Below are 72,089 nucleotides of genomic sequence, written 5' to 3'. Positions count from 1 at the left end.
GAAAACTTTAACGGTAAAAAAACAGCAGTACATACGATGAATTTAAGTTCCTCGGAAAAAATTTTTCCACAAAATGTTTTTTCACAGTAAATTATAAGATAATTGTTCTTTTTCAATTCTAAAAAATTTACAGTAAAAATTACATTAAATCTCCCATTAGATTTATTCTCACTATTTATGGACTGTTTATGTTTTTCACTGTAGAATAAGGGAATTTGCTCTTAACCAATTAACAGGTTTTTACTATAGCATTTTAAATAATGGTAATTTTTGACAGTCTACCTTTATAATGTATACAGGTGTCATGATGTTGTCTCTCTCTCCCTCCACACACACACACACACAGATGGAGACGGAGCCCGTTTCTCTTGTGGGTGAATCTGTGAGTGAGAAGGCTCATAAAGTCCCGATGCTTCCTAATGGCTCATCCATGACCTCCATCAAAAGAGAGGAACAAAGTGAGAAGCTGACCTCTGAGAAGCTGCAGGACATCGAGGACGAGGAGATCCTGGACAAAATGGTGCTTGATTTCTCCCACTGACCTTCTGAACACCAATATACCAGTTATAATGTTATATACAACCTTACGAATATACAATCTCTTAATTATTTAAACCCCTTGATTACTTTCTCTCGGCGTGTGCCTGAACATCAAGACATTTTCACCTGCGATATCCGATCGTATCTTCATTAATACAGGGTTCCCGCGGATCCTTAAAAAGTCTTAAAAAGTCTTAAATTAGATTTTTAAAATTTAAGGCCATAAAAAGTCTTATAAAGTCTTATTTTTACTTATGAAAGGTCTTAAATTTTAGATGACACTTCGACTTAGACATATCTAAATGTTTTCCAAATTAAAACTATCTAATTAGCGTAGTATTATTTTTTAATATTCTATCTTTGTGGATTTGCTTGTTCACGTGACAATTCGCATCACATTCGCGGCCGGCAGAATGAATAACGTCTGTCTCCTGCACGCGAGAGAGGAGAGAAGAAGAAAGTTGGTAAATGTCAGTTCAGTAGTAAGTTCATTCTTTGTGCGTAGGGGTGTGCGATGTGTATTGTCTACTATGATATTGTAATCATTGTTTTAACGATGTACGAGGCACTGTGAGCTGACATCGCATTTGTCTCTCGTGCTTTCACTGCGTGATGTGTCAGTGCAGTTATAGGTAGGCCTATGTCCCCAAATTAGTTATTGTCTTATATTTATATTATGTTCTTATATTAGAATATCACATCAGTAAGAGTGCCGTTTTCCCGTGCACAAGTGTGATATTTTGTTATACAATAGTTAAATTAAAAATAAATTAACATTGTGAGTTACTTTTTAGACACCATATTGACAATATTATTTGTTTTCCCTTTATTTCGCTGACGAGAATTTCAAAATGAAACCGTAGCAGAGTCTAATGCAACAGACACCGATGATTTCTTGACTGAAATCCACGTTTTAGACGAGTCATTTTAACGATTCAATGAACAATCACTTGTTTCTTTCCCGAATGAATCAGCCGTTTGAACAAATCGGTTGAATGAATGAATGACTCCCTCAACTCGCTTACGGTATTAAGACAGTGACTTGCTGCCGCCTACTGGCGGTTTTAGTTTCATATTTAAAGTACCCTTTAATTAAAACGTTAAAATTAGAAATCATTTCATATTTAAATATTGAATATGGATTTTTTTAAACTATCTCATAGCTTTATTTATGCAATTGTAAATGGAGTGTAAATATTAATGCCTCTTCTGATGCTGCTTCTGTGTCACCTCTGAACTGCAAAGATGGATTTTGATTGAATGATTTAATTTGACTGGTAACGGTGGTACTGTATAATTATTGTGTAATTAAGTATTAGTATAAATAAGTATAATTACTGTATAATTTAATTTGAATAATTTGAATGTTAGTATTTGACAGAAAAGGTGATGCAGAACTCTAAATAAGTTTAGAAAAAATGTCCATATATAGGTGAAAATGCCCCTGGAAATCAATTTAAGGTGGCAAATATTGCACGTTAATTAATCATTTCTGTCACTGCTGTGAACTGACCACTGCATAGAATATGAAAAATATGAATATCTTCGTGAGTCTGCTGTCAACAACAGGCCTAAACCAGCCATTGCACCAGCACAAAAACACAATCAGTAAAATATCATCTAATTATTATCAACAAAACGTTTAAAATATCGAGATATATTTTTGTCAATATTGCACACCCCTAATGTACGGTCTTAATTTTGATTTCTTCAAGTCTTAAAAAGGTCTTAAAAAGCCTTAAATTTGACTTTAAAAAGTGTGCAGGAACCCTGTAATAGATTTTGAGAATCATTTTGCTTTGAATAAAACAGACCAATACTTAAATCTCCTAAATGACATGAAATGTGAAGGTCAAGGATTGCAACCCATACTCAGATTTTGTACCCTTTATTTAACCCATCCAAGTTAGTGCGCACTTCATTGATTTGTTAATTGACAAATACATCTTTTAGCAATACATATTATGGAAGTATTCTTTATAAATATATTATTGTTAATTTATTTGTTTGTTGTTGTTGTTTTTTCATTTGATTTTTCAGCTCGATGAATGCAAAGATTTTGAAGAAAGGAAAATGATCAGGACTGCAATGAGAGAACTGCGTAAGAAAAAGCGAGGTGATTATCTCTCTACATTTGTTTTATTGTACAGCACTCATCTCTTGTTCTCCTCCTCCTTTTTTCTCTCTATATACTGATGGGTGTATTTCAACATATAAAGTGTAGAGACAGTCTGTCTTCTTTACTTCCCTATGGTTCAGCCCTGTTTCTCTCTCTTTGCTCTCAGAGGCTAAGCTGGGATGCACACAGGAGGAAATGGGTAGGGTTTCTGGATTGTGTGTGTTTTTGCCCTGCTGACCCCTTGCTAATGCCCAGGGCCTTAGTGAAGGGTCATTTAGAGCTTCATTGGCTATAGATTTGGTGTGTAGTTGCAGATACGGTTTGTCGTTTTTATTCACTGAAGTACCACGTGTGATTTTGTCATTGTATTAATGTGGTTTGACCCTGCATGAAGTGAATGTAGTTCGTTATCATATGGTACTGCTTGCATTGTTTGCTTGATCAAATTTACACACATGGTACGATGTTCATTTGTGGTGTAGGGGTGTGTGATATCGACAAAAAAAATGTATCTTCTATTTTTCTGGAATTTTAAAATACTTTGCCAATATTTTGCTGAATACAAGTGGGTTTTTGTGCTGGTACATTGACTTGGTCCCAAAGGTTTTTATATTTTGTGAGGTGATTAGTTTCACAGAAGCTGCATTATGCGTGTACACAGTGTTTAATGCAGCTCAGAGGTGGCATGAATGCATAAATGACGGTATGAGATTAAGCTTTAAAAAATATGAATTTTTAAATATGAAATGATACTTTAAATATAAGCTAAAATCATCTGTAGATGGCAGCAGGTTACTGTCTTAATGAGTGCGTGAGGGAGTCATTCTTTCAACCGATTCATTCAAATGGTTGATTTATTTGGGAAAAAGCGAATAGTTCATTGAATCATTCACTCACTCAGATTCATTCAGAAACTAAACCCTGCTGTCTATTTCTGACATGCACAACTGTTCTGCTTTGGCTTTGTTCGGAACTATTTTCTTTGGCGAAATGAAACGAAACAATAGTATAATTATATTATTGTTTTTAAAATATAACTCACAATATTAAATTGTTGTATGAGATAAACATCACATTTGGTATCACATCAATATCACGATTTTCACGAGGGAAACCAACATGTCAGCTCGCACAATGTCAAAACTACAATTGCGATATCGTAGACCATAAATATCACACAACCCTACTACGGTGTTAATCTAAGATGTTAGCACTTTCACACGAGTGCTATGAAAGCGATAGTGATAGTTTCTGAAGTGTGTGATTTCTCTGTCACCAAAGATGCAAAAGTAATGTTTTCAATCAGGTTTCCCGAACACACTCCCTAGCCCAGCGCATGGATCTCATTGGAGAAGTACTGATGTGGTCTTCACCTTAATTTTTCTTCCCTTCTTCATACATCATCCTGACGCTGTTGGTTTTGCGCGTGTCCTCAGACCAGAGAGAGAAGGAGAGAGATGTGCGTCTGCAGGAGCTGAGACAGCAGCGGGTGGACAGATCTCAGAAAGCTCGGGGGGGTGCAGACACCAGGGAAGTGGTGATGAAGAAGATTGAGCGGTCCACAGACGGCTCCACTACCAGCCAGATCACCAATCGTGTTTCCCATTCAGGTACCACAGCAGTAATGCAGTGGCCTCTTGATCTTTTTATTTCCCCCCTTCAGTCTACTTGTAAAGTTCAGGGTTCAAGTCTTGGATTCTTGCTCCAAAACCAGTCATAATTTAAAATGACATGACCCTAGGAATCAAACAAGGAATATATAATACCTGGAGAAAGCTATTAGTTAATAAACACTGAGTTGTGAAGTGAAAGCCAGCAGACCGAATTCATTTCATTTTCACACTGATTTAGAGCCCTCCAATCTACTGCAATATAGTGAAATATTTGTGTACCTTGAAAATTGTATTTGGGTCAGTTTTGACCTGGAATAGGTACAAAACAGTTTCTTTCTAAGAAATCGATAGATTTTGGTACAGGAATACAACTTGGAAATGGGTCAAGACTATCAAAATACACTTTTCTTTTTTTCTTTTTATATAAGATATGACCATTAACTAAAAGAGTACATTGTAACATCTACTGTGTTTCAGGTCAATTTACCCAGGTATCAACTCAGGCTTTACATAATGTTATGCCGACTTTATCTATTACCGTATTTAGATTTGTCTCAAAAAAATTGTGTAAAATATATTTAAAGGTGCTCAAAGCGATGTCACGCGTTTTTTAGGCCAAACATTTTTTTTGTCGCATACAACAAACATCTCCTCACTATCCGCTAGCTGCCTGTCCTCTGAACACACTGTAAAAAAACACGGTCTCTGCAGACACCCCAGTCTCCATAAACGGCAACAAAAACAAACTGGGCTTACCCGCACCACGAAACATAACAAACTGTTCCAGCCAATAACCGACAAGAAGGGTTTCGAGTGCGGTTTGGGGGGTTAGTGCACGGATGAGGAGGAGGAAGGGGCTAGCTAGCCTTCGTTTTGTTTGACAATGCTTTAAACGTCAACAAGAAGTGATGTCACCCGACATCGCTTAGAGCACCTTTAATCTCTTTCTCATATCTCTCACACACTTTTAGGGTTGAATTGTCTTTGTAAACATGAATATGCACTCACAAACACTGTAAACATGAATATGCACTCACAAACACTAAACAGACAGAAGATGATATAGAAATAACGAAAATATATATTTTTGGACCATTTCAGGAAAAAAAATGTCTAAACATCTTGCATGTTTTGTTTTCTGTGGTTCATGTAAAATTTCTAATTTTCTCAATTTAATAAATAAAAAGGGGTTAAATATATGAATAACATGGAAATAAAACAGTAGCATCCAAAATTTAGCGCATTCACTCATTCATAATATTTTAACTAAAACTATTTATTGTATCTGGTCAATAACTTCAGTTATGACTCTTTTATAAGGTATTCTATCGGGTCAAAACTGACCCAGGAATGCAAAAGGTGCCTGCAGTTTTTTAACTGCATTAGGAAGGTTAAGACTTCTATTCTAACAGCATCTCTTATAATTGACTGACCTCTTTAAAATGAGAGAAACAATTTTTTTAAATTACATAACTAGTACATATTGTTTCAAAACAGCTTCACATTAATAAACAGGGAAATAACACTGTTAATGTTATTCAATGTCAATTTCAGCTGTAAAGCAGCTCTAAAGAAGACAATGGGTGTCATTATTCAGCTTAATTCAGTTCAAATTTTGTTTTAGTGTCAGTGCAGTTAAATTTAAAATATAGCTGAATACTAATTGTCTTTTAAACCCCACTGTCATTGGTTGTGTGTGCAGATGATACCGGCAGGACGTCACGCAGCACTATTATGGAATCCAGCTATGTTCAGAAGACAGACAGTGAGTTTGAGCTCTTTTTGTATTCTGTATTTAGTCTTAATTTCCATCAGCACTCACATCAAACCCTCTTCTCTCTCATCTCAGAGGGCTCAGTGCAAACTAAATCCTACAGTTACTCCAGCACCACGTCCACTAGGAAGGTCGGAAGGTGAGTGTTTTGAAGTTTTAAAAATGACCTTATTTACTTTTCTTTTTCAGGCCTGGTTTTATTGTGCATGATTATGCAGTTAGTTCATTTTTAAAATAATGAACAAATAACTATTCAGGTATTAGATAACAGTAATGAAGTTAACGTAATGTCATGTAAAATCACATCGTATCTTACGTGCACTACTGTTTAAATGTGGTCAGTAAGAGTTGTTTTTAAAAAGAAATTAATTAGGGATGCACCGATATGAAGATTTTGGATGATGCAGATAATTCTTTATATTTTAGATAAATCTAAATCCAAATTTTTATATAATTTTTGTGAGCCTGATCACAAAAACAAAAGTCTCACCATTAAAAGCCGTGTCCCAAGCACACAATTATAATTATTTTATGTAGCCTATATGAAAGACTTGCACTGCACATGTTGCACTTAACTGTATTTTCATTTTTTGAAGTGATTCCAATCATAAGCAATTCAAAATCATAATGTTGAACAATGCGCATCTGAAGTGTCACAGCTGGAGGAAATAATCCGTTATTTATCGGATTTACTATATCGGTCAATTTTTTTTTATTAGGCCGATAACTATAAAATTAAAAATGAACATATATCGTTCGATACCGATATGGTGGCTTATATATCGTGCATCCCTAAAATCAATACTTTTATTCATCAAGAAGAGTGCATTAATAAGTGAGAGTAAAATCATTTATATTTACAAAATTTCTATTTGAAATAAATGTTGAACTTTATATTCATCAAAGAATCCTGAATGATGCATCATGGCTTCCACTAAAACATTAAGCACAGCACACCAGCTACAAATCCTTCAGCGTTTTTTGGGTCTTTTGTCATACTCTCTCTCTCTCTCTCTCACTCTCTCTCTCTCTCTCTCTCTCTCTCTCTCTCTCTCTCTCTCTCTCTCTCTCTCTCTCTCTCTCTCTCTCTATCTATCTCTGTCTCTCTCTCTCTCTCTATCTATCTCTGTCTCTCTCTCTCTCTCTCTCTCTCTCTCTCTCTCTCTCTCTCTCTCTCTCTCTCTCTCTCTCTCTCTATCTATCTCTGTCTCTCTCTCTCTCTCTCTCTCTCACTCTCTCTCTCTCTCTCTCTCTCTCTCTCTCTCTCTCTCTCTCTCTCTCTCTCTCTCTCTCTCTCTCTCTCTCTCTCTATCTATCTCTGTCTCTCTCTGTCTCTGTCGATTTCCTTCAGTGTTTTTGACCGTGAGGACAACACGTCTCGTAGCTCAAGTAGATCATCAGCTGTTGAGCGCAGACCGGCAGAGAGATCCGAGCTGATGAGGGCTCAGACGTTACCCAAGACTTCAGCCGCTCAGGCTCGGAAAGCCATGATAGAGAAGCTTGAGAACACTGGAGGCTCTGGAGGGTGAGCGCATGCGTTTCACACACGTTAAGGCTCATTTAGCTCACGGAAGTACCACATATTCAACAACAGTTCTCTTTCTGCCTGTAGCAACTCAGCAATTACTCAAGTAAACAAGGTGCAGCGCTCCACGAGCTTCGGTGTCCCCAACGCAAACTCCATCAAACAGATGCTTCTGGACTGGTGCAGATCCAAGACCCGTTCCTATGAGGTAACAGGAGAAAGATAAAACATCATCATTTGCTTACCCTCAAGTCGTTCCAAAGCACTCTGAATTTTCTTTCTTGCATTTAACACAATTATTTAGCATGTGCTTACCATTAAAAAGTGAACGAAGTCTGGGGGTATCAAGCTCAAAAGATGAAAAAGCACCACAAAACTGCCCTAAAAACATTTGGACTGGGAATACTTGTAATATAGTGCATTAGTGTGATTATATAAAGCCTTCTGAAGTAAAACAATAGCTTTGTGTGAGGAACAGACTGTCATTATTTACTCATTTATGATTTCTCATTCACACTATTTCTATAGACGCTTAGAAGATGACAATAAACATCAGTTTGCATTTTAGAGTCTAATCAAAATAAAGTCACATGACATGATCTTGAAAAACATTTAACTAAATACAGAGTTTTAGACTTGTCATCTTCAGATTTTAAATATAACATGGTCCGACATGTGGCTTTAGCTGCAGTGCATTCATTGATTGATACAATGCCAACTTCAATATTATGTTTATGAAGATATTCCATAAAAAAATCAATGTATAATAACTTTACAAAACTTTGAAGCTATTTATAACAATTTTTTCATTATGAGAATAATTCATTCTACATTTACAATAAACTGCCAGGTGTCAGCTTTCAAATGAGATCATACTTGTGCTTTTACTACAAAGGGTTCATGAACTGTATCTGTTTTAGTTTGGGTATGTCATTTCTGGGGATTTTTCAAAAGTGGTGTTGCAGCTTAACAGGTTAAGATGTGTTGTATTTGTATATTTGCACTACCATTCAAAGTTTGGAGTCAGTAAGATTTTTTTTTTGTTCTTTAAAGAAATTAATACATTTATTCATTAAGGGTGCATATAATTGATCAAAGATGACAGTAAAGACATTTCTAAAGTTACAAAAGATTTCTGTTTCAAATAAAAAAAAATGTTTTTTTTTTTACTCCATTCAACAAAGAATCCTGGACAAGATGCATCACAGTTTCTACAAAAATATGAAGCAGCAAAACACTGATGATTAACAGAAATGTTTCTTGAGTATCAAATAAGCATATTATACTGATTTCTGAAAGATCATGTGACACTGAAGACTGGAGTAACGATGCTGAAAATCCAGCTTTGATCACAGGAATAAATTACATTTTACAAAATATTCTATTCACAGGTTTCTTGTATACAAACAATACCGTATGCGCGCGCATCCAAGAGGCAAGACTGCTATATGTTAGGCCGAGTTCTGTGAAAGAACATTGCAATTAATGTAGATTTTGCATTGTTTGTAAATTCTTAGTTGACTCGATAATAAACTGCAATTTCAGAGTTGGATCTGTTTGTTTGTGTTTCATTTGCATATTAATATAACATTATGTAAAATGTTAGTTAGTTGACTAGTAAGCTAAGTTTTAATGTTAGTCATCATGTCTCTAAATGAAATTGTCCAACTAAGTTTGCGAATCATAAAAACCTGACATACCCTATGCATTTAGGTTAGTTTACAGCACAACAGCTCCGTGTCATCTCTGCTTCTGCTAGAATAGACGTAAAGAGTGAAAAGTTATCCGAAATTCACATTTTTTTGATCAAATAAATGCAGCCTTGTTGAGACTTCCTTAAACATTTAAAAACCTTACCAACCCCAAACTTTTCAATAGCAGAGTACATTCTTACCAGCTCTCTGTCTTCATGTTTTTTCTCTCTCCTACACGTCACGAAGAATGTGGACATCCAGAACTTCTCCTCCAGCTGGAGTGACGGGATGGCGTTTTGTGCTCTGGTGCATAACTTCTTTCCCGAGGCCTTCGACTACTCCAGCCTCAGTCCCAGCAACCGCAGGCAGAACTTCGAGATGGCCTTCAGCACAGCAGAGTGAGTCCATACGCTCAGATCACACCATCAAATACATGCAAGAATTAGGAACCATAACACGACAGACAGGAATACAATTCAAATTTGGATCTGACTGTTTGCACAATGGGGCGAATTCACTAAACAATTGCAGCTTCTGACATTATTCACAGACCCTCGGAGTCCAACTTTAGCAGGTGTATGTTCTTGCTAAATGTGACCCTGAACCACAAAACCAGTCACATGGTTCAATTTTTCCATTTGTCCAAGGATAGGACAATATTTGATCGAGGTACAACTAATCTGGAATCTGCGGGTGCAAAAAAATCGAAACATTGAGAAAATCAACTTTAAACTTGTCCATTTATGTTCGCGATTGTGCTGCATTCACTCACAAAACTAAATGTTTTATATATTTACGGTAGGAACTTTACAAAATATCTTCATGGAACATGATCTTTACTTAAAATCCTCGTGATTTCTGGCATAAAAGAAAAATCGATAATTTTGACCCATACAAGTACCGTTGGCTATTGCCACAAATATACCCGTGCTACTTGTGACTGGTTTTATGATCCAGGGTCACAAATGTGTTCGTATAGCACTGTTTATAAAATGCATTCTTATATGAATTTATGGATTGACTGACAAGTTACATAAAATAGAAAACACTCACTCCCTTCAATACAAATAAGGCATTTCAGAAACATTGGCCTGAAGCAATTAATTTGTTGCTGTTACCACAGATGGAAAGATGGTAGTGAGCAGATTATTTTGGGCAAGGAGTGCTTGTGTACATAGTTTTAATGACATTATACCCAGGCCAATATATTCTGCATCATGAGCCGAAGTGTCTGGATGTCTCAGCGCTGGAGTGATGCTGTACAGTCACAGTAAAGTCTGCCAGATTAAGTTCTGCTGCACCCTCAGTAAAACCTCCATTTTCTCCGTAGGGAAATTTAATTTAACATAAAGACAGCCCTACTGTGAGCTACAAGGTTTTTAATCAATGGTATTTGCTGCTGTTAAAGCCGTCAGCTGCATTATTTCAACTTATTTTGAAAGTTGTTTAACAGCAGAATTTGAGGTGAAAAACTCTATTACCCATAATTCTGCACAGAAAATTCCACTACAGTTACAGAAAACAAATCACCAAAAGACCTCTTTAGCTCCGCCCAGACTACTTAAATATTTGTATTTATATGCATATTTTGCAATAAACGTAAAATATATTGTTTCTATAGATATAATCAACAGTTTTAAATGAGTAGGTTTATATTTCTCCATCGTTTTTTTAAATTGGATTATGCAGTTTGGAGTTCTTTTCCTCACTAGAGCCTAGTACCTTTGTATTTTTGTCAGATTTTGGAGAGAAATAATGGAAAACATATTTCTGGAACCAACGCCGCTGAAAAAGCAGACGGGCACTAATGCACTCTATTGTGCCATGCAATCAATTTGTGGGCGTGTTTGTGGCAATACCTGATTTGCATCATTTCTTTAGTGAATCAGATTATGAAACTATGCAGACAGCGTGTGCAATTGATTCTTAGTGGATTGCCCCATGTTTCTATTATTGTCAAACTCCAAAAAACACACTTAGGCAAACAGACTGGTAAGATTTTTTTGTTGTTGTTGAAAGAAGTCTCAAAAAGGCTGCATTTATTTGATAGAAAATACAGTAAACAGTATTATTGTGAAATATTATTATACTTAAAAGTAGCTGATTTCTGTTGTAAAATTGAATTATTTGCTGTTATCAAAGCTGAATTTTCAGCTTCATTACTCCAGTCCTCAGTGTCACATGATCCTTCAGAAATCAGTGTAATATGATGATTATAACATTATAAATGTCTTTACTGTTACTTTTGATCAATTTAATGCATCCTTGCTGAATAAAAGTATTTAAAAAATCATACTGACCTTAAACCTTTGAATGGTATTGTTACTATATAACTATATGTTTGTTTTGTTTTGTTTCTGAGCCTGTTTTAATACAACCAAACCTATTAACAAGTTCATCCGATCTGCATCTCCAGTCCTCTGAGATGAATCATCTTTTAATAGCTGTCATTTCCTTTGGTCAGGTCCACTTAAATAACTAAACCCTAATTACTAGCATTTTAAATGATTATTTACCTTTCTCCTCTATTCCTTTCCTTTTCCATTTCCCAGTAACATAACATTCATGCATTTTAAGCTCCTTTCTAAACGAGAAACATCCAGATAGTGTCTGCTAACGGAGGAGCGTTACTCAAAGTCAGTGTTGTTTGGTTACCTGAGAATAGGCCTTAACCTGCTTCCCCTTTCTTGACCTTTGACCTGGCTGGTTTGTGTCCAGGTAATTCCAGACACTTTCTCATGTGATCTTCTTTCACCTGACTGTGAGCACTGGTTTATCTCACTACCCCTGGCTGTCGTCATCATTAAAGGCACCATCTGTAATTGCTTCAGTTTGCGAGTCATTAGTGCTATTCAGCCTGAAGGTGGATTCACCGTTTACTCGCCTCAAATCACACGAGTCTTGTTTGTTTTTGGTCAAATTAAGTTAACATGAACTAACAATGAAAATATTAAATAAAGCATTTGTTATTTATAAAGTCCCTGTTTTAAAACAAAGCAAATAATATACAGGTCTGAAAACACCTTAAAGGTGCATTAAGCGATTTCTGAGAAACTGTTGAAAATGTAAATCAACACCCAAACAAACAATCTTCTGAATATTTCCTAGACATCTGTTGAGTGTGTGCTGGGAAAAAAATTGTGTTTGTACATAGTACTGGCTATAAAAACAAACAAAGTGGATTGAACCGATCAGGGATGTTCCCAAAAGCATTGTTAGCCAACTATGGTCACAAGTTCTGTTGAACTTGGTAATGATGAACATAGTTCCAACCATTGTTGCTTTTGGGAAACGGAGGTCAGACCGAGCACTACAACACTCCAATCATCAAATTGGCAATGTAGCCAATCAGCAGTAGGGGGCGTGTCCACTCATGATGGGGAGGAGAGAGAGTGAGCCAATCAGCAGTAGGGGGCGTGTCCACTCATGATGGGGATGAGAGAGAGTGAGCCAATCAGCAGTAGGGGGCGTGTCCACTCATGATGGGGATGAGAGAGAGTGAGCCAATCAGCAGTAGGGGGTGTGTCCACTCATGATGGGGAGGAGAGAGAGTGAGCCAATCAGCTCGGCTCCGCTTAAGACATGGGCTCCCCTGAAAAAGTGATTTGCGAAATTTTGGGGGTCTCAAAGAATATTGACACTGTTTTATTTTTACGTGCAATTTCAGTTTTGTGTAATCTGATCATCGTGGATTATTATGTGTAAAATAGCAAAAATATATTTCATTCATGCTAAACCCTACGGCGATTTAACGCCTATTTAACGCGATTTGACGGCGATTTAAACCTAATTCACTTCAATAAAGATAACTACACATGCTATTCTTGTCATGAGCATCGAGAAGTGCTGGCGCTGCGCTGCAAACTCCAATCATGTTTAGTACATGTTAACTCAGATTCGTAGAAAAAATATAAACGTTGGAGGGCATTGATCTGGGCGCGAAGTCCTTGAAATCCATTCTGTGTTAAGGTAAGGCATGTTCTCAATTATTGTGGCTGGGTTGTTATAGGTCTACGTGACTCTCGATGTCTTAGGCCTAATTGAACGGAGGAATTATGTTATTCTTCTGTAGCCTGACGAGTAATTTAACCCTTGTTCAAGTGAACTCAAAGACAGACTATTTATAGACTATTTTTGGATGGCTGTTTGCTGTTTGACTTATCAATTTGTGTCGATAAAGTATAATAGGGTGAATCCTGTATATAGTGCTTGCATAGTGCATACACTTTTAGCTGTTATGTATCTTTGGAAGTCCTTGAAATTAATGGGTTTCAAAGTGCAGCGCCGCGCATTCCCCGTCCTGTCTGAAAGGCACTCTAGTCCTCCGCATGCGCAAGTGCACGAAACATTAATTGGACAATCAATGAACCCTTCGCAGGGAGCTTGATTGACAGCTGATCTGACCAATCATACTTCGCCATCCGCCATTTTGTCCGACAAAGCAGTCAGGAGAGTTAGTAGATTAACATGGGAGGATTTGAACTTGAAAAACTGAATATACTGACGCCTTTCCGCGGTTAAAACAACATTCCTTCTTATGTTCATTCATGTTTATTTGATGCTATAAATGAACTAGACACATTAAAGAGCCACAAAACGGTATTTATTGTTTGAATTTCTTTTTAAAAATGAGCAAATTTGAAAGGTGAGTCTTTGTTTAATATGTTTAATATCAAAAGTAACCGAAAAGTAACCTGGTCTGTCCTGTCTGTCAGCGTATTGCCAGTCTCCTCTCTGATCCGCGATGCATTTTTCACTGCGTGAGAACATGATGTGTGCGTGAGAGCGGTGTAGCTTGTCGGACATAGCGACAGTAACTAAGTGGGGCGGGTCTTTGCGAAGGGTCAATTGAACATCAATTCTACAAACAATATAAGTGGAAAAAGTAGGCCCACGATCAGGCAAGAGCTTTAGGACCGCATTAATGTTGTAAAAGCTTTCCAGCGCTGGACACACGTTAGAGAGTGGGAAGGCCTGAAAAGGGAGTTTCACAGAACCAAGATGTTACTGTAGTTCATCCATACTTGCACAAGCTGTTAGTCGTTGCCTGTGTTGCATAGTGTTTGTTTTTACACGGCTCTGTGGAATACTTGATTCTGATTGCTCAGTCGTGCCATTCAGCGGTAAGTTATTCCCACATAACAAAACATTCCCTCAAAACAGAAACGCAGGCTCATCCGGGTCACTGAGGTCAGCAGCGCTATACGCCTGTGTTTGGTGAGCTAATAAATTCATAAAACTCAGTCGAATCAATATTTTGTGTAGTTATTTAATCCAGTATCGTGGACTCGCTCTCTCTTGTTTCATATAAACGCAGTTGCTGCCATTTTGTGACTGTTGTTGTGTACACTGTTGGATTATGAGATACAAACAGGTACGATTTTAAAACAGTTTAATCTGAAATCAATACATCTTATCCCCATAATTATTTATGTGGCGAAATCCAGTGTAATAAGTGGTATGACTGTATACCGTATCTCTTAAATGTCCGTTTAGTTTCGAACTTGCAACTGCTCTCCCCGCGGAAGCTTTACGTTTAAAGACCTAATAAAATATTTAAACACTGATCAATATTTCGTGTCTAATTATTTACTTATGTGCAAGTAGCCATGAAATAAGTGAGATGATGTACATCCAGCCGGTGGTTCTCTCAGAATAACCCCCTTAATGTACATCATCCCTTACTTATTTTTGTGGGCGGCGCAATGAAAGGTCTGTTTGTTTGGGTGTCGAATTCAATTATCAACATTGTTTCTCAGAAATCTCCTACTGTACCTTTAAGACTATCTAATATCTATGATGGTAGTGATTTTTTACGAGCAGTAACAGATGTGTGTCTTTTAAAGAGTGCAGTCTGCATGAGCCGTCACTGAGCTTCAGACACTCGACAGGCTGAAGGGTTACACGTTTAGTTGTCACTCTATGCATTGCTGTTATTGTCCCCATACTGTATGTTCTTGTTCACAGGCACATTTATTTTGCATAATGAGATCACCAAATGGATGCATTGTTGTTGTTTGTCTTTGCACATGTATTTGTTGTGATTGTAAAGCATGAAAACACTGTCAGAGTTTAATGTGGGCTTTTTGATTTTTGTCTTGTGTGTGTCATCTCTCTCCCCTCACTGGCCCTCGTGTTTCCCACTCCACCTGTTGTTTCTCCGTCCTCTCTCGATCCTCTTTTCTTCCTCTGTGGCCTCGTCTCCGTGAGAGTAGGAAGCTGGCCGACTGTCCGCAGCTTTTGGATGTGGAGGATATGGTGCGGATGCGGGAGCCGGACTGGAAGTGCGTGTACACGTACCTCCAGGAGTTCTACAGGGGATTGGTGCTGAAGGGCTTGGTCAAAACCAAAAACTCCTCCTAGGGTCAAAACTCAGAGCAAAACGGTGAGAGCCAGATCAGATAATGAGGAACGCCGCTCGGACGGGATCTGAGCTGAACAACAAACCTTTAAAAACATTCTTTTATCTTTAGTGAAAATGGATTGAAAGGATTCAACATTTTTTCTGAAATATTTCACTTTATTTGGTTATAGGAAACTAAAACCATTTTCGTCTCTTGAAATAAAATCAAATACTTATACGCTTATATGCAACATTTCTCTTTGTCATTTAGTTCAACTTGATGCACTAAAATAACTAAAACAAAAACAGAATTAAAATTTTTAAATGTAGAAATTTTCTCATTTTCTTCTTTTTTTCTTTCATATAAAATTAAAACCCTAGTGAAAAAGCATAAAATAAATGTATTTCAAATACATTTTGGTATATATAAGTATGCTAAAATACATTTAAAACGCAAGTACACTTTAAATGTCTCGCGTTTAAAGACTTTCCTTACTATATGTGTTATTAAAACACATTTTAGGCTTAATTTTAAGGAAATGTGCATTGTGCAATAAAGAAGTACTCAAAATAAAGTTTAATTATCGCTTGAGACTTACTGATATAAATACTATATGTCAGTAAATATGCCAATGGATTTTTAGTATGAAATAAATGTATTTTAAATACATTTTGGTATAGTTTTTTTTTCCACTTGGGAAACAGATTCAAAATATCAATATAAAACTAATATCTCAATCAGCACATATATTTATCTAATTAATTATGCATCACATGAAGCCATATCGCAATATTAATTTCACTTTGTTATATTGTGCAGCCCATTCATTTATTTACTCATACATTTTTTTGAATTGTACTTAATGTGTTAAATTATATACACTCACATGACGGGAAGCTTAATAAAAGATGTTTTATTTCACATGGAGCAGAATGCATTCTGGGAGAAAACATTGAGATTGAAACTGTCACACCAGTCGTTATTGCAGTAATTATTTCTGAGAAGGTCTAGCAACATTTGTTGGCAGGTTTCACTTAGTTAGATATTTTCAAGTGTGCCAAAATACTTCCTAGAGAACTGTAAGTTAGTTTTACCACACCTAGACATTCGGCTTAAAAGGTAAGGCCTTTCGGTCTCACACACGCACCGTGACCAGGTCTTCCTCGGCATGCTGTTTGTCAGTTTCTGACGATTAGCATAACAAAATATTGTGCGTCTGCCAGCTTGCCCGGTTTGTGGGAGGGAAACGACAAACTGCACTGAAGACCAAAAACTGCCCAAACATGGTCCTGCACATAGACATGTGAAACGACAGGACCAAAGCCTGACGTCCTCACACACACCGCTTCAGCTAGCGCTCTAAACAGCACATCGGACACTACACAGAAGCAAACCGTGTTCTTTGCTTGTTCCTGGCACATGTTAAATGTTTGCTTTCACAAGATTTCTCTTTTGCTTTTACAAGAACCTTGAATTTAAAAACTAGCACATTTTACAGAATTCAATACAACTGAAGCTCTCTTGTTGCCGTCGGTTACCACTGACAATCTTGCTAATTTTGTTAATCCGTTTACAATAATGCATTCATGATGGAAGTTTATGGAGCGGTTGCATTTTGAAAGGTTTAAAAACATACATATGCATTTATACAAAATTGCACATTCACATACAGTATAAAATATATCCATATTATTCATTTAGTCATTATTTTTATGTAGACCTATATTCACACTATGGAAGGAAAAACGAGTATAATATTATTGAGAGAACTTTTTTCACAAAACTATATGCATATTTGGTTTCTCTCTTCTTTTTTTTTGTCAAAATGTGTAAATACTTTTTATGAATTTTGAAGGTTTTAAAAACTGAAATGTGCATTTATACAAAACAAATATGAAAATATTTATTTTATATTTAGGGAAGGTTCCTAACATAAAAATAGATTTGTATATTTATGTCCATTCATACCATTCAAGGAAAAATAAGCATTTTTATTTTTCACAAAACTAAATGCATATTTGGTTTCTATTTTTGAGTGTAAAATAAATAAATATATATATATATATATTCCTTTTAAATGGGTTGTAATTTATGCAAGGTTCCTAATATGTAAAATAGCTCTATTTTTCTGTAGACTCATTTATACTTTAAAACCAATTTCATCATGCTAGTCTCATGTTAACATGATTTTCAAAACTGTTATTCCAGCCTCGTTGCATTACAGATGCAGTTCTATAAACAAAATTAGATTTTTTTTTCCCCCCACGGAATGATTTTCTGTGGTAATTGAGTGCATAAAATTTACTATAGCTGAACTGTAAGAATAAAGTAGTTTCTCTGCACACAGTTGGTCAGGCTGATCATGTGTGTAGTGTGTAGGCTGCATATACAGCGCATTAGAGATCATTTCGTTTGTATAATTTGTGCCTGTCGTTGTCTCTTTGCATTAGGGCCTATGCTAACTGCATGCCCCTGGTGGAGGTTGAGGACATGATGATAATGGGGAAGAAACCAGACTCCAAGTGTGTGTTCACGTACGTGCAGTCGCTGGTGAACCATCTCCGCAGGTATGAGATGATGTTGGCCCGAGCTCAGCAGAAGACTCAACACTGAAGCTTTACCAGCGCGTGCTTGCATTTCATTTTTTTTAAACTTGTCCTGTTACATTTCAACAGTTAAAAATGTTTACTTTACTTTCCAGACAGATCCAAACTATTCCCCCTGTAACCAGATATTGGGTATTTTTTTTATGAATGAGAGTTTTTTTTTTTTTAACGGAGCTTTTAAACGAACTGTAGCATGATCCAAAACAGTAAAATGTACCAAAATGTTTTATTGATGGTAAAAAAAAAGAAGTACGGTTCTTAGCAATGTGTCAATGTGTGTTAAAAACGAAACATTTTATGTTGATTGCCCACATCTGTGGTTTTAAATGCTTTTAAACCTGTTCCACGGTACTGTCGCTGTTAACGGAGCTCAGACCTGCATGCTTTTTCACAAGCTTACTTGAAGTTTTAGTTTGGTTTAAAAAAAAAAAGAAGTTTTTTCATCTGTATACGATATTGTGTTTATTTAAAACCGTTGCAAGAACATTAATCTCACTGCTTGTTATGGCTTCAGCCATTTTAGTGTTTTTCAAATGTGTTTTTCACTCAACTAATTATTGATATGTTTCTAATTGAACGTTTAGTTTTACACTGAACACGCACAGACCCGGAAGTGTCGGACATTAGCCTTGTTCCTCATATTTTGAAGTGATGTAAAACACATACAGCTGCATGCACTAATGGATGGTGCGTATTTATGGATGAGTATATTTTGTTCATATTCCTAAACTTCATTTGAAAGGAGAGATATCTGTCCCTGAAACATAAAGCTGTCTCGCTGATTAAGTTTCTGTTTGTGTAAATCTTTACCACGCGGCTTTCAGCCAATAGAGAAGTGTAATTTAAACGGTGTATGTATGAGTAGCCCTAGGAGACATGAGTCAATTTGAGAATAATAATAATGTATTAGTAGTAAATTTATATGAAAAGGTCAATTATGTTTATATATTTGGTTCTAAAGATGGATTTAGTTTAAACTGTTTTAATGACTGCGCATAATTGAATGATCTGCAGCAACCACACCAGAAGAGTGACTTTGCTTGGTACTTGAAGGTTGCATGAGTAGATCAAACTAGCATTAATTCACGATCAATGGTGAACATAATTGTTTGTACACTTATTCAAAAACTGCTGTTCACTCAGTATTTCCTTACACTATGGTTTCTTATAGTTATCATTAAAACCATAAATGATACCCAAGAAATGTGTTTGCCATTTATTGCACTTTATTGATACGATTCATAATCATGAGTGCTACTTTTGACAAAAGAACAACGTTTACCGATCACAAGTTTGGAAACACGACTATTTGTTGAATGTTTTTGAAAGAAGTCTCTTCTGCTCATCAAGCCTGCATTTATTTGATCAAAAATACAGGGGGGAAAAAGTTGTGAAATATTATTATAGTTTAAAATAATGGTTTTCTATTTGAATGTAATTTATTTGTGTGATCATTACGTGATCCTTCAGAAAACATTTTCTAATATGCTGATTTATTATGTTGTGCTGCTTAATATTTTTTTTTTTGGAAGCTGTGATACTTTTTTGGGGATTCTTTGATGAATAAAAAGTTTAAAAGAACAGCATTCAAAATAGTAATCTCTTCCAGCAATATAAATCTTTACTATCACTTTTTTATCAATTTAACACATTCTTGCTGAATATAACTTTCAAAAAAAGGAAAGCAAAAAATAACTTTTGAACGGTAGTGTATATTGTTACAAAAGATTTCTATTTTAAATAAATGCTGTTTTTTTTAGCTTCAAAGAATCTTGAAAAAATTATCACTGGTTAGTAAACAGATTTAGCAGCGCAACTGTTTGCAGCATTGATAAATCATCATATTAGAATGATTTCTGAAGGATCATGTGACACTGAAGACTGGAATAATGATGCCGAAAATGATAAGTATATTAAAATAGAAAACCATTATTTTACAATATTACATGTTTTTTCTGTATTTTTAATCAAATAAATGCAGCCTTTGTGAACAGAAGAGACTTCTTTCAAAAACATTTAAATTTAGACACCTTAAATCATTATCATCAGATGTGATTTTTCTACAGGAGACCCATATTAAAGCGACTGAGCAGCGTAGATTGAGATGCAGTTGGATATCACAGGTCTATCAATCAATCTCCGTTCACTTCCGGTGCTCGTGGGGTGGCCATTCTGTTTCGGAAAAACTTTCCATTTAAACTTTCCTCTATGACCACTGATCCTTATGGCAGATATATTATTGTATCTGGAACTATAAACTCGTTCCTGCTGACTTTCTTAAACATCTATGGTCCAAACACTGACGACCCTAATTTTTTCAAGAAGGTTTTTGACCTACTCCCTGATGAGAGTAATTCCAATATAATAATCGGGGGAGATTTGAATTGTTATTTGGGCCCTTACTTGGATAGACTATCCACTCATCCTCCCCCCAGAATTGCGTCTGTACAGGCTTTAAATAACCTGCTGAAATGCAGAAATTTGGTGGACATTTGGAGAGTTCAACACCCTACTGATAGGGATTATTCACAAATCGTATAGTAGAATAGATTATTTTTTGGTTGATTCTCAGTTAATTTCACAGGTTACTGATAGCAAGTACCACAGTACAGGTCCTTCTCAAAAAATTAGCATATTGTGATAAAGTTCATTATTTTCCATAATGTAATGATAAAAATTAAACTTTCATATATTTTAGATTCATTGCACACCAACTGAAATATTTCAGGTATTTTATTGTTTTAATACTGATGATTTTGGCATACAGCTCATGAAAACCCAAAATTCCTATCTCAAAAAATTAGCATATTTCATCCGACCAATAAAATAAGTGTTTTTAATACAAAAAGAGTCAACCTTCAAATAATTATGTTCAGTTATGCACTCAATACTTGGTCGGGAATCCTTTTGCAGAAATGACTGCTTCAATGCGGCGTGGCATGGAGGCGATCAGCCTGTGGCACTGCTGAGGTGTTATGGAGGCCCAGGATGCTTCGATAGCGGCCTTAAGCTCATCCAGAGTGTTGGGTCTTGCGTCTCTCAACTTTCTCTTCACAATATCTCACAGATTCTCTATGGGGTTCAGGTCAGGAGAGTTGGCAGGCCAATTGAGCACAGTAATACCATGGTCCGTAAACCATTTACCAGTGGTTTTGGCACTGTGAGCAGGTGCCAGGTCGTGAAAATGAAATCTTCATCTCCATAAAGCTTTTCAGCAGATGAAGCATGAAGTGCTCCAAAATCTCCTGATAGCTAGCTGCATTGACCCTGCCCTTGATAAAACACAGTGGACCAACACCAGCAGCTGACATGGCACCCCAGACCATCACTGACTGTGGGTACTTGACACTGGACTTCAGGCATTCCCTTCTCCCCAGTCTTCCTCCAGACTCTGGCACCTTGATTTCCGAATGACATGCAAAATTTGCTTTCATCCGAAAAAAGTACTTTGGACCACTGAGCAACAGTCCAGTGCTGCTTCTCTGTAGCCCAGGTCAGGCGCTTCTGCCGCTGTTTCTGGTTCAAAAGTGGCTTGACCTGGGGAATGCGGCACCTGTAGCCCATTTCCTGCACACGCCTGTGCACGGTGGCTCTGGATGTTTCTACTCCAGACTCAGTCCACTGCTTCCGCAGGTCCCCCAAGGTCTGGAATCGGTCCTTCTCCACAATCTTCCTCAGGGTCCGGTCACCTCTTCTCGTTGTGCAGCGTTTTTTGCCACACTTTTTCCTTCCCACAGACTTCCCACTGAGGTGCCTTGATACAGCACTCTGGGAACAGCCTATTTGTTCAGAAATTTCTTTCTGTGTCTTACCCTCTTGCTTGAGGGTGTCAATGATGGCCTTCTGGACAGCAGTCAGGTCGGCAGTCTTACCCATGATTGCGGTTTTGAGTAATGAAACAGGCTGGGAGTTTTTAAAAGCCTCAGGAATCTTTTGCAGGTGTTTAGAGTTAATTAGTTGATTCAGATGATTAGGTTAATAGCTCGTTTATAGACTCTTTCATGATATGCTAATTTTTTGAGACAGGAATTTTGGGTTTTCATGAGCTGTATGCCAAAATCATCAGTATTAAAACAATAAAAGACCTGAAATATTTCCGTTGGTGTGCAATGAATCTAAAATATATGAAAGTTTAATTTTTATCATTACATTATGGAAAATAATGAACTTTATCACAATATGCTAATTTTTTGAGAAGGACCTGTATATTGATATCTGATCACAGTCCCCTGACCATGTCTGTTGACTTCTCTCTTCCTAAGCGGTCTTATTCCCGGCGTTTTAATCCATCTCTGCTTAGTAAATTTGTAGAATACATTACTACCAAGCTGAAAGAGTTTATAGAGTTTAACGATAACAGGGAGGTGTCAGATTCTACTCTCTGGGAGACTTTAAAAGTGGTTATAATATACGTGGGCATATTATTTCTTATGAATCTGCTTCCAATAAGGAAAGAGAGAAGCGACTTCTAGAGATACAAACTGTTCTTCCTACCCTTGAATTGGCATATCAGGAGTCAAAATCATCTGAGGATTATAACAAAATAATGAAGCTTAAGTACGAGTACAGCTGCATTCTTGGTGGTCAAATAAACAAACTTTTTTTGAGAATGAGGCAGAGCAGAGACACTTTGAAACGGGGGATACGCCCGATAGGCTCTTGGCGCGACAGGTGACAGCTCAAAGTGACTCAGGCTTCCAGGTCGATCTATAGCATTAAGTCTAAAGAGGGAATCCTGTTAACTAACCCCAGGGACATTAATGTAGAGACCTCTGTTCATATGCCAATTTGTTACAATCAGTCCTTTTTACCCCCATGGTCTGATAGAACTTACCTTGTCTGGAGGGAGAAGGGTTTAGGTTCCATTAACGATCTTTATGTTGAGGGACAGTTTGCATCTTTTACGTAAGTTTAAAATATTCTAACTGACCCCCCAGCGTGAGTTTTTCAAGGCGACCGTTATTTAGAACTTGTCACTCTAATGTTTCCATGGTGACGCGTCATTGCTTGTCACGTGACACAGCGCAACCACAACACTGCGCTGAATGAATGATGATCTGCTTTTATGTCATTTTCCCTTTTTTATTAAAAATATTCACACATTTATTAGCTATAGCATGAAACACTGATATTCCGATTGTCAAATATGTGCAAGTGGATGTGTTTTGTTGTTTAAACACCTTTATAACGATCGCGTTGGTTGAGCTGTATGCGCGATGGGCGGCGCCATGTTAGTTTGTTTCACAGTTCAGAGAATGGGATCTGTTGGATTTACAACACGTCAATTCCTCAACTTCTCACGAAATACATGAAAGTAAGTGGCCGGTGAACTGGGAAAAGAATAGGGTCAAATGTAAAGCTACTTACATAATGTGTATCTGATATGAATAAAACGTGTCGTCCTAGTATAATGTAAAGGATTATTATTGCCGCTTCCATGCTTCCAATCATTGTTTTGCTAGTACTTGTGTGTATTTAAATATCTGAAACCTAAAATAAACATTATGTGGTTGAAAACACTCAATAGTTGTGATATATGACAGCACTGAGTGCGTCCTTCTCTGGCTCAGCGCCAGCAAACGCGGGAAAGCACATTTGAATTTAGCAGTTGATCACGTGATGCACTGAACGTTCTAATCACACCGGTGTAATCGTACGTGCAAAAGGGTTCAGAGAGAAGTTTGATTTGCCTCATGCACATTTTTTTTTCGTTATTTACAAATCAGACATTAGGTGAAGTCCAAAATTTGTAATTTTGAACTCCTCCCGGAGAAACATGTCTTCTTCGATGTTTTTTTTTTAATCCTCCTGACTCTAGGCATCTTATTTCTAAATGTGTTTGTTTATTTGGAAGCTGCCTCTCAGGCCCTACTGTAAGGTTTAAAGAGGATTTGAGCTCTCCGATGACACGTGGGACAGGTGCTTAGCTACAATACATGCCTGTTCAGTCAACAGCAGACATCAACTGATCCAATTTAAAGTTATCCACCGCTTACATTACACTAAATCTAAGTTGCATACAATTTACCCCTCTGTTTCACCAATGTGCGACAGGTGTAAGGTGGCAGAGGATACAACCTCTCATGCTTTCTGCTTTTGCCCTTTATTTTGTGGTTTTTGGTCAAGCATTTTTGACTGGTACTCCAAGGCTTACAATATGCCTCTTTCACCGGATGCTGAACTTGCCATCTTCGGCCTCTCACATCGTGCCTCTTGCCTTTCAAGTGCATTGCAACAGTCCTTAATGCTGGGTATGGTCGTGGCTAAGAAACTTGTGCCCAAGAACTGGAAGTCACCCTCGCCTCCTTCCTTCCAGATGTGGATAATGGACATGATCTTTGTCATACAGATGGAAAGACTTCGACTTTTAAGGACTGATTCTTTGGAAAAGTTTTCCGCTGTTTGGGGTCCATTTCTCGGGCATGTAGACAATTTAACAACTCAGTCGGCCCCCGGTGACTTCTCTAAGGTTTAGGCTGTATATCTCTTCTGGGCACATAGTCTGTGATGCAGCTTTTTACTAATGCACTTTTGTATATTGGTCTTTTTTTTCCTTCTCCTCTCTCTTGTGTGTGTAGTCCGAGCCAGTGTTGTTTGTTTTGTGTTTTAACTTGAAAAATCCTTTAAAATAAAGTATACAAAAAAAAAAAAACACATTTAAAAAATAGTCGTGTTTCCAAACTTTTGACCGGTAAAGTGTATATATGTGTGTGTGTGTGTATATGTATTTCTATTGTATAATAATCAAAAACGACTCATTCGTTAAGATTTTTAAACCCTTTATTTTATTTTCTCAGTGGTGTTTCTGCTCCCATAGTCTGTCTGAAGGCCTGATTCTGCCCGTGAGAACACAGATCATCAGTCCTCAGCCTGTCTCAGGCTTTTACAGCTGTGGACATCATTATCGTCCCTCTGGGCAGAAATAAGGTTATGTACAGTACAGTGAGAGCCAACTACTGGAACCGTTCACTACTCGCACTTACTCTGAACTTCTAAATGCAGATTGTTCAATCAGTGTCTGAACTGAATAATGCCACTTAAATCGAGTTGCTGAATGTGTGGTGAACTATTTTTAAGCACTAATGTGGCCACATTTAACAAGGAGAGGGACTTTGGCTCAGTTTTAGTTCTCATGGTAATTGTACAAATCAACCAGTTCTCACAATGTTGACATCCTACACCATGGCTCTTATGTAAAGGGTTACAGATCTGTGTGCTGGGAATCCACATCCGACTGGTGTGTATCAGTCTCAGTGGGCGGACTGGTGGACGGATGGCCCTCAAACGGACTGTCTTTGGCTGGAGAGAAGCGAAACTCCTCGGGCACTTGATCTTCGGGATTCTCTTTTTTATAAAAGCCCAGTTCTGCCAAGAGTTTGTGTATCTCAGCGCGAGTCATTTCAGATAATGGGATTCTCTGGAAGAGAAATACACAGCACCATTTATCAGTGAAATGCATGGGTTATGAAGACACGTGCTTAATAACAATACAAATGTGATGTCTTTTAACATTTAAAGGATGAATCTATGCATCTTTTGCCCCCTCTAGTGGTTAAAAAATAAAACTGCATGAGTCTTGAGGGCTTTGGCTCTGCGTGGATAAATGTGGTTAGATTCACTGCTGGATACAAATACACGTGGATACATGACATCTTAGATCATAAATTTTTTATTTTTGTTTCACAACTGGTGATTACGGGTGGTTTCCTGATTTTAATGATTGATATTTTTATCTCGTTCGTTGTGACAAACCTAACAAGCGAATCACGGGTGACGTACAGCAGATTCCCGCGAAATCCGTCCCGACAGCTCGAAAATTAAAAATAAATTATTATAGGGTTATCAAAGTATATTTTTTAATTTAGAAAAATTACATCATCCACCTTATTTTGCAACGCGGAAGTTAGCCGTTTTCTGTGAATGTGCGAGCCTTCCGATTCATAGCCGCAATGGCAAAAAATTAGAAGAATAACAAAGCGCAGTAAACGGTTTTCTCTACAAACCAGTGATTATAACTACAACAATACATATAAATAATAATGTAAGAAATTCCCTTTTGAAATATCAAGGAGCATAACGAGCTGTTTTGTAGCATAGCTAAAAGTAATATCTTGAAGCGCCAATGGACTTGAAGCCTCGACTGGCTCTCGACACATTACATTTTTCAATAGATGCTATTTATATTCATAAATAAATACTTAACAGATTTACTTAATAGATGCTATTTATTTAAGTGCAAGTAGCAACAGATTATATGTACACTGTTAAAATAGCTACTTAGCCTACTTTCTTTGCAACGTGTAAATATAGTTAGATGCTATTCACACTTATAAATGGCAGATAAGCTACTATTTGTTGTTGTAGGCTACATTAAACGGTATGTCTATGCAATAATAGCAGAGTGTAAATGATTATATTTATTCAAGTTATTAAATGGATGCCACCTTATTTGGACAATAAAGCTATCCCTATATATCTAACACTACCCGATAAACACTTTATTATTTAAAACACTTTAGACAATTTATTTCCTTTATTCTTTTTATTGAAAATGAATGCCTTTCCTATCTGATATGTGATGGGAAAAGAGGGTAGAGCGGGTTCAGCAAAAGACGGGTTTGGACGTCAAAATTCTCTGTTATGCGTCTTTGAGTCAGAAATTTTCGCACTTTAAAAAATAAATAAGACCAAACGTTGTCTCAATCACGTTTACACACTGCCTCCGGAACTATCATCCATCATAAAATAAATTGTTTTTCGCATCCGTAGCAAGCATTTTGAGAGGCGTTTTGACACTCACACAAGAGTCAACGAATAAGGAAAAACGCATACGAAAATTCGTGTCCGAAATTTTTGCACGTTAAAAAATAAATATGACCTCACGTTTTGTCAATCACGTTTACATACTGCCTCCGAAACTTTCATCCGTGATATAAAAAAAAATCGTATCGGGTTTGATTTTCTGAGTTTTTCGCATCCGTAGCAAGCAGTTTGAATTATGTTTTGACAATTCAGAGCCACCGAATGACGAATACGAAAAAACACATACGAAAATTTCGGACCCAGTGACCCTACACTAAAGGCCCTTGCACACTGAAGGCCATTGCACACTGAAGGCCATTGCACACTGACGGCCATTGCACACTGACGGCCATTGCACACTGAGTCCGAAATGTTCGTATGTGTTTTTTCGTATTCATGATTCGGTGGCTCTGAATTGTCAAAACACCATTCAAACTGCTTGCTACGGATGCGAAAAACGCAGAAAATCAAACCCGATCCGAATTTTTTTATGACGGACGAAAGTTTCGTAGACAGTGTGCAAGCCTGATTGACATAACGTGAGGTCGATTTTTTTTTTAACATGCGAAAATTTCGGATGCGAATTTCAGACTCGTTGTGCAATGGCCTTAAGTCCAAAATTTTCATATGCGTTTTTCCGTATTCTTGATTCGGGGGCTCTGAATTGTCAAAACACCATTCAAACTGCTTGCTATGGATGCGAAAAACGCAGAAAATTGAACCCGATCTGATTTTTTTTATGACGGACGAAAGTTTCGTAGACAGTGTGCAAGCGTGATTGACATAACGTGAGGTCAAATTTTATTTTTTACCTGTGAAAATTCCGGATGCGAATTTCGGACTCTGTATGCAATGGCCTTAATACCACAGTTAGAGATCCAGCGTCTTCCGTTATTTTGGACCAGACGTGAGTGGGCGGAGTTAAGGCCATTGCACACTGTCCCCGAAATTTTCGTATGCGTTTTTTCGTATTCGTGATTCGGTGTCTCTGAATTGTCAAAACACCATTCAAACACCATTCATACTGCTTGCTACGGATGCGAAAAACGCAGAAAATCGAACCTGATCCGAATTTTTTCATGACGGACGAAAGTTTCGGAGGCAGTGTGCAAGCGTGACTGACATAACGTGAGTGTTTTTGGGGTTTTTTTACGTGCGAAAATTTGGGATGCGAATTTCGGACTCAGTGTGCAATGGCCTTTAGTGTAAATAACCTCTGCCAACAAGGTGGGCTATTTGTACTTGTAAATAGACACTCCGGTTTAGAAATGGCTGCGCAAACTCTTACGAGAAAAATAAGGTGGATTGTGTATCTAGACAAGACGAAATATTTAATTGTCTTTTAAAGACGCAGGAAAACGAATAGGTGACGAATACTCCGCCTACACTGTAAAAAATGATTTTTTGGTAAGGTAAATACTACTTTTAAAAAAAACAATGTAATTTACAAGAAAAAGTTAGTTCAGGCAAGAATAAAAAAACTAAGTAAATTCCATATCAGTACTTAAGTCAAGCGAGTAGAAATGAAAGCGTATATATCAACTCAATAAAATTAAGTAAAAAATTACTCAACTTTTCTGATACTGGGGTTCCCATCATGCACTGGACCTTGAATAATTAATGAGGTTCATTTTTCACTGGTTTCCAGCAGTATTTACACTGTTTTATCATTGCTTTTGTTGTCAGGATTTAGTAACTTGCCATTTTGTTACATTTCGAGTAAATTTTCGACTCAAAATGACACATTCAAACACAAAAACGATCCATCAAATGTTACCGTCATTATGTATTGTCTACCAAGTATTGAGGTCTTTGCATTTTCACATCATGCTTAAATCTGATATGATGAAGTGTAAATTACTTAGATACTCTAAGTAAAACACATACTATAAATGACTGGTATAATTCAATAAAATTGTTTGAGTAAAATGTAATGCAAAGGAAATCTCAACTAAAATGATATTAACCTTTAACTAGCCAAGTTAAAAATACTTATTTTCTTTGTTACTTTCACTTAACTAGGTTAAGTAAAGTTTACTTAATTCCATATTCCAAGTAAAATTTAACTTAAAGATTTCTAATTAAAGCTACTGATGAATATGTTTAGGTTTTTACTTGGCAAATCTTTGTAAATTTACTAGCATTTTCTGAGTGGAAAAAGTTGCCTAGCTTTTTTCAAGTAAATCCCACTCCAAATTTTTTTCAGTGTATAACTAAAGGTGTAAAAAAACTCTAACTGTGCAGCAGACATATCATGCAAGTGGCAATTCCCAGAACAGGCTTCTGTGGGTTACACTCAGAGAACAAAGCAAGTGTATGTGGTTTCTCTACACTGGAATAGAACTGGTAGTTTGAAATTGCTAATCCTTGTTTTAAAATTATTTCAAAATGATACGCATAGACATGTTTTACTTACATCTAGTTCTTCATAGTAGTGGTTGAGAAGGACGAGTTCAGGGTCGGCCCCAGGAATGTGCTTCATTACCAGGTTGTGGCTGAACGGATGAACATTAAGGATGTACCAAACACTTAAAGCTGTCTACTACCTCAGATATCAGAAATAAGTGCTGAGAATTACACCTGTCTCTGTCACAGAATTAGATTCTGCACACAGAAAACAAACAAACATGTATTTGCATTCCAGGTGAAGAACGAAAAGATGGAAAGGTGAGGGATGTGGATACACCGCTGGGTATCAGGTGACAATGACCTGAACAACTGAAAGTTAATCGTTTTAAATCTGTAACTCTGTAAAAGAACAGATGGTAACCTGATCTGCTGTGGCCTGAAGTGCATGTTGTAGCTTGAGAACTGAGGTAAGAGCTGCATTAAACACAGGGAACTGGAAGATGAGAAGGGAGTGGAAACAGTGCCAGACAAAAGACTGTAAAAACATCGCTGCATTTCAGAATGAAAGATGTTGTTTTCTAGGTTATATAATCTAGCTTAAACATACGGGTGAAACCCGGAAAATTACAATATCGTGCAAAAAGTTCTAATTTTGATGATTATGGCTTCCAGTTTATGAAAACCCCAAATTCAAAATCTCAGAAAATTACAATATTACATGAAATCAATAAAAAAGGGATTTTAAATACAGAAATGTCGGCCCTCTGAAAAGTATAATCATGCATATGTATATAGTTATATATACTAAATATAATATTTTCACCTTTTAATTTGAATTACTGAAATGCATGAACTGTTGCACGATATTCTAATCTTTCGAGTTTCACCTGTAAGTTACATGTAGAACATTGTGGAAACTTAATATTATGAATACTGTATATGGATGAATAAATAAAACATGAATAAATGGATTAAAGATAAAAGAAATTAAGTTAAAATTTGTTTATTAAGGAGCCACTTTTATTATTTTTGTGATACAGTAAATTTCTAGAAACGACAATTCAAAATATGAAAGAATGAATCATCAATTAAAAGAAATCACTTTAAAAATTGACAAATGAATAGATTAAATTATTTAATGTTTTAATATGTAGTTAAATGTATAATAAAACAGAACGTAAATAATTTTAAAAGCAACTTTTATTGCAATAAAAAAGCATTTATTAATTGCTTTGCCAATTCTGTTTAAAATATGTGGAAGCAACAAATCAATGTCCCCGAATTAGAAGAAACTTTCCTGTTATGCAGATAGTAAAAATATCATTCTTTATTGTTATATATAAAACAACATTTTTAAATATGTTCATTTAAATGGTCAAATTGTAATGGGCTGTTTACACGACACCGTTTTCAACTAAACAACATTTTGGCCGTTCATTTACACGACAGAAGTGTTTTGGGGGCCTGAAAATGCAAACTTTTAAAAACGGGGTTCAAGGTGCAAATTTTTGAAAACAATATCGTTATCGTCTCAATGTAAAACTACTCAATGTAAAACTGTAAACTATTAGCGAAAACAGTGACATCATGCGCATGTGTATTACGCATTCAGCCTATAGGCATGTAGTGCTTTTTTTTTTCTTCAAAAAAGAAAAAAGGATCCGTGTGAATGGGGATTGTTTTGACAACGCTGTCGTCAATACGCGAAAAACGCAAAGGAAAAACTTTTCTGTTTTTAGCAAACCTTTGTCATGTAAACGTACGCTTATTTAAATTTTTATTGGGAATCTTGTGCTCCATAACTGATTGACTGGTCATGTGGTGATTATTATAAAGGATACTAAAGAGGAATGTCCTGGGTCACAAAGGCCTTGACCTGTAATGAATTGGGAGGAGAAAAAAGAAAATAATTCCGCATAACCAGCTGAGTTGATGTTAAGTTTTTAGTAATACTTCATTATTATTATTTTGTCTACAGAAAATATTTAAGTCAATATCACAGTACTTACCTCCCTCAGCCTATTCAGCTGTCATCCACCACACGTCTTAAGGAGAAAGTAAAAAAAAGAGAAGATATGAATAAATGATTAAAATCTGGAAACTAAGTGTTGTATAAAACTAATTTGATCAGCCACGAGTGCTGACATTTAGTACAACAGCACTGGGACTTCTCAATGTCTGCGATCCAGATTTTAGTGGATTTTAGCCAATTTTAACATGATTTCCAGTCACACACATGCAAACTTGATGCTTTGGCATACAAAAAAATAAAAATGTGTAAAATTGCTGTTGTACAAAACTTTAACAAACAAGTTAATATCGAGTAACTTACATTTTAGACAATTTATCAAGAAAGTTAAAGCTGAATTAGGCGTCATGCATCTGTGAATAACACAGTGTTTCGTTCCCGAATGATTCCGAGATTTTGAACAAATAGTTGAGTGAATAATTCACTGACTCATATAGACAATCATTCGTCGCCACCTACTGGTGTAATGTGTAATCTGCAGTAAGAGTCAATGACAACTACCTACAACTGAAAATCTGTCTGGAACACAAAATGAAAACAGTGAAAAGTCTCAATGATGTTGTATTGTATATCAACAGTCAGCCAATCAAATTCAAAGACCAGGATTTTTTGTATATTGTTTTTCTAAGCTTTTGTGGTATTTTTATAAGGGGATTCGATTGTTTTTCGTAAAGGCTTTCCTCAGGTGATAACCTGACTTTTATTTTGACACGTGAATATTATACAGACCAATATTTTGACATTCAATTTGAACGAATGAATGCGGCAGCAAATGTAGATTTCATTTTAGTAACGTTATCGTTCAGTAAAATAGTGTGCATTGACCCAGAAACAAACACGCAAGCTTATAAATATTAAAGACTAAAACCCTGAGATACTTAGCCATTACGAATCACTTATTATTCACAAGTGAGACATGACATTTGCTAATTATTTGTCCTGAATGTCTCCCTTACACCAGGGATTACACGTTCATGAAAAACATTGCGCTGAAACGTCGTAGCGTTGCTATTCTGAACGCATTCATCATCCGTCCGGAGACTGAAGCTGAATGAAATGCTTTACTCACCTCCACTCTGGCCTTCGCAAGACCATTGAGTTTTTTGGTGTCCACTTCATATGATAATATGAAGGATGGAAGCAGGGCAGTGAAGATTATCGTCCACATGCTGAAGATGCTCGAGCTGAAGCTTCTGTCTGTCTCTCATAGACTCTCCACACACTGACTGACTCTGCCACGTCACGGAGCTCATATTTCTCTCTTTCTCTTTTTTCCTGCTGTTTTTGAACGGAACAGCTATCGCTATCTAGAGGCAGAGAGAGAAATTCCCCATAAGGGTGAAATGAGACTACGGATTTCGTGGTAAAATGATAAATAAATAAAAAATCAGTGTTTGGTTTTGGTTTGTGTGACAGTATATCATTTGTTCGTGTTTGCAGAGGCGAACCAACATTAAGTGAGGGCCCCAGGCTAAATGAATCAATGAGGCCCTTCTAAAAGAGTTTTTTGTTAATATATCTTTGTTACCTATAGAGATGTAATTAGAAAACGTAGTCAGAACATAAATTGTATTATATTTTAATTAACAAAATGTCAATCTTCATCAAAATACAATATAATTCTCAAGAAACAGTACATACTGTACATCTTCATGTTTATTATGGATTGTCACCTTAAAAATACTGCTTACGAGCCTTAGCTATAGCAAATGCTGTCATTATGTCCTCCATATCCAAAGACCTTCGTATGTTCCGTTCAATGGAAATTAGCGGCAGTGCTGAGATCCTCTCTTGGTTTATTGTTGGTTTTCATCTTGGTTTGTATTTTCTTTAAAATCATCATACAGAAAAGTTACAGAAGAAATACTCATACATGCATACACTTCACGTATTTAGAAAATATATAATTATACGCTGAATATACATTATATACACGTGAAATCAAATGTATATTTTTTGAGTGCTCTTCCTTCTTACATTTTTAGTCTTTATTTAAAATATCTCCCTCTGCGGTATCTCTGATGACGTACATTTTTCTTGGGTCCCACTTTATATTAAGTGGCTTTAAGTACTATGTACTTACACTGAAATTAATAATTTGATACAATGGACTTATTGTGTACATACATGTTTTTACATTGTACTTATATTTTGAAAATACCTGCATGTAATAACAGCTGTAATTAATTTATGTAATTACATTTGTAATTACTGCGAGAGATGGGGATTGGAATCTCTGAAGAGATTTGGCAGAATGGTTTAGAGGATATTGATAAACAATCGGTCAATACAAGATTATGCCTCATTCAATTTAAGGTCTCACATAGATTACATTTCTCAAAAAAGAAATTACATAGGATTTTCCCCAAAGTCTCGCCTCTTTGTGGTAAGTGCAAATCAGAGGAAGCTTATTTAGCCCACAGTTTTATTTTCTGCCATAAAATACAGGGATTCTGGTGTGAGGTTTTTAAAATACTTTCAGATGTACTTAATGTAAACCTGGAACCAGACCCAGTGCTCATTATATTAGGACATTCTAACCATATATATCCGTTGAACAGTGCCCAACAGAAATTTCTTACATATTGTCTGATAACAGCCAAGAAACTGTTACTACTGTTTTGGAAAAAGGTTTACCCTCCTGATGCTAAACTATGGCTTGAGGACCTGATGTCTACTCTACACCTGGAACGAACTAGATACCTTTTGAAAGGCAACATGGGACAATTTCACAAGATTTGGGATCCTTTCATCTGTTACCTCAATAGGAATGTTATTCTTTAATGCAATGTATTGTAGGCTGACTTAAGAGCAGTGTATTAATGTCATTGGATTGTATACTAACAGGCGGGGATGGGGTGTTGGTTATAGTAAGTGTTTTTTTTATTTTTTATTAAGTTTATTATTTTCGTGCATATAAGAAGATCTATCCTGAAACCTGTAATTATTTCAAGGCTACTTGATGTCTGAATAAAAAAACAATTTAACACATTTGTAATTACACAGTTGACCCTTCCCTTACACCTTAACCCAGCCTTAAACCTTCCCATACCACACACACATCTGACCCTAACCATACCCGTATCACACCTCAATAGCAGCAAAAGTGTTTTACAATACATCCTGAACACAAAAAGTACATTGTACTTATTTTTCGGTGTAAGTACATAGTACTTAAAGCCACTTAATATAAAGTGGGACATTTTCTTGTTTGAGAAGCCATTTCACTTGGATATTTGTCACAAATAGGGAAGAATATAGTGTTGCAATTTCAGTTTCATGCCGACTTTAAGTCATATTGTCTGGTTTACAAACGTTACGGCGTGGTTTAATCTGGCTGAGGTTTCAGTAGCATTTCTGTGAGTTAGTGATTTCAGATGGAATCTACCCTAAAATGTTTGAGAAATAATTGTGATGATGAATAAGCAAAAACTGAAATCCCCCTGTTGCCTGATCTGAATTTATAGTTGATTATGAAAATCATAATAAATGAAAAAAAATCATAAAAAGCTGTAAAGTCATATTATGTGAAACAAAAACTTTTCACTAACAGTGCAATGCTGTAGGAGAAGTCTAGTTTTTGATTAGATGCTTCTTTAGACAAACGTCTGTAGTGGTGTTTTAAATAGCAGTTCAGTGTCAGGCTAACAGACCCCATGCCTGTGTTATTAAAGGAGTATTCCGGGTTCACGATGCCTGACCATCTCTCAAATACAAGGATGCTTCAATACAGCCTTCCCTTTCCTTGCATCATATAGAACCATATCCTATTGACTAATTACATTCAACAGCTGTAGTTGCAAATGTCTTGTTCATTTATTTCATTTAATCCATTTAAATCATTGTACAAAGAATGACTCAACATTAAACATTGTCCAGGTGATCATAAAAGTCTTTTGCATCACATTGTGACTGTGAGTAAAATTCTATGAGTGAAATCCATCAGTTGTTCACTGGATTGGTAAAAGTGAGTGTTACATCCTTTTCTATACATAGTTAAATGTTAAAAAAAGAAACTTATTTTGAAATGTTGAGCGACTTACTGGGTTTATTAATACATTAATATCCTGTAGTGAACCGCAGTGTCTCTGTTTGTGTAAAAGCTGACTTAAGTCTACGGTGCACCGGAGTGTGAAATGCTGCCTGTAGAAGATACTGTAGCTAACCAGTGGCGGTTTCAGCTTACATAACCACACTCACAAATGCACAAACATCTCACATTATTAAAATTGCTCACTTTCCACAGCTATATAGTGCAAAGAACTCTACAGTACTATCACATACAAGAATTGTGTAAGACTTGAGAAATAAGGAAATGCCGGGTGGTCTGAGAGGACAAAGGACGTTGCTGGAAATCAACATTTGAACTCTCTTTTGTGAAGTTAGCATCACCATTCAAGATGAAAAGTCTCACCTCAGAATACACCCCCCCCCCCCCCCACTCATTCTCCCTCATGCTTAGATCACCTGAAATTCACCCAAGAATCTAGTTTAATGTGAATAATTATCATACAGTATCACACATGTTTGATATCATTTGAAATATCTCAATGCGACTGGTACCAAAAGGTAATAAGGTATTTAAGAGTTTAAAAATAATTCACATACATAGGAGGGTGTGTCCTCCAGGCAAATGGCCTCATGCTCTCAGAAGGTGTAAACTCAATTCAAATTCCCATTGTTAGCAAATGGTTCCATGTAAATCAACTTCTGCCCCCAGTAAGTCTGTGACGGTGATTAATGTGAATTCCCACTGTGAACTCATGTTTACATTTGAAATGAGGTTTCTGCCTTGATCTGCATAATGAAATGCAACTAGAGCTTGGGCGTTTTCTGTAACCCAGATTAGCCTGCACTGTAAAAAAAATCCTAATTTTACAGAAAATAACAGTGATTTTTTGACGATTATTTTCTTTAATTTTAAATTATACTCAAAACACTGTAAAATTACAAATAATATCTGTAAAATAAAAATTCAGCTGTTATTTTAGATATTGTGACATTAATGACAAATTACAGTAATTCACATTTTTATACAGAAAATTGATTGTATTTTTCATACAGTATTTTTTCAGTTTTCTTAAATTACATAAAAATGTATGTAAAATTACAAATATAATCTGTAATTTAACAGAAACAAAACAGTTAAATGATAAAATGGTCAAATGACTGTCAGCTCCCCAAAAAACTGTAAAACATCCTAAATTAAATAAACTGAAAAACACTGTTATTTTACAGGTATTTCCTGAGTAATCACGATCATATACCTTCATTGTAAAAAAAAAATCGTAAAAAAATGGTCAAATGACTGGCAGCTATGGCTGCCAAACAAAAACCATAACATTTAAGTAAAATATGCTAATTTAAATAAACCGAAAAAACACTGTTATTTTACAGGTATTTCCTGCATTATTATGATCAAATACCTTCATTGTAAAAAAATTGTAAAAAAAAGGGTCACATGACTGGCAGCTGCGGCTGCCAAACAAAAACAATAAAATTAAAGTAAAATTTGCTAATTTAAATAAAGTTTAACAAACTTTTTAAAATAAATTTGATTTCACCATGATTGGGATCAGTGTCTGCTTTAGTTGGGCTCATGACCCTTGAGATTTAACTTATGCTTTTCTCTGGCTGCTTTAACTGTGTATTTGATACACGTTTGTCATAAATGCTGGAAAAAATATCAGATGATCTCAATCATTAATTGATGATGTTATAGTCATCATATGATGATCTGATTCACTGATATGACAGTCAAATCTCTGTATATGATAACTTAGATTACAGAGTATGTAGGTGGAATTTAGCTTTATACAAAGTATTTAATTAATGTCATAATTTTTCACATGACCCTTGAATATTGTGGTATCAGTATTATAACAACCTGCATTTAAAAAAAATATATATATACTACACAAAAAAAGTTTTGTCGTTTTTTTAGTTGTATAGAGACATCAAGAATCAACATATGAATCTCAACAATGGTGACAACCAAAAAAGTTTTTTTTTTCATTGTCACCATTGTTGTGATTCATACGCTGATTCTTGATGTCTGAGTGAGTCTATATGATCCTGTCAAATATTTTTTGTATAATGACTTCATAAAATCTGAGTATCACAGCACTGGAGAATATTTTATAGAAGCTTTGTCATGCAAAATGAATAACTAATATTTAATGACAAAATCAGATATTATACTTCAGATGGTATCAATGGAGCTGGACTCTACATGATGACTATTCTCACTACGAAGTGACCAACATTATCTGATCTGAGTTTCTCTTAGACTCTTACCATAACAAATATGCATCAGAGACACACAGTTAATGCAGCCAGAGAAACATTAAAGTTCAACACTAAAAGTTCAAGAGCCCACCTAAAGCAAACACTGATCTCCATCATGGTGACATCAAACTTTATTCTTTTCAATAAAGCTTCAACTTCTAAACCTCTGTTAATTCTCAATAATAAAGTTAGTATGAAAGAAATAAAGTCTGGATTGTATTAAGTGAAGATGCTTAGATCCTGAGAGATCTGGTAGTGTTTAATGTTCTGTTGGGGTTTAAAGTGTTTCTGTATGGTGTGTTTCGTGTGTCACCATTGTGTTGAAGAGTAGAGCCTGAGATTCAGTCCAGGATGAGCAAATAAACACTGTGGAAATGCTGCATGTTTCTTTATTTAAGTGACAGTAACTGTGTAGTTGCTGATGTAGTGACGTATATAGACAAAGCAAATCATGCATGTAATTAACTGCGTGTTTTCAGTATATAAATCAGACAATAAATGTGAAATAAATGTTTTAACTGTGTGTTTCAACTGTGTGTTTCTGTTAAAAAAAGATTAATGAAGATTTCTGTAAAAGTATTTTGCACTTATTTAAATTAGGATATTTTACATTAATTTTATGGTTTTTGTATGGTTTTATGGGATTTTTTTTACAATGAAGGTGTTTGATCGTAATAATTCAGGAAATAGTTGTAAAATAACAGTGTTTTTCTGTAAATTAGCTCAAAACAACAAATGTTTCAAGTGTTTCCCCCAAATTCACCTGACAATTTAACTTCTAATGACTTCTGCAGTCTCAAAATTATTCAACCCCCTGAATACAATTCCTCACAACAGCACAAATCAGCAAAACAGGAGTTGTCTCAAGCACACCTGATGCAACTAATCAAGGGCTTCATTAGTTGCACCATATGTGCTTGAGCTAGAACACATGAAATATCTGGCTAGATTGGTTGAGCGTCACGTTTGACTGCATGTTAGAAATAAATATGTATAAGTCAAATAAATAATAAATAAATATGGTCATTAGAGATATCACCGCCCTTCACAAACAAGGAACAGGATTCAAAAAGATAGCGAAGGGACAAATTGTTCCTAGAGACACCGTTGGAAGCAGTTCGCAAGTTCAAAGTTAAAGAAACAGTGGTTACACTGCCTGGACGGGGCAGAAAATGGATGCTATCAACGACTGCAACCAGATTTCTGAGAAGGCAGGTTCAGAAAAACACTCGAGTGACTGCAAAAGACCTGCAGCAAGACTTTGCAACAGCCACTGAGGTTTCAGCTTGTACAGTAAGGCCCGTACTTTCAATGCCAGAACTCCAAGACGTTCACCACTACTGATTCAAAAGCACAAGAAATGTCTCCTCCAATTTGCTCAAAATCATATAAGTAAGCCAAAGTTTTGGGATTCTGTTCTATGGAGTGATAGAAAAAAACTGGAACGTTTCTGCCCTATGGATCAGCGTTATGATTGGAGGAAAAAGAGTGAAGCATATGCTGAAAAAAAAAAAACACTCTGCCTACACTTAAGTGTGGTGGTGCGGAGGTTTTTGGTCCAATAATTAAAACCTCTGGTTTTCTTTTCAGAATTAAGTAGTAGGAAATTACTAGTCATCCGGTTTTTTTTATATCAAAATGCATTCTGTTAATTTTGTGAATTGGTATGTTTCCTCAGGGAGCGAAGAAATATAGAGCTGAGTATCATCAGTGTAAAAGTGAAAACTAACACCATGCTAATATCGCCCAACTGGGGTAGCATGTACAGGGCTAAAAGCAACAGTCCTAGTACTGAGCCTTGCTGTACACCATAGTAGACTTGACCTCTTCATTTACTGATACAAGTTGATAAGGGTCATATAAGTATGATTTGAACCATGCCAATGCAACATTATAACATTACATTAATAATGTAACATTAAAGTTTGTACATTTTCATTTTGTCATTTAAAACTTTTTACAATTATCTTATCGAATTGCCAATGGTTTTCATTCTTGCATTCATTTGCAAAGTTAATTGTGCACGGTCTTTATGTCGATTAAGAAAAAAAAGAAAGAAATGCGCGCTGATTGTCATGACAACAGCAAAGCGTTCATGCGGCATTTCATTATTTACACCAAAACAAAAGCCTATTCCAAAACTAAACCTACACCTTTAACACTTTTGCTGCCTTGCAAGAGGAAATGCAAATATAATCGTTAACTATAGCGGAGCTTCAGCGGAATACCATGTGACAAGAGCGCCTCGTCCGAGGTGATGATTAAATCTCTGACGAAAGCAACGCCAGAAGCTCTGGTGCAATAAGTGGATGAAACACGAGCAGCAGCTCTGAAGGACAACAGTGAACATTCACGTCTTGTCATTGACAGAACGGTTTTCTTTGAACCCGAAACGATCGAGCTCACGTCGAAGAACACCGCGACATCTGCTGATGAAATGCACTCGCCTTTAGCGACCCATTTTCTCCTTCCAGTAAACCTCAAGGTCTTTCGCTGTTAGTGTATCAGGAAGAACGGGCACTGATGTGACACATTGGATCTGAACGTGCTTTCACTTCCATCAGCTCAACCGATATTGTCGCATGATGATGAGCTATTTTGATGTCCGCGGAGCTATTTGAATATATTTATCAGTAGGCTAAGTCTGGTTTCCAGCGGTGCACATCAGATCTCCTGTCAACACACCATCAGTTCTCTTCAGCCTGCCTTGATCGAGGACATCGGGTAAGAAAGTCTATTGCCAACACTATAATTGCGTAAAACTGTAGGCTAATATGTGATAGAAAACAAGTGCAAACATGCATAGTGATTGCATAAATATGATATGATGAATAACTTGTACATAATTACGTAATAAGCTATAACATATGTTATTACTATTAAATCTATATACATTTAGAATAAACCCTCTGCTGTTTCTTTCTCATTACTTCAGTTGTGTTTAAATAATACTGGATTGTTTGCATGTTGTTTTTGTCTGGGTTTTATTTTGTGTTTACTATAATTTAAACTATTTTTAAATAAATGCATAAATGTGGGATATTAATCAATGTGTGTGTGTGTGTGTGTGTGTGTCTGTGTGTGTCTGTGTGTGTGTGTTTGAAAGAGAGAAATGCATGTGCATCTGTGGCATTATTCAGAGGTTGAAAATTCACAAACAGCCTTGCAATGTAAATAGTGCTATCAGATACTGAATGGTTCAAAAGCTTCCTTGTACATTCTCTAAGGAAAAACACACAAGTAGGTCATAATGCAAATTAAGGTGACCTTCAGCATTTTCTCAGTTTCTGACCAGCTCAAAAGTAATATTTGGAACCTTACATTATATATTAGACCATCTATAAAATCACTTATATAAAACAGTGCACCTTATGTAGTTAGCTAACTAATTTGGAGTGATTTTAATTAGATTTTATAATGGTTCACTCAATTTTAATGAAGTATTGAATCTCATCCACCCCCATGAACATCTAATTTTTCAAGCTTTTCTAATTATGCAGTTCTCCATCAGCAAATCTATCTATCTATCTATCTATCTATCTATCTATCTATCTATCTATCTATCTATCTATCTATCTATCTACATAAACACACATATTCAAATGCATACACAATGGTTCACTTCAAGAATTTCATGTGGGTGTATGTGTATATGCATAATCAAATACATACACAATGACTCACTGCATTTGGGGTCATCATTGCTAGGTGGAGTCTATATTTTTGTCTCTTATCCTTTTCTGCTAGTCACATGCTTTGCGTTATTCCACACCGATAGGCAAATACGTCTAGTCGTGTGCTTGACTGTAACAATCTTGTCAATACAAGGAAAGCCGGTCAGGCAGGCGAACACAGAGCACAGCGAGGTGAAGACCATGACTACTGTGCAAATACAAAGACACATGACTGTGTCTAAATATTTAAAATCTGGATGTTCGATATTTGTATCAATATTTTTGCATTTATTCTGGCTTTAAGGGTTAGTTCACTCAAAAATGTAAATTATTTCATTAATTACTCACCCTTATCATGTCGTTGGGGTAAACACTTTCATTCATCTTCAGAGCACAAATGAGGATCTTTTTGATGTAATATAAGAGATTTCTGTCCCTCCATTGACAGCTACGCAACTACCAATTTGACGCTTCAAAAAGTTCATAAAGAGATCGTAAAACTAATCCATACGAATTGAGTGGTTTAGTCCAAATTTTCTGAAGAGACTCAACAGCTTTATATAAAGCTTTATATAATGGACAGATTGAATTTAGGCTTTTAAAAATACATAAAAAAAAAGGTTTGCAAATGTGTTTTAGGTTTTGTATAATATTTGGCTTTTATGGCTCATATAGTCTGATATAATGAGAATATGCAGCTCATACTCGAGGAGGAAAAAACACCTCAGTTTTATGCAGAGGACCAAACTGATATGCAATTTGGTGCTGTTGCTGATATTTCCATGGCCAAAAAGTAAGATGAAATTCTGATAGCTTGTAATGTAAATCAGTAATATCTTTATAACAGTATACTAGCCTACTTACATAAAATACATATAATTATCATCTCCCAATAATTTGTCCTAGTAAGGTAATATCTAAATGCTTAATTGATTTTATCATCAAACATTTGTTGGAGGGCAAAACATATAATGCAATACAATAACAATGATGTTTGAGAGATGAACAAATGCAGGTTCGTTCAAAAGCCTGGTGTATAACATTTTAACATTTTTCGGTATAAGTTTTGATCATGTTGCTATTTTATTAGAAGAATTAGAATTCCGTTAATTTGGTGAATTGGGATGTTTCGTTAGGGTGCAGAGAAAAATTGAGCTGAGTATCATCAGCATAACAGTGAAAACTAACGCCATGCTTCTTAATGATATCTCCCAAGGGTACTGGGTGAAAAAACAACGGTCCTAGTACTGAGCCTTGTGGTACTCCATACTGAAATTGTAATTGATATGACATCTTTAAAGACAGTGGTATTTTTCACTTCTAGTACACAGCAGTCACATTCCTTATTAATAACTAGAGTCTACTGTCGGAGACAGCAATTCATAATTTTTGGTATTTGCAACAAAGCAAGGAGAGTTTTTGAAATAAATGACCCAACTATAAGCAGTGTTTTCCTGTGGGCAGGGAACGTTCACAGCTGTGTCTGTTGTCTAGTCTCGTTTTTTGTCCAGTCCATCAGCTGTCAGTTTAGAGAGCTCACACAAGAATAGAATCCCTCCGAGCTAGAGATGAAACCCATCACCTTGGAAGAGCTTCTGTAGTATGTTTTACCCTTAAGCTATCATGTCAACCAATTAAATATTACCGGTAACTGTTTTCAGTGTAATATACTGAATATTGTACTATAAAAGTAATGCTGGAAAAAAAATAGCATTCTAAAATTGTGCTTACAAGTTTGGGGTGTTGGGGTCAATTATTTTTTGTTGTTGAAAGAAATTAAACTTTTATTCTGCAGGGATGCAGAAATTGATCAAAAGTGACAGTATAATGTTGCAAAGGAATGATTTCTGAAGGATCATGTGACACTGAAGACTGGAATAATGATGCTGAAAATTCAGCTTTGACCCCAGGAATAAATTACATTTTAAAATATATTTGAATAGACACGGTTACAGTAAATCGCTGGTGAGAATAAGAGACTTCTTTCAAAAACATGTACAAAAATCTTGCCAACCCCAAACTTCTGAATGGTTGAGTTTCTGTTAAAGACGCTTTTAAAAATCTTTTGAGATGTAAGATTATGCAACCCAGTGTTATTACAACCCAACCATGCTCATGTGATTTTGGTGAGTTTCTGTTTTTAACTGAAAAACATTAACCAAAAGGATTACAGGGATTTAAAATACAGCTAGGCACTGCAAGTCGCTATGCTAGGTATCCAGTAACTTTCCTGGCCAAATGAAAGGGATCAGTGGCTTTTCCCTTGACCTTTGACCCTTAATGGCTTAGTCATCCCGGGATGTGTGTATCTCATTTGCACATTTGTGTTGCCCAGGCAGTCCTTTGTGAAAAGGAAGTACCCTTAAATGTGCACTTGTATTGTATATCAAATCTTAAAAGTACTGTATATTCATACAAAACTTGTTTTTGCAGACAATATAATATTAATGAAATTAAAGACACCTAAGTGCACTTAAAGAGAGTACAATTTCATGACTATGTTTGTTAACACACTTAAGTACGCTTTTAAAAAGTACACTTAATAAAGTAATAGTTTTACTTTTTAATTACATTTTATGTTTTAATCATCTTTTTGTCATGCTTTAAAGAAGTACATTTATTTTGATGTGTCGACTAACATACTAAAGCACATGTAAAGAACTTGATTATAATTTTAACTGTAGTGTGTTATTCAATGTTATATTTAGAGTTAATATATTTTAAATGTACAGTACTTAATTGCAACTTCATCAAATGTGTATTTATAAATATATTTAAATGCAACACATCTTTCAACAGAAATGACATTAAAGTACATTTTAATTGATCATAAATGCTTGTCAGTACATTTTAACCATATTTCAAAGATAATAGAAGAAATCTTGAACATTTTATATTTACTGTAAAAAATAAGTGCGTCAAAAATAGTAAGTTCAGCAAATTAATACATTTTCATTTAATTGCATTTAAGTGTCTGTAAAAATTACATTCAGTTTGCAATTAAATGTATTCTTTTAAAGCATAGTATAAAGTACTAAAGTACTTTTTAAATGCATGTACTTTTCCTTCATTTTTTATTTAAACCATTCAGACACATTTTGCATTTGGAAATGAAGGGGAATAGTGTAATATGCCCAAACTGGTGACAAATGCACTATAATATGATAATATTTATTTTGACATGCCACTTTTGTTTTTAATGCTTTTAGGCCTTGTTTCACAGACAGGGCTTAGATTAATCCAGGATTAGGCCTTAGTTCAATTAGGGCATTTAAAGGACAAGTTCGGTATTTTAGACTTAAAGCCCTGTTTTAAGATCGTTTCTGATGAAATAGAACGGTTAAGATTTAAATTTGGACAAATGCTGCTGTCCCGAGGATTTTCGGGTTCTGTGTTAGCACCCCCCCACCTACACAATGGTTTCATAGGGGCACTGGAAGAATCATTCATAAAACGCATTAAACTTTAGTTTACAAAGACGTGAAACTCACCGAGTGGTCCGGGGTGTTCACTGATATGCTCACACAAAAATCGCTACAAAAGATGCTTTCCAACAGGTTTTATCGTAGTTTTTGTCCAACTCCATTGACTTAAGTCAGGACAAAAACTACGATAAAACCTGTTGGAAAGCATCTTTTGTAAAATACTGAACTTGTCCTTTTAGTCTCTTTTATGAACGTGCCATAGAAAAAACATTACTGGTGCGAATCTTGATACAAAACAATGGAACTGACATATTTTAAGATATATCAGTGCATGTTTCTTTCAGTTAAAACAGCTCAAACATACATTTCAGTACGGGACTAGACAAAATGTAGTGGAAATGTAAAGGTAGTTGTTGAAATGCACATGCTGATTGATTTACCGTTGTGCTTTTCTTTGCTAGATAACAATGGAACCAGAGCAGCAAATTCAAACCCAGTGTAAAACTAATGATCTGGCATCATCTGCACAAGCAAAAGGACCAGCAGAAACGTCCTCCACATCTTCTCCTGCCACTTCTACACCAGCAGCGCCTCCAGCCCGGCCCAGACGGCCCCAGAGGACCCCGCGAGTGGAAGGATCGATCGACGTATCAGAGCCCAGACCTCCAGAGTCTCCTAAACCGCACCAGACGACCAGCCACGCTGAACCGGCTGGCTCCGACAACTCCGGTAACCCGTCAGAAGCTCAATCTCAACTCAACGTTGCTAATGTCAGTCATGGACCTCCAAGTTTGGCTGGACAGAAGATTTCAGGACACGCTGCAATGGCTCGGAGCCATATTGCAATGAGGGCCGCCTCTCTTCCTCAGACCCCATCATACAAACCTCCACCCACAGATCCTGTCTTTCACCCTCAGAGGGCCCTTTCTGTCGCGGGGACCGCAGACACTCAGTCGCAGGTCGTGGAGGATTTCAGGTACCATTTCAACCAGGGTTTGAAATTAACATCTGGCAACCCGCCAAATGCGGGTAAAAATCAACTGTGGCGGGTAACGCTGTCAAATCACCAGCCAATTTGGTGCGTTACTTATTAAGTTTACTCACTTCGCTGGGGAAGTTTGTGTAAACCAAATCTGCGCAGATTTAGTGCAAATACTCAACTCGTGAGTCATCATGATATATTAAATACAGCGTATTTGTGCATATCTGGCTTACTTGAACACACACGACACTACGCAACAAATAACAGCTTGATTGTTCATTTGCATTGAAGCAATATCGAAAATTAAAAAGCATTTGGTTAAGAAAAAAGACATTGTAACACCTGCTTTTAAAAGAATGCTTTTGATGCTACATAAAGAATTAAGGGACCAAAGACTTTCACGTTTTAATGAGCCATGTGTATTACACCACAAATCACCATACAGTCAGTAAACATACAACGTACATAGTCATTCAGTTGCAAGGGAAACATTAATTTGTTCAGACTTTTATAGTAGCGTCTTTGGCTACCAAGAGCTCAGTCTTCAGAGTAATAGGAGCAAGATGAAACTGTACTTAAGTACAATGTTAAGAGGCCACATCTGCCTGAAACCGAGTTTCCAAGTAGCTGTCGGTAATGTGAACGAACTGTAGCTTGTGAAATGAACAGTAGATGACAAAGGTGTTGTTGGCAAAACAAAGACAATTAATCCCCTTTTTGGCCAAGGTCCTAGCTGTAGTTGAGCTGCCTCCTCATGCCTGCACGTTGAACCTTCTGCATCAAACAAACAAATAAACTTAGTGCCACCATTAACTCATTTACATAAACATTACCGGACATCACATATACAAACAAAGTACTAACAAGAGTACTTACATTTGAGTTTAGGAACCTCAGGTTCCTCAAAATTGGCAAAAACACAAGACAGCATTGGTGAGAAAGCTTCTCCATGTGGTTAACACATCCTTCCTCTCTCATACTACTTCTCCTATCCTTTTTATGCTACCAGGAATCTCACTGGCTAGAGTGACCCTAGTGACGGGATTAAATATTGCATGTACAGAAAGCTAATGGGAAAAATGTAACTGTAAAACTGTTACACACCCCTCTCCCCAAAAGAAAAGTTTCGAATAGTTCCATAAAATCTCTTTATCTTTTCAACATGGTAAGTATTACTTTGGCTCGGGTTGTCTAGCATTACTACCTTGTAATTGACATTATTAACCCTTTTCAAGATCTTTGCAGGTCCTTGCCATTTTGAAGCTAACTTGTCCATAAAAAAGTTGGCAGCACGAGATAGAGGGTGAGTAATGACCTAAACCAGATCTCCTTCTGTGAAGGATTCAGCCCTTCTACGTTTATTGTAGTATTTGCCTTGCCTCTCCTGGGCTTGGCTAGTCTTCTTCCTCACTTGGTCAAGAAGAGTTTTCTGCCTCTCAACAGTGCTGTAGGCTACATGGTCGGGATTAGGTGGCTTGCGGACTAACCGCTCAAGTGGACATTATAACTTGTGTCCTAGTGCAATCTCCGCCAGAGTAAGAGCCGGAATTCTGGTATCCACTTGTCCCAGTCATGGTGATTCTAATGGACGTAAGATTATATCATCGCTTTCAAGGTCTTGTTGAACCTCTCGGTTAAGTTGGTGTGAGGATGATAAGCTGTGGTGAGTTTTTGAACTACACCCCATCGTTTGCAGGTATCATTGAGTAGCAGGCCAGTGAATTGAGGCCCACGGTCAGAAACTAAGTATACCGGAGCTCCTCATCGTGTGAACATTTCTTTTGTCAGAATGTTGGTTATGAGGTGAGTTTTTGAAGACCATAGAGCAAAGAGTTCTATCCACTTGCTGCAATAATCCACAAAGACTAATAAGAATTAATTGGATCGTGGGCTTCTTGGGAAAGGACCCATCAAATCCTCTCCGAGCATATAGCCAGGCTCCACTACTGGGGTTGACTTGCAACAATCCAGATAGCTTAAAGATTCTTGGTTTGTAGGCTTGACACGACTTACATTGGGTGCAGAAACTCCAAACATCTTTACGAATCTCGGACCAATAAACATTGTGGGAAATACATATGGAAAAGCCCGAAGGTTGTACTACATATGAATACTGGGTGACTTAGCCCAAGGGAAAGACACATGTTTCCGTTAGGAGCAGCCATGGAGAAAATATACACATATGGGATCCCCGTAGGGTCACACATATGGAAACCAGCCTAGACCCGGTTCTCAAGGATTCAACGGATAAAGGCCTGGTGGAGGGCGCTCCGCCATGTCCGGACCGAGGGTGTTGGAGGACTCAACAGGTTTTTCACTCTGGAGTAATAAGGGTGCACAGTAGGGTGCAGTAAGCCGACAGAGCCGGACCTCTCAGTGCTTCTACCCGTTTAGGGTGAGAACACGGGAGGAGACTGGCTCTACACGTAGGCTATAATATTTAGCGAATGTGTTAGGTGTCGCCCAGCCCGCAGCTCTATAGATATCTGTTAGCGTGGAGCCACGTCCCAGCGCCCAGGAGGATGCAATGCCTCTTGGGAGTGAGCATGCAACCTGAGCGGGCAGGGCACGCCTTGTGCATGGTAAGCCAAGGCGATGGCATCCACTATCCAATGGGCCATCCTCTGCTTGGAGACAGCCTTTCCCTTCTGCTGGCTTCCATAAAAGACAAAGAGCTGGTCTAAGGTCCAGAGACTTTGAGCTCTGTCCACGTACAGATGTAGAGCGCGAACGGGACAGAGCAAAGCCCGGGCTGGGTCTGCCTCTTCCAGGGGCAGCGCTTGCAGGTTCACTACCTGGTCCCTGAAGGGAGTGGTACAGTACAACGTGGTCATCACCTGGCCCGAACTCTAGGCACGATTTGTCGACCAAAAATGCCTGCAGGTCCCCTACCCTCTTGACAGAGGCCTCCTGAAGTGCTCGAAGCAGGTAAAGGTCCCAAAAGGGTATGGAGGGGGGTCGAGGAGGATTAAATTGTCTCGCCCCCCTAAGGAACCTGATGACCAGGTCGTGCTTTCCTACTGTTTTGAACATTGTGGAATCAATTTAATATGTTCTATATATGTGCATTTTCTTATATTCATAGTAATTAGATTAATGTAGTAAAATGCACAAGGAGTCCCATGATTCTCTGCTGCATTGATGGAACAAAGAACTATTAACCCTTATCTGTGTACGTATGTGTCTGACCTTGTATACGTGACTTGACAAAAAGTAATGTGTGACTCTGTATGACTGAGACAAAGGGCCTTTTACACATTAGTAGTAGGATGCAACAATGTGTTAGTTATGGGACATGTTGTTCATGATGACATAGAGGGAGTCAACTATAAAGAAGAAAGGATGCCCTTCCTTTTCTGTTACACTCTGCAGCCATTCTGTATGACTGTATGACCGCTGCCCTTTTCTTGAAAGAAAATAAATACCCTTTAAAGACAATTGGTACATGTTTGTCTCTTATTCAGTGATGTAAAATTGTTTGCCACCACACCATCTATGTGGTCGTGATATGCCATCATCTCCGGGTCTGACTCAGGTACCGCTGGCACACCCGGAGGAGGCAGTGGCGCAGAGTCGTTGTCCGCGGAGATGTCTGACCCACCCTCCGATGCAGCGATCGACATCTGATCGTCACGGGGAGCACCAAAGGAAACGACTGGTACAGACCTCGAGGATGGTCCAGCACGTTCCATTGGTGGCTCTACTGGCTGCAGAGCATGAGAGGGATGAGGGTTCCTAGGGGGTTGGTTCCCCGAAGGAAGCTCGCTCACCGTAATCCTCAGGTCTCCAGTGTCACTGCCCGAAGCAGCCCTCTGGGGAGGGTTGGATTGAGGCAGAGGCATGGGGACTCCGCCCCTTTGCAGGAACGAGAGTCTCGACCACAGCTCCGAGATGGTCATCTTCCCACAATCGGTACATGACTCATGCACGAACACTGCTTCAGCGTGTTCGAGGCCCAGACACAGAGGCAGTGATTGTGACCATACCGTGACCCCAGGTAATGATAGCATCCAGAAACACACAGATAGAAAGTCATCTTGAAAAAGACGTAATCTATCAGTGTAAGCTCTTTTAGGGACTGCTCTCACTGGTGCTGAAGCACGCATGGGAACGGTCACCGCTAACACAGACAGGAGTGTGCACCTGTCTGTTCGCTGTTTCTCTTTTGCTGGTCTTACCAGCCGTGAAAACTGCGCTCTCACTGCGCACCTTACCAGCTGTGACAACAGCTTTTTTTTGTTTTGCTCAAGTCAAAAAAGAAGAGAGAAGAGAAGACTGCTCTCGCTGCTGTGCTGTCATGCCCGCACCAGGGTGGAGTGCTCCGAGAAAAAGGCTGGTTTGAAGTTTTCACAATCTCCTGGGAGTTTGTAGAGAGTATCGAAGTGCTTGGCTCCGAAGCAAAAAGCTGAAGTGCAATCGCAAGTGCTCCTGCTCATCATATACCCGCGCTGCGAGGCTGAACAGCTGATGCAAATGATTGCATGCCAATGTGGATTGGCTTGTTTAGTTTCACTCGAAGTAGATTGGCCTCTTTAGTGAGATTCCTATTCGTCGGTCACGACGTACGCCCGAGTGACCGACTGATAGGGAACCATGATATATTTTTTTCAGGATTCTTTGATAAACAGAAAGTTCAAAATAACAGCATTTATTTGAAATAGATTTTTTTTTTAGTAATACAAAAATCTTCACTATTACTTTTGCTGTATCCTTGCAGAATAAAAGTGTTAATTTACTAAAAAGAATCTAATCTTTCTGACCCCAAAACTTTGAACAGTGCGTTTCCCCACTAACCTGAATTAGAGAAGGGACTTGTAAACATGATTTGCTCGTGTACTGTATGTATGCGTGTGTGTGTGTGTGTGTGTGTGTGTATGTCTGTGTGTATGTCTGTGTGTTGGTGCTCTTAAAGGGATAGTTCCCCCAAAAATGAAAATTCTGTCAGTATTTACACACCCTCATGTTGTTCCAACCCCGTAATACCATCGTTCATCTTCGGAAGACGAATTAAGATATTTTTGATTAAATCTGAGAGCTGGCTCACTCCTCCATAGGCTTCTTCAGGGATTGAACTTGCCGGCCTCGAAAAGTTATTAAAGACATTGTTAAAATAGTCCAAGTGACTACAGTGGCTCAATCTTAAGTTTAGAGCGATGAGAATACTTTTTGTGCGCAAAAACAAGCAAAATAACGACTTTATTTCAACTATTCATTTCCTTCTCTGTGGGCCTCTAGTCAGTTAACGTAGTGTGATTGCGTTCTGTGTTGTACGTCACACGTAGGCTCACTATTGGCCGACGCTGGTCATGCGTGTGATGCGTGTGACGTACAACACAGAAGCTTACGCTGTTACACTAGTGAACTGACTCGAGGCCCACAGAGAAGGAAATGAATAGTTGAAATATAGTCGTTATTTTTGTTTTTTTTGCGCACAAAAAGTATTCTAGTTGCTTGATAAACTTAAGATTGAGCCACTGTAGTCACTTGGACTATTTTAACGATGTCTCTAATAACTTTTCGGGTAACAAGTTTCAATCCCTTAGAAGCCTATGGAGGAGTGATCCACCTCTCCGATTTAATCAAAAATATCTTAATTCGTGTTCCGAAGATGAACGAAGGTCTTACGGGGTTGGAAATACATGAGGGAGAGTAAATACTGACAGAATTTTAATTTTTGGGTGAACTATCCCTTTAAGGCCCAAGCACACCAAGAAAGATACCTAAAGACAACTATAATAATGATAGCGTTCACACCAGCGGACGATATCGTTCTGTTTATTCTGAGCTCATATTGCAGTTTTGTAGCTGCCGCTTTAAATGCTCAAGCTCTTAAAAACGGAACGCTTTCTGATTGGCTGTTATTGTTTTTATTGTTCATCAGCTGGGAAAAATCATTCTGAAAGTCATTTACATACAACAAAACAACTGTCAATGAAAAATTATGCTAAATAGTGCTTAATATATACATATAACAGAAATAAATAAAGGGGTGAGTTTGTTTCTGATCTTATTACTGTTCAGGAATCTGTAGTTTAAAGCACTGACACTCTATATTAGCCTCCTTCACCCTTCTGTGATTTGAGCTGCTGGCGGATTTGTATTGAAATAACCTTGTGTTTACCAGCTCCTGCTTTATCAGATCTGCTTGGGTTGAATTATTATTCTGTACACAGTAATGTTCTAATCTCCCGTCTCCTGAAAAAGACGTTTAGGGAAAAAGGCGACTGCAGCACATTGAAAACATACATGACTGGAAACTAGTGAACCGGATTATTTGAAAATGGAAATATGTCACGAGCTCACTGCCAGTCGTTATAATGAGCTCATTCAGTAATAGTGCACATCATTTTCTCTTAGCTTAGTGAGGTCAAAGATCAGAGAAGGATTGCATTTTAAGAACATATACACTCACTCACTCACTCACACAAACACGCACACGCACACGCACACTCACACACACACACACACACACACACACACACACACACACACACACACACACACACACACACACACACACACACACACACACACACACACACACACACACACACACACACACACGTAAGCGCGCACACACACACACTTATTAACTTTTTGAGGTATTCAAGCATATAGATTAAAGGACGTTATGGACGTAAATCTTCAATGTTATATTAAACTTAGATAAGAATATAGGAAGATTATCTTTCTTGGAAATAAAGCTGGAAGGGATTCTGGTGGAATTATTGAGAAAAATATGTATTAAATATTTATTGTTTGGATATTAAATGTGATGATTTATTACGTAACATGTTTAACTGCAATGGAGTGATGTGATGTGACACGACAAAACTAGATCGCTCCCGTTATAATCAACAAAGATGTCTACATTGCAAGCATGTGTAATTATCCTGATGATGTTCTTACTTCCTTTTCATTTCTTTAACTTGTTTATTTATTAATATGACACAAACATGTCTTCAAGGTCTGTTTTGATGAATTATAATCCAAACCCGAAACCTGTCAGTGTCAAACCATCACGGCTTCATTATGTCAATGTCCCGACTAAAGATATGGAAACACTCACTCTTATACAGTCAGACAGTGCCTACGTTTACATGCACACTGATAATACGATCTTAACGAGATTTAGGCACTATTGCAATTAAACTGTACCTCATGTAAACACAATACCATACAAAGTTCATAATTATTGTAACCAGGATGACATTAACACCAGCCAACCTGCCAAATGCAGGTGTGTTTCAGCAGTGGCGTGTAACACAGTCACTCCTACCAGCCACTTTGGGGGGTTGAATTTTGTATATAATATATACAGGGCTTGACATTCACTTTTTTGCTCACCAGTCACTGTGGCGAGTGGTTTTCCAAAGTTACAAGCCACTCTCAAGGAAGTTACAAGCCATTTTCACTGGCCACAATTTTGACATCAATACCATGGGGAAAAACTGCCATATAGATATTTTTAATGTTTTCTCATAATTTGGCAGCAGATATATTAGGCTGCTGTCACTTTAAGACCTGAAGCACTGATCCATTATACTGTTACACATGCGTTTTCTTTCTCAACTGTTTACGTTCACTTAAAACATACTCGCCAAGACCGACATTTTGACATTATTTTGAGAAAAAGAACTCAGTTTAGTGCTGAGAGGCGGTTTTATGTGTGTGTACTTTGAGTTACAGCACAAAAATCTGCAGGAATGATTAAGATTATGAGCAATATGTGCAACCCCACACCGAAATCTTTGACACCACTACATTGTAATTAGTTTATTGTTTCAGATGCCCTTTTAAAAGACTACAATTGACATATGGTGTATGCCAATTTTAATCGCAATAAACAGGCATGTGAACACTCTAATCGCATCTATTCCACTCCGACCAAAGTGCACACAGATTCATAAACAGCGGTAAATAAGGCGTCACATTTTTGAGGTGGCAAAGAAACTGTTCATGTTGACAACATGAATATAATGCGGTATATTGATGGTTGAAAACATTGAAATGGGGACATTTTAGGCACGTCTCTTAAAAAAACGACTGAGGCCAGATACAAAAGAGCCAATGAACAAATCCATGTGTGCTGGAAGAGCTCGACCAGTAACACTATATACAGAGTTCATCATCTGTGCTGTGCATTGGGGCATTTGAAGAATGGAGGTAAAAACATCCACAATTCTTAATGAATAATCAGAATGATGTAAACTGCATGTAAACGGGAGTGAAGAGGTGCACGTGTAAACAGAGTCACATGATTCATCTCGCAATGATACTCTGCCTATAACAGAGGGACTGTAGACTGTGAACACGTGTCACACAGATGAGTGCTGTTCTCCCGCCGTTCTCTAATGTGTCTTTCTGCTATCAGGGTGCATATTATCACTTGGAACGTGGGCTCAGCCATGCCTCCTGAAGACATCACTGCTTTACTGGGCTTGCATGTTGGCGATGGAAACACAGACATGTACATTATAGGGTGAGGTTTACAATGCTTTTCTATATGAAAGCTGCTCGATATGAAAAGTAATAACAGTAAATCTGTTCCTATGTTCTGACATCTGACACATGTTCAGAAAATGGCAAAAAAATTTTATTCTATTGTATTGTATTTACAACGGTTACTGTTGAACTTTTTAAGAAATTATATTTTCCTATGGCTGCCCTACATATTAGTAGTCAGTACATAACCAAAATTATAAATTATAGACATTATAATTTCAATAAATAAATAACTCATACCATTTCTTCTTAAACTCATTTCCTTTTGCAACCATTCAACCCTGTTACAAAATATTTTGGATGAATATTACAGGGTTGTTCAAATGGCTAATAATGGCCTTAATTAACAATTTCACATTTTAATATTTGATTTAAAACAACAATCACTGATTTAAAGAAGTCTTACCAAAATCATTTATTTGATCAAAAATACAGTAAAAACAAATAGGGCAAATGGTTATATTATTACATATTATTGTTGTATATATTATATATTATTATTGTTATGTATATTAACAATAATATTATGTATATTATGTATTAGAAATTATTATTACATTATTACATATCATTGTTAAATAAATATTATAACAATTTTAAGATAACTGTTTTCTTTTTCAATATAATTTTCAGCATCATTACGCCAGTCTTCATGTCACATGATCCTTCAGAAATCATTCTAATATGATGATTTACTGCTCAAGAATTTTTTCTGATTATTATCAATGTTGAAAACATTTGTGCTGCTTCATATTTTTGTGGAAACCATGATACTTTTTTTTAGGATTCTTTGATAAATAGAAACATTAAAAGAACAGCATTTATTTAAAATCTTATGTAACATTGTAAATGTCTTTAATGTCACTTTTGATCAATTCAATGCATCCTCGCTGAATAAAATTATTAATTTATTACTGACCCCTATAATATGATGATCATAATCTTACATGACAGTACAGATATAATCTACCGCCTGCCGTAAGGTCTCTTCTTCTACCTCTCCTTCTGGTATTTTTCAGTGTTTGATTTAAGCTTTACTGACTGCCATTTACTTCTCTCCTGTGTTTTTTTCCCCACGCTTCTTCTCTCAGCTTACAGGAAGTGAACTCAATGATCAACAAACGACTGAAAGATGTTCTTTTCACTGACCAGTGGAGCGAGGTCTTCATGGACACTCTCAGCCCCTTTGGATATGTACTGGTCAGTAATGTTCCTTCTTAACGACACACACACACACACACACACACACACACACACACACACACACACACACACACACACACACACACACACACACACACACACACACACACACACACACACACACACTTGTCATTAGAGCCGCAGGGGTCACATTATGTAATACTGAGTGAGTGGCTGAGGTTGAAAGTCTCTTTGCTGGTCTTTGTCTCTGTCATGTGGCTCATGTTTCTATTTTCAATCAGTTAGACTCCTCCCTCATTTTATGTGCCATTATTTTCATTGTGGAAAAATAATCTCACATAAAAACAATGTGGCATACTAAACATCTTTATTGTTAAACACTAATTGAGATATACAGTATGTACTGTAGGGTTAGCAGAAGGCTAGTATTATATCCTGAATATCTCTCCCGAGGGATGTTAAAATGCCACTTCTGCTTTATTATTCACAGTTAACAGAACCTCGATGCATGAGGCATTTCAGTATCATTTAGTAGTGTAGTATAGTTAATAGCTTAGTTAATATTTTGAATGAGATTTTATTGATATATTTCTTTTTTTTACTTTAATTAAATTTAAAGTTATAGTAATTTTGTTGTGTGTTTTTGTAATTTTAGCTTTTAAATATGTCTGAATTTTTCTGAATTTGAATTAGTTTGAGTTTATTTAGTCTTAGTTATTTTAGTACTTCAAGTTAAACTAAACTAAAATGTTCCGTCCTTGGCAATTAGTGGAAATAAATTAAATGTAAGGTTTTTTTATATTAATTTCATTTCAGTTAACATTTATAGTAACGAAATGTTTGTATGGTTTTAGTTAGCAATAATAACCCTGATTCACTAGGATACAATTATTAGTATATATTTTTTAATTGGCATCTTTTTATATCTTCAGTCTTCATTTCTATTTTAGTTTTAGTAATTTTGTTATATGAAATAAATAATGAAATACAATTGTGAAATAAACTCGCAATTGCGAGGAAAAAAAGTCAGAATTATGAGGAAAAAAGTCGCAATTACCTTTTTATTTTTTGCTCTGTGGCGGATACAAGCTTCCATACTTTTGCCGTTTTTTTACATTTCTTTTTAGCTTTAATAATTTTGTAAATCTCGGTTATAGTTTTAGCCATTTTAAAACTTATTCAGTTAGTTGCCTAGGCAACATTTTTAAGTTTTTCAAGTTAAAGCTTTTTCATCTAGTATATATTTAATTTCAGTTTTATTTCAACATTCTAAAAAAATTCTGAGTTGTTTCAACCCATGTTTGGGTCAAATATGGACAAGCCCAACCATTAGTTTTTGTAATGTAATTAAAAAAATAAAACAAACAAACAAACCCAAACATGGGTTGAAACAACCCAACATTAATTAATGAAACCGATTCTTACTATTTTAATTTACCAATAACACTGAAAACAGTAGCATGGTTATGTCCCAATCCATACGCATCCTGTCAAAAATTCTCTAAATGTTAGAGAGCAAGCGATTATTTATTTCTCAGGTTGTGTGTTTTCTCTGTTTCAAGGAACTGTGTTGAATGTGTGTGTGTGTTTAGGTCACGTCTCAGAGGATGCAGGGAATGCTTCTGCTGGTCTTTTCCAAGTACTTTCACCTTCCTTTCCTGAGAGGCATTCAAACCCAGACCACTCGCACCGGGCTCGGGGGAATCTGGGTACGTTATCTGCAATCTCACGCTTTCCCCGTCTAAAGTCACGGTTCTGCCGCAGAATATCTCAACAATCATTAGTTGAACAGTTTATTAATCCTCATTTGCAGATATGAAAGGTCACAGGAGACTGTTAATAGGGTTCTGTCAAATATCACATGCAGTGTGCTGATGAAATATTAATAATGAGCTGAACACCTAATGAATATAAAATGATGCCATCATAATGATAAACTCACCTCTCACTGCAAGAATATCAGTGTCAAACATTACAACAAAGTGCATGAAGCCAGTTTCCCCCCCCCCTGGGTATTAATAAGTTATAAAGTTAATTCACATTCATCTGAATTCATTGAGCATAAACTTCTGTAAGCAGATTTATTTGGTAGTCTTTAATATTTTCTTTGATTATCCCTTTTAAATCATTGATGAATAATTTTGATAAGAGTTTAATAGTGCTCTGTATTAATAAAGAAACTGGGAGGTGTGTTTGTGGCTTATTTCCTAGCTGCTATAAGGCAACTGACTTAAATCAGTTGATAATATGATATATATAATGATAAATATATATATTATGAGATATGTCTCAGATTTGAGTGGAAAAGGTGCAGGTTTATATAGAGTTTAAATGTATGCACTTTACAAAATTGTGCTCATCCACCAGTGCTTGTGTTTACTCTAGAGTTTGGGCAATTTGACAATGCCTTCAGTTATCAAAAAGTGTGTAGAACATGCAATAGTTAACATAAGTTACTATATTTTATCTTACAGATTTAGCATGCATTTCTCTAAAAATCAGTGTAGAAAATGCGAAAAGGTGCTCTGAAAAATTCTGCAGGATCTTGAGTTTAGCAATAAAACCTGTAGAACTGTTAAGAATGTTTAAGGTGATCAGAGAAAACTCAGACTGAATGTATCGTGTATCGTCCCTCTCTCACTCTGCAGGGGAATAAAGGCGGCGTCAGCGCTCGTATGACTGTGTTTGGTCATTCGATCTGTTTCTTGAACTGTCATCTTCCCGCACACATGGAGAACACAGACCAGCGCATGGAGGACTTCGAGAGCATCCTGCAACAGCAACAGTTCGAAGGACAAGCGGCCATGGGCGTCCTGGATCACGAGTAAGACTCACACACACACGTGCACACGCACACTCACGCATTCGCACACTCACGCACACGCACACACACTACACACACAATCTCTGTTACCTTAAATTATATGTTTATCTCTGTTAAGCTGCTTTGAAACAATCTACATTGTTAAAAGCGCTATATAAATGAGGATGACTTGACTTGACACGCATGCACACGCACTCGCAATCCCACACGCACACTCACGCGCGCACACACACTCTCACACACACTTTCACACTCTCACACTTTCACACTCTCACACAGTCACTCTCTCACACACACACACACACACACACACACACACACACACACACACGCTCTTCTCAGACACACACACGCGCACACACACACTCTCTCTCACACACACACACTATCTCTCACACACACACACACTTTCACACTCTCACAGTCACTCTCACACACACACACACACACACACACTCTCACACACACTTTCACACACACACACACACACACACACACACACACACACACACACACGTAGTATAATTTATAATTATGTATCTCACCAACAGATGGTGCTGTTGCTTTAGTTTCCCCAAGGGAAGTGTTTTTCAGTCTCACATTTTATATTGGACATAAAGGTGTGACCCAACACAGTATACAATTTTTTTTATGTAACAAAAACAATACAATTGTAAATTTATTATTTTACTAATTCTGCTCATGCTTTTCATGTCATGCAACCTGTCCATGATGGCATATGCATAATTTGTCTAGTTTCTACCAAGTGACAAATTAATTTACTACTAAATACCATAGAGTTTGAATTCAACATCAGTGACAAAAGATTGGGATCTCATGACGGTTTGTAACTGTTGGTTGCCAATTCATATGAATTTGTACTTTCTAATTTGTATAATATTGTACGGTCTGCTCACACTCTATGAGGGTTTGAATGACCATTTTTCTACAAATTGTTCTTTTTATACAAATAAAATTGTGCAAATTTTATGAAAACAACAATTAACAATATGTGTTGTTTTTGGTTACACGTTTTTTTTTACAATAGTCCAACTTTAAGACATTCCACTAACAATAAGTAACTTTGCTACTACATGTCAACTACAATGTCATTTTTTTGTTTCAACTCAAAAAAGAGTTTGTGCTGCCTTAAAATGTTCAGTTTAGTCTACTCAAATATCCAAGTAACTAATTCATTTGCAACTACATTTCAACTAACTCTCAATAGAGTATTAGTAGAGTATTAGGGTTTGGTTTAGTAGAAGTTCACATGTAGTTGCAAACTTACTTTATATATTTTTTTGCAGTGTTTTCTCATGAGATCGTGTTATGATTGAAATGAATTTATACTTGATTTGTGACGACAGTATGACCTTGAAATTGATCTTGAAAAGTGTATGATGATGTTTGCAGTTTGGTTTTCTGGTTTGGAGACCTGAACTTCCGAATCGAGGACCTTGAGATGCAGGTCGTGAAAGGAGCGATTGACAATAACAAACTGTCCATACTGTGGGAAAAAGACCAGGTGAGACGTGCATGCGGACACACTGTCTAGTGCAGACATGAAGAACCTCCCTCTATAAGTCAAAAATCATGGTTTTACATATGACATGATGTAAATATTACGAAAATATTAAATGCTATTGAAGAAGGAGCAACTGTTTTGTACAAAGCATTGAAAAAACACAATGCAATATTCATAATTTTGTGTAATCTCTGCTTTGCTGGTGTTATTGTTACTGACTCTTCTTTGCTGGTCTCGCTCTCCATCTCGCAGCTGAACATGGCTAAAGGCAGCGAGTCTGTGCTCGAGGGCTTCCACGAGGGGCCAATCAAATTCCCTCCGACGTACAAGTTTGATGTGGGAACAGACACATATGATACCAGGTAAAATGGAAAAGATTTTATACATTCAGGTCCATAAATACTTATTTTGCAAAAAGGTCATATAAAGGTGTCTGTTTTTTCACATATATACAGTATACTCACTTATATACAGTATACTCACTTATATACAGTATACTCACATATATACAGTATACTCACATATATACAGTATACTCACTTATATACAGTATACTCACTTATATACAGTATACTCACATATATACAGTATACTCACTTATATACAGTATACTCACATATATACAGTATACTCACTTATATACAGTATACTCACATATATACAGTATACTCACATTTATACAGTATACTCACATATATACAGTATACTCACTTATATACAGTATACTCACTTATATACAGTATACTCACTTATATACAGTATACTCACATATATACAGTATACTCACTTATATACAGTATACTCACATATATACAGTATACTCACTTATATACAGTATACTCACTTATATACAGTATACTCACTTATATACAGTATACTCACATATATACAGTATACTCACATATATACAGTATACTCACATTTATACAGTATACTCACATATATACAGTATACTCACATATATACAGTATACTCACTTATATACAGTATACTCACATATATACAGTATACTCACTTATTTACAGTATACTCACATATATACAGTATACTCACATATATACAGTATACTCACTTATATACAGTATACTCACATATATACAGTATACTCACATATATACAGTATACTCACTTATATACAGTATATTCACTTATATACAGTATACTCACATATATACAGTATACTCACTTATATACAGTATACTCACTTATATACAGTATACTCACATATATACAGTATACTCACATATATACGGTATACTCACATATATACAGTATACTCACATATATACAGTATACTCACATATATGCAGTATACTCACATATATACAGTATACTCACTTATATACAGTATACTCACATTTATACAGTATACTCACATATATACAGTGTACTCACATATATGCAGTATACTCACATATATACAGTATACTCACTTATATACAGTATACTCACATTTATACAGTATACTCACATATATACAGTGTACTCACATATATACAGTATACTCACATATATACAGTATACTCACATATATACAGTATACTCACATATATACAGTATACTCACTTATATACAGTATACTCACATATATACAGTATACTCACTTATATACAGTATACTCACTTATATACAGTATACTCACATATATACAGTATACTCAAATATATACAGTATACTCACTTATATACAGTATACTCACATATATACAGTATACTCACATATATACGGTATACTCACATATATACAGTATACTCACATATATATACAGTATACTCACTTGTATACAGTATACTCACTTATATACAGTATACTCACATTTATACAGTATACTCACATATATACAGTATACTCACATATATACAGTATACTCACTTGTATACAGTATACTCACATATATACAGTATACTCACATATATACAGTATACTCACTTATATACAGTATACTCACATATATACAGTATACTCACTTATATACAGTATACTCACATATATACAGTATACTCACATATATACAGTATACTCACTTGTATACAGTATACTCACATATATACAGTATACTCACTTATATACAGTATACTCACTTATATACAGTATACTCACATATATACAGTATACTCACATATATACAGTATACTCACATATATGCAGTATACTCACATATATACAGTATACTCACTTATATACAGTATACTCACATTTATACAGTATACTCACATATATACAGTGTACTCACATATATACAGTATACTCACATATATACAGTATACTCACATATATACAGTATACTCACTTATATACAGTATACTCACTTATATACAGTATACTCACATATATACAGTATACTCACTTATATACAGTATACTCAAATATATACAGTATACTCACTTATATACAGTATACTCACATATATACAGTATACTCACATATATACGGTATACTCACATATATACAGTATACTCACATATATATACAGTATACTCACTTGTATACAGTATACTCACTTATATACCGTATACTCACATTTATACAGTATACTCACATATATACAGTATACTCACATATATACAGTATACTCACTTGTATACAGTATACTCACATATATACAGTATACTCACTTATATACAGTATACTCACATATATACGGTATACTCACATATATACGGTATACAGTATAGTCACATATGTACAGTATACTCACATATATACAGTATACTCACATATATACAGTATACTCAAATATATAGGGTATACAGTATAGTCACTTATATACAGTATACTCACATATATACAGTATACTCACTTGTATACAGTATACTCACTTGTATACAGTATACTCACATATATACAGTATACTCACATATATACAGTATACTCACTTGTATACAGTGTACTCTTGTAAAATGTTATATACTCTATAGCAAATCTCAACTGCCCGATTTCTAATAATATTATTGCCCAGCTCTAATCTGCTAAATGTGACTATAAGGCATGAATAATGTATTAAGATATTATAAACATTAATAGCATAATTTTCTGTAAAGCTGCTTTTAAACCATGTGTATTATGAATCAATTTAACTTAACAAAGGGACTACAGATGAAAATTAGCCTAGTGTTGCATTTTACATATTATTATATATTATTCATATTTTTGTTATGTATTATTACATAGTGTATTTAATGTGTAGTGTCCCTGATTAAATAAATAGAAATAAATAGAAAAATAAAATAACTTGACTTGATATATTTGAATATTTATATAATATTTTTCATATCCTTTTTTATTTTGGTCTAATTCTTGCACCACAACAATCTCATGTCATTTTAATTTTTCACTGCCATTTTTCACACACCTTAGAATTAAACGGGCTGTTTTTGCCCCTCTTCTATGATTGGCTAATCACTTGTCCTATAAATGAGTTACAGTTCTGAGGCACAAGATGCAAAGGGTGCCCTTTGAAGGTTTCAAAGGGTATTTTGGGACTGAGAATGGAGTCTAAAACTGTGTCTGATAGTACATCAGACTGTCTTCCTTCAAAATGATTCAATTTCCCATTCCTGTCAATCTGTAGTATTCACTTCCAGCAATGATATTATTATTGCACAGTTGTTTAAGTGAATCTGTATCTTTCTCAGTGGTAAGAAGCGTAAACCTGCATGGACTGATCGTATTCTGTGGCGTTTGAGGCCGGTGGCTCCGGTCAGCAACAGCGTGTCGAAGCGCAGCTCCATGACGGGACTGACCAGCGGGACTCGTGTGTCGCAGCATTTCTACCGCAGTCACATGGAGTACACTGTCAGCGACCACAAGCCTGTCTCCTCTATCTTCACTCTGCAGGTCAGTGCACAAACACTTCCTGATGTTACACTTCTTTAGCTCAAATCAGGCTTAAAACGTATGTTTTCATTTTGGTTCAGCTAATGTGCATGCATGCTCTAGAGCAGGGGTGCCCAACACGTCACAATATTCCTCATTTAAATCATTCATAGGCAGAATAAAGGGGCGGGGCCTGGTTGAGTTAGTTAGTAGTGTGTTAAACTGGCAGTTATGGTAAGGGGCGGAACATTTTCCAAACACACTCGAACCGCTCGACCAATCACAACACACTGCTCCAGCCGACCAATCAGAGCACAGTGAGCTTTTCAGAAGGAGGGTCTTCATAGAGACATGAACTAAACAGAGCGTTACTGACAGACTACGAAGAGAGGGGCCGCAACAATGGAGAATATTTTTTTTAACATTCAAGCAAACATTCAAACATACCCCCCCCCCCCCCCCCAAAAAAAAACATTTTCAATGTTGTCACACTGTCATGAATGTCTACATGAATGCAAAATTCATTGTTTGTCTGAGCAATGTGTTTAACGTGTGATGTCCTTTCAGTTCCCATATAAGGCGGACATGCCTCTAGTAGAACTCATTGTAGAGGATGAATGGAGAGAGATATCAGATGCAGTGGCCACATTCAAGGTGGTGCCCAACTTTGCTCGAAGCTCCTGGGACTGGATTGGGCTTTACAAGGTTATTTCAATCATTTCATCAGTTCTGAGCATCTATTGATCTAGGAGTGCGGAAATCATATATATATGTGTATATATATATATATATATATATATATATATATACACATACCCTGTATATATATATATATATATATATATATATATATATATATATATTTGTCACTTTAGTTATGTTCATATGGAACTATAAAATTGATTGAAAATACTTTACAAATATGTAATTTCACAGGTTGGGTTTAAGCACCATAAAGACTATGTGGCTTACACTTGGGCCAAGCAGGAAGAGTCTGACTTCCTGAGACAGGAGCACGAAGTAAGGACAAATCCCATGCATTTAGTTGCATTTAAAAGCATTCACTTGTGTTCATAAAGCTACACATTGGAGCTTGTAAATTTAAATTAGGAGGTTTTGATTTGCAATCTCCAGGTGACTTTTACCGAGGAAGAATTGCCAAAGGATTCTGGCGACTTCATACTGGGTTACTACAGCAACAATATGAGCTCCATTGTTGGCGTCACCGAGCCATTCCAGGTAGATAATCTCTTTTACTTTTAATTCCAGCATGTACTTCCTCTGCGCCATAAAACAATTCTCAGACACTTGAATCAGTAGCTGCGTTCACATGGATCCTAATAATCCGATATCCAGAGTAAAAAAAGTCACATGTAACCGCGTCAATCAGAATTAATCCGATTCAAATTTAATTTGTATTGTAAGGGGTTGGTTTAAACCTTTTCTAATCCCATCAGGGGGACATGTAAACACTTGATTGGATTAAAAACCAAAACTGGAAAGTACTGCGCATGTCCAATGATGTAGAAATGGCATAATGATGTATGACGTGTGGAACAAGTTGTTTTAGTTATAAATTTAATTGTCATAAATGACTGTCGTGTCATTCTAAAATTCTCCTTCAACTCATCATCTGTTTAATAGATTCAACTGCCAGCCTCCGCCTCCGCTGGTCTAAGCCCGTCTGACAGCTCCGACTTCACGTCTGATGACGAGGTAAAGAAGGGCGACTCCTGTGACTCCGGTCCCGAGACTGAAGAGCAACAGCACAGCAGCAGGAGATCCAGACTCAACGAAGAGCGAATGGCAAACCCGAAGCAAACGCACTCCAAAGACACCAGCGCGAGCGGGCCGGCCGGTGGCGCCTTCGAGTCCTCGGGTGGCCCCGTCGCTGCGGATGATAGCTCTACTCAGGAAAAGATGCAACCAAGCCAGAGGAACCTTAGCTAAGCACACCACCTTCTCTGGAGGATTATATCAGCTCAAGGCTGGGGTTGCAGGTTTCTGCTGTAATGTCGTTGTAGATTTACTTGTTTGGAGATGTTGTGTAATATGTTGCAGGGCAGCAGTGAGCGTTTAGTGTGTGGCTCCCTCTAGCAAATACAAGAGGGCAGACTAAACTGTTTTTTCTTCTTCTGTTCTGTGCAGTCATATTCATATTCTTCTCCTCCTCCTCTTTCTGTCTCTCCAACTGCGCAAGACAAAACTTGAAACTCTAAAAAATAATCAATCACTCTTACAAATAAAGGTTCCAAAATGGGGTTTCCGCAGCAATGCCATAGAAGAACCATTTTGGGTTCCCCAGAAAAACTTTCTGTGAACAGTTCTGAAAATAACTTTTATTTTTTATTCCACTTTAAAGAACCTTAGGTGTAATTGAAAGGATCCATGGATGTTAAAGGTTCTTCATGGAACCCTCAACGCCACTAAAGAACCTTTATTTTTCAGAGTGTAGATATACTTGCACAATATTAATGGTTTTAATTGATCCATATGGAGGATTTGTCCAGAATTAGCCAGGGTTTAATGCACAATGGGAAAGAATTCTGGTTCTTATTAGAGCAGATCCTCTGTATGATTTCCAGTGCTCTGTTTCAAACTCTAGTGAGCTGCCTATCTAGGCATCATAGACGCCCTTTAGACTTCCAGATGTTATGCTTTCTTGAAATAACTTGGCTGTGTTTAACTCCACTTTTAGACATACACTCGCAAACTTCCGTAAGGGCCACCATTTAAAAGTGCTTTCAACTTCGTCAAGTGTTCGAGGGAAGTTTATTTGGACAGGCCCTCAACCCCTTGATTTTGACCGAGTCTACTCATAGTAACACTTCAGGCAGATCCATAGACCAGAATGCAACACGACTGTGACGTCACAATAGCAACTGGCATGGCGGGCTCCATAGCAGATTCCAAGGACTTAGGGTGTTTCATTTAAACCCATTACAAGGGTTTCGCCAGTAGTGGGCACTGTGCACTGCAAGCAATGACGTACACCCGAGGGAACGAGATGAAGAGAAGTTGGCGAGGGAAGGACATAAAAAGTGGACTTAAATGCAGCCCTTGTTTTGGCAAAGGATAGGGTATTCCCAGAATGCACTGTGAGAAAAATTGATAAACTAAAATATTTTATTACATTCTGAAATCAGCGGAGATAAATAGCTCAATCTCATTGACTATTTAAGTCAACATTTGTGTGTGCTACTTCGGCAATTCGGAATAACTTGGGAATCAGTTGTAGGCTAAGCATTAAAACATAAAAAAGGCCTGTTAACACCACGGACGAGAACGATAAAGATAAAGCACTAAAAATCATTCTCAATATTAAAGAATAGCAGAGATTACACCACAGCTATAACGATAACGATATAGAGAAACGATATCATTGGGATCACTTTTTTTGTAACGATTTTTTTTTTACAGCGGTTGAACGATAAAACACTGGCAGCCAATCAGAATCCATTCTAATTTAAGGGCCCATTTAAAATGGCAGACGACATTGCGGAGAAGTTAATCGCTGAGGTCCAGAAAAAAATCCTTCACTGTTTGTAAAGTCAAGTATTACCTCAGGTAGCCAGCGCTCGTTTCGACAACATTGTCTTGCTTCCTTTGAAATTGTGGTGAAAATGACTAGGTGTTGTTATTCCACTCTTTTGACTACGTCAGCTAAATTTACTGATTAGATCGATTACATTAGCTTCACTCAAAACATAGCATGCTGAGGACATAGCAAAGCCACGTAATGCAACAAGAACAGCAAAAACATGTTCAATGACGTTGTACACACTTTTTGAAACCGCAGCGCGCGAGCTAAGAATAAACAGATCGTTATCGTTCGTGTGTGTGGACGCAAATTTAGTTATCCTTTAGTCAAGCTTCTCATAGCAAATAGTGCATTGACAGAGTTACTAATAAAGCTGCATTTCGGATAGGATGCTGCCTTGTAAGGTTGCTCCCTATGTAGATAGCAGAGAGCGAGGCAGCTCAATAGGTTTTGGAGCAGAAATAGTAAGTTTGACTTTCTGCCATAGAGGACATTGGGAATGACCTGCTAAAGGTGAAATGCTGTTGTCATCACCTTGTATTAACAGGGAAAGGTAAATTGCGTTTAATAACAATACACATGCTCTGCTGCATGTTTTTACCACACTATCCTCAGGTCCTTGAAAGGCAGATGCATATAAAGGGTTGACAGCACTTGATAAAGTTCAGTTTGTATATTATCCAAGTCGATTACTGGTTTAACCAACTGTTAGCATTTTATGATATTATAGGACAATGATGAAATCTATTGCAGTTGTGACTGCTGTGCCGTCATGTTCCTGTGGTTAATGTTCTTGAAAAAAAATTTAAAGTGATGTCCAGCTCTTTGACCTGCCAGTTTAAAGTCAACATGAAATGTCGTTCACAAACCAAATTTGCATAATGGTTTTCAACAGGATAGTCAATGAAAGAAACGCAGGGCAGGACCTGATTTTATCAGTAAGGAAGTGATTGGATTGTGAAAAGTGGGTGTTACGAACCAAGTGGAAGTGGCAAAAAGAGAGTTATTTATTTAAGATTAAATTAATAATGCTTAGCACTATAAGGGCTGCGTTTTTGCATAAGACGCAGGGCAGAGGAATAATAAAAAAAAAACGCAAGGTCTAGAGACATGTTTTTAAAAACTTTTAACTTCAGCGCTGTTCATTCGCGAGTTGCAGCAAAAGAGGTGAGCGCAACTCTCAAAAACATCCATCTAGTGCATGTTTACGTAGAAAATCAATGGAAAAGAAGCTGTTGAGTGCAAAAACGTATCCTGTGTGAACTGCCCCTTATGATGACTTTTTATTACACTTTAATGGAAGAATACAAAGACAAACATTTTTGTTAAATGTAACGTTCACCAGTAAAAGGGCCGGTTCACACAGAATGCGTTTTTGCATTTAAAACGCAGTGGTCTAGAGACACGTTTTTTAAAAGTTGAACAACTTTTAACTTGTGTGCTGCATGCTTACAACGTTGTGTCATACGCTGTCATCTAACATGTGAGCACGGCAAAAACTGTTGGTAACATTTTATTTTACAGTGTCCTCGTTACACACGTTACATGTAGTTACTATAGTAATTTACTACGACTGTGCATAATTACATGCAACTAACCCTAAAGTAAGTACATGTAGCTAATTATTATTACGCAGTACTTAAAATGTATAATTACACTGTTACACGGACACCTTAAAATAAAGTGTAACCCTATGCTAGTGCATGTTCATAGAAAAACAATGAAAAAGAAACCCCTTATATTCTTCCCTATACATATCCAAGTAAAACGGCTTCTCTCTCAAAAAAAAGAAAAAGAAAAGAGGGCGGGTCTTGATTTTGTCCGTGGGGAATTGATTGGGTGGTTGTGGTTTGTTTTTGGTGGATCTCATGTGAGTGATAGGCCCTCGTCATCAGAGAAGAGATGCAAGAGATTAAAGATTCTCGAGGTACAAAAAAATATGCATGGAAAAATCGTTTTTTAATAAATACTGCAGTATTCCAATTATTTTGATTTCATGGTGACTTTAAGGTGCAACTTAGATTGAATTACTCAAATTGCTGTGCTATTAGATGATAGTAGAAGTTGAATTTTGCTCAACTTTGTTTGACTTTCAATTGCTTCGTCGGTGCAAATTGTTGCCGGTGTGAACACCTGTACAGACCAGAAGCTTGCATTAAGAAAGCATCAGTTTTTGATTTCATGTTGACTTTAAACGATAATTGCGTGGTTTCTATCTGATCTTTAGTCTGATTTGTGTCAAGTATTGTATCATGACTGTACTTGTGGTAGGAATCCTAGCATACTTGTCGTCTAGGGCTTTCTAGGATTTATCCGACATGGTAAAATCTCTCGGTCACTTTCTCTGTATTTCCCTTTCCTCATCATCTTGTCTTCTTGTCTCCATTGAGACCTCCAGGTTTTGACGTCGTCTACAGGGCTCTACTACGCGCTCCGATATCGTAATCTATTAGTAGATTGTGAAATTTTGTACCATGACTACTTAGCCTTAGGACACGTGGTGTGCTGTCTCACTGTTTACATGGTTAGCTGAGTGAGAGTATAAGCGTGTCAGTGTATGTGTTTCTGCATGGATATTCACAGTGTCGTAATGTCCACCACCTTTTAATATTGCAGAGGAAGAGCCACTTCCAGATGGAATAGAAAACGTGGGCGATGGTAGACGATGAAAATGGCCGTTCATTTACATTATACACCTTTTTTAATAAATCTTTGTAGTTTGGAATATCTTTGGAAATCGAAACAATCAGGCATTCTGGAACAAGACACTTTTTACTAGAAATACTATAAGTTTATAGTTTCTAACAAGACCTGGCATTCTTGAGATTTGTAATGTGTTTAAATCTGTTTTTCTGTAGGACCCACACAAACACACATGTCTAATGATCCTGTGTATGTTTTATCAGTCATGTAAAGCACAGAGCGTGTTTCATGTCATGCTTATTGGTGGTGCTTGCTAAGGCGATGATGACTATTATTAATCGCTCATATTTAGGGTTAAGGTTTTGAACAAGTCCTTTAACTTAATTGTTAGACTTTTGTGCAGACTCATTGAAATGATTCCTCCAATCACGGTTGAGCAGAGATATGCTATTACTTTTTTAAATGATCAGTCAGACTTATTGAATTTCTCATATCAAGCCCTATCACGGGTATAGACCTTAATCAGGGTAGTGCCATATTTCAATTTTGGCAGGAATGAAACGAGGCTGTGTGGGATAGAAGCACAACGTGTCCAATCGGTTGTACTGTTGTTAACAATGAAGCTGATGAAACGTCTTTCCGTGAAAATGACATATAGTCATAGAAGACTGCATGTTTATCCTCGTTTTCATCTGTGTTCAATTTAATATGCCGTCTAACCTGACTAAGGTCTATATCATAGAGCTACCGCGACACTTTATCATCGTGGCAGTAAGCGCCACTCACATTTTATTAAAAAATAATAATTTGCAACACCTAGGTTTGTCAATACTCATATTTTTATACTCCATTAGCCCTACAATATTTGAAAGCTAGATGCAGTATTGGAAAAATAATTTTCCTTTCAAAGCCAAATAAATGTTTTGCAAGAGCCAGTGTTTGATACTTTGATGCAGTGTTTTAATTTCTAGTTCGTTCTGAGAATTCACATTTTTTGAGCTTGCAAGATATTATAAACATGTGTAGGAAATGTTATTGGATGAAATGAGCTCAGTGATTATGATTATTAGATGAGATGTGGGTATGTAGAACAGATGACAATCAGTGCCAAAACAGAGAAGAAACTTTATTTAAGATTATATTTATTTTCTTATCAATGGCAGATTCTGCTGGTCAGCTTGTTTAAATCATTATAAAGAAGGTGATTTATGATTATATTGAGAATATGCATTTATAACTTTGTTTTACAGTTCTGCATCTTTATTGTTCATTGAAGCAAATGCCAGTTACTCATTGCTGTTTGCTTTATATTCACATTGATTATAAAAATAAATAAACACTTTTTTTGGACTTGTATTGAGCAGAATGTATCGACTTATAGGCTTGTGAACCGTTGTTCTTGGTTGTTGTTGTGTAATGGTGTCTTGCCTTAGACCACTGTCAAACATTGCTGTCAAAATGAAAATAAATCCTTTTGAAAGTGGAATATTTTATTACTTACTATTTCATTAAGGAAATCTGTAACCAACACTAACGTTTAAAAGTTACGCCTCTCTCCTAGACGTGAAATTTAAAAATCGCAAATGATCTTGAAATTGTGCTCAGCTGAATGGTTTCAGAAACGCCCCCTAATTAATGTCATTAACTCATAAAAGAGCACCAGTCATGTCCACATGCTTTAGGATACTTGTTGTGAGTTTTAAGAATTGCTTAGATTTCCAAATGCCTGCTGTACTTTGAGTCTCTGCCACAAGGAAAAGTGTGTATGTCTGCTTAGACCCTGGCGTGAAGCACTTTTTTACAGCAAAGCAGTCCTTCCAGAAAAACGCGGAGTTGTTTTGTGATTGTTGCGGGCAAAACTCCTTGATTATGCGGCCCGTTTTCTTAAAAAATGCGATGGAATATGCAGGATATTTATGCAATTTTATGCGATGAAATTGCGGGAACTTGCAAAAATTGCGGGAACTTGCAAAAACTGCGGGAACTTGCAAAACTGCGGTTTGATGAAAAAGAGAAAAAAAATTGATTTGAAAAAATGATTCCCCAACACCCTGTTCTCACTAGGCTACTACCTCAATGTAAAGAGTAATTTCTTATTACTTCCTATGATAAGCAAGCATACTACATCACAGAAAGTGCTGGAATATTTCAGTTCTCATCTTGTTTTATTTCAGACTTAAATAAAAACATCAAACTTACAAAACATTGATGAGTCAAACGAGTTCTGTAGCTTTACAAAAGGAATATGCTACAACTTCTGTAAAAATGAATAAATAAAATATAAAAAAAATGAAGTGTGCTCCTGTT

At 36.7% G+C, this 72,089-nt stretch overlaps 3 protein-coding genes across 8 annotated transcripts in view; 2 read left to right on the top strand and 1 right to left on the bottom strand.

The window, feature by feature from the left end:
* smtnb (smoothelin b) overlaps positions 1 to 19,419 on the top strand; it is an 86,771-nt gene extending 67,352 nt beyond the window's left edge. For 2 of the 5 annotated variants that reach the window (XM_077206784.1, XM_077206786.1), the window contains 11 exons: positions 347 to 520; positions 2,581 to 2,656; positions 2,826 to 2,858; positions 4,096 to 4,269; positions 5,975 to 6,037; positions 6,122 to 6,185; positions 7,398 to 7,571; positions 7,659 to 7,779; positions 9,512 to 9,663; positions 15,481 to 15,650; positions 18,060 to 19,419. In XM_077206784.1, coding sequence (XP_077062899.1) covers positions 347 to 520; positions 2,581 to 2,656; positions 2,826 to 2,858; positions 4,096 to 4,269; positions 5,975 to 6,037; positions 6,122 to 6,185; positions 7,398 to 7,571; positions 7,659 to 7,779; positions 9,512 to 9,663; positions 15,481 to 15,628 — 1,179 coding nt within the window. In that variant the 3' untranslated portion in view covers positions 15,629 to 15,650; positions 18,060 to 19,419. The remainder of the gene's footprint in view (positions 1 to 346; positions 521 to 2,580; positions 2,657 to 2,825; positions 2,859 to 4,095; positions 4,270 to 5,974; positions 6,038 to 6,121; positions 6,186 to 7,397; positions 7,572 to 7,658; positions 7,780 to 9,511; positions 9,664 to 15,480; positions 15,651 to 18,059) is intronic. The other 3 variants (XM_077206785.1, XM_077206787.1, XM_077206783.1) reach the window with 2 other exon arrangements.
* A 5,558-nt stretch (positions 19,420 to 24,977) lies between these two features.
* Positions 24,978 to 32,678, bottom strand: selenom (selenoprotein M). Its single transcript, XM_077206737.1, has 5 exons — positions 32,465 to 32,678; positions 31,376 to 31,411; positions 31,208 to 31,242; positions 29,434 to 29,512; positions 24,978 to 25,632 (listed from the first exon to the last, which is right to left on the bottom strand). Exons 1-5 carry the CDS (start codon positions 32,561 to 32,563, stop codon positions 25,417 to 25,419), a joined length of 465 nt encoding a protein of 154 aa, XP_077062852.1. The 5' UTR covers positions 32,564 to 32,678; the 3' UTR covers positions 24,978 to 25,416.
* Positions 32,679 to 39,907: 7,229 nt separating this feature from the next.
* On the top strand, positions 39,908 to 71,268 carry inpp5jb (inositol polyphosphate-5-phosphatase Jb). Of its 2 annotated transcripts, XR_013195670.1 has the most exons (14): positions 39,913 to 40,407; positions 45,244 to 45,758; positions 54,139 to 54,246; positions 55,361 to 55,469; positions 57,026 to 57,142; positions 58,082 to 58,257; positions 59,671 to 59,782; positions 60,035 to 60,144; positions 63,418 to 63,619; positions 64,166 to 64,303; positions 64,535 to 64,618; positions 64,733 to 64,837; positions 65,243 to 68,239; positions 68,532 to 71,268. XR_013195670.1 is itself a non-coding variant. In XM_077206735.1 (13 exons), the coding sequence occupies exons 2-13, from the start codon at positions 45,250 to 45,252 to the stop codon at positions 65,546 to 65,548; spliced, it is 2,076 nt and encodes a 691-aa protein (XP_077062850.1). In that variant the 5' UTR covers positions 39,908 to 40,407; positions 45,244 to 45,249; the 3' UTR covers positions 65,549 to 71,268. The 2 variants fall into 2 exon arrangements, 1 of the variants encoding a protein (XP_077062850.1); XM_077206735.1 differs by having other exon boundaries at positions 39,908 to 40,407; positions 65,243 to 71,268.
* Positions 71,269 to 72,089: the final 821 nt, after the last annotated feature.

Source organism: Siphateles boraxobius, unplaced genomic scaffold (assembly GCF_051911475.1).
Source record: "Siphateles boraxobius isolate OS27281-9 unplaced genomic scaffold, OSU_SipBor_1 56, whole genome shotgun sequence".
NCBI lineage: Eukaryota > Metazoa > Chordata > Actinopteri > Cypriniformes > Leuciscidae > Siphateles > Siphateles boraxobius.
Note: the sequence above shows the minus strand (reverse complement) of the source record. Positions and strands in the feature narration are given on the sequence as shown.

Bases quoted from the DNA above. Each gene is read 5' to 3' on its own strand.
- inpp5jb (XM_077206735.1), top strand. From the start codon at position 45,250: ATGGAACCAGAGCAGCAAATTCAAACCCAGTGTAAAACTAATGATCTG. The intron at 58,258-59,670 runs GTAAGACTCACA...TGATGTTTGCAG, and splicing joins ATGGGCGTCCTGGATCACGA to TTTGGTTTTCTGGTTTGGAG. The intron at 64,304-64,534 runs GTTATTTCAATC...GTAATTTCACAG, and splicing joins ACTGGATTGGGCTTTACAAG to GTTGGGTTTAAGCACCATAA.